At 34.8% G+C, this 70,530-nt stretch overlaps 8 protein-coding genes across 11 annotated transcripts in view; 3 read left to right on the plus strand and 5 right to left on the minus strand.

Moving 5' to 3' along the window:
• The window catches only part of LOC146148151 (ferroptosis suppressor protein 1-like), a 16,001-nt gene extending 15,603 nt beyond the window's left edge, over positions 1–398 (minus strand). For both annotated transcript variants that reach the window (XR_014494781.1, XM_083386823.1), the window contains exon 1: positions 260–398. Coding sequence is in view for 1 of the 2 variants with exons in the window: in XM_083386823.1 (XP_083242949.1) it covers positions 260–333 (74 nt within the window). In the remaining variant the exon portion in view is untranslated. The remainder of the gene's footprint in view (positions 1–259) is intronic.
• A 15,104-nt stretch (positions 399–15,502) lies between these two features.
• LOC146148152 (arylacetamide deacetylase-like) lies at positions 15,503–18,220 on the minus strand. 2 transcript variants are annotated; one of them, XM_083386548.1, is made up of 8 exons: positions 18,002–18,220; positions 17,777–17,851; positions 17,285–17,348; positions 16,971–17,104; positions 16,628–16,826; positions 16,336–16,452; positions 16,074–16,269; positions 15,503–15,970 (listed from the first exon to the last, which is right to left on the minus strand). In XM_083386548.1, exons 1-8 carry the CDS (start codon positions 18,138–18,140, stop codon positions 15,797–15,799), a joined length of 1,098 nt encoding a protein of 365 aa, XP_083242674.1. In that variant the 5' UTR covers positions 18,141–18,220; the 3' UTR covers positions 15,503–15,796. The 2 variants fall into 2 exon arrangements, with proteins under 2 accessions (XP_083242674.1, XP_083242673.1); XM_083386547.1 differs by having other exon boundaries at positions 16,074–16,452.
• Positions 18,221–19,412: 1,192 nt separating this feature from the next.
• Positions 19,413–23,536, minus strand: LOC146148153 (arylacetamide deacetylase-like). Its single transcript, XM_083386546.1, has 9 exons — positions 23,334–23,536; positions 22,163–22,310; positions 21,807–21,881; positions 21,680–21,743; positions 21,402–21,535; positions 20,969–21,164; positions 20,625–20,741; positions 20,198–20,402; positions 19,413–19,708 (listed from the first exon to the last, which is right to left on the minus strand). Exons 1-9 carry the CDS (start codon positions 23,472–23,474, stop codon positions 19,532–19,534), a joined length of 1,257 nt encoding a protein of 418 aa, XP_083242672.1. The 5' UTR covers positions 23,475–23,536; the 3' UTR covers positions 19,413–19,531.
• Positions 23,537–38,037: 14,501 nt separating this feature from the next.
• LOC146148154 (uncharacterized) lies at positions 38,038–43,512 on the plus strand. Of its 2 annotated transcripts, none has more exons than XM_083387645.1 (10): positions 38,038–38,416; positions 38,906–38,956; positions 39,271–39,365; positions 39,440–39,514; positions 39,662–39,839; positions 40,166–40,334; positions 40,928–41,080; positions 41,142–41,265; positions 41,728–42,090; positions 42,331–43,512. In XM_083387645.1, exons 1-10 carry the CDS (start codon positions 38,365–38,367, stop codon positions 42,343–42,345), a joined length of 1,275 nt encoding a protein of 424 aa, XP_083243771.1. In that variant the 5' UTR covers positions 38,038–38,364; the 3' UTR covers positions 42,346–43,512. The 2 variants fall into 2 exon arrangements, with proteins under 2 accessions (XP_083243771.1, XP_083243772.1); XM_083387646.1 differs by having other exon boundaries at positions 41,731–42,090.
• A 2,321-nt stretch (positions 43,513–45,833) lies between these two features.
• LOC146148155 (uncharacterized) lies at positions 45,834–53,053 on the plus strand. The gene is made up of 10 exons (XM_083387461.1): positions 45,834–45,977; positions 47,875–47,931; positions 48,116–48,207; positions 48,282–48,368; positions 48,861–49,041; positions 49,606–49,765; positions 50,194–50,358; positions 51,286–51,391; positions 51,545–51,811; positions 51,970–53,053. The coding sequence occupies exons 1-10, from the start codon at positions 45,902–45,904 to the stop codon at positions 52,321–52,323; spliced, it is 1,545 nt and encodes a 514-aa protein (XP_083243587.1). The 5' UTR covers positions 45,834–45,901; the 3' UTR covers positions 52,324–53,053.
• A 2,067-nt stretch (positions 53,054–55,120) lies between these two features.
• LOC146148156 (man(5)GlcNAc(2)-PP-dolichol translocation protein RFT1-like) lies at positions 55,121–61,727 on the minus strand. The gene is made up of 11 exons (XM_083386451.1): positions 61,330–61,727; positions 59,466–59,605; positions 59,307–59,399; positions 58,292–58,583; positions 57,954–58,170; positions 57,797–57,890; positions 57,521–57,608; positions 57,305–57,443; positions 56,408–56,519; positions 56,181–56,327; positions 55,121–55,579 (listed from the first exon to the last, which is right to left on the minus strand). The coding sequence occupies exons 1-11, from the start codon at positions 61,405–61,407 to the stop codon at positions 55,315–55,317; spliced, it is 1,665 nt and encodes a 554-aa protein (XP_083242577.1). The 5' UTR covers positions 61,408–61,727; the 3' UTR covers positions 55,121–55,314.
• On the minus strand, positions 61,451–65,502 carry LOC146148157 (general transcription factor IIF subunit 1-like). The gene is made up of 4 exons (XM_083386452.1): positions 64,682–65,502; positions 64,217–64,333; positions 63,121–64,102; positions 61,451–62,155 (listed from the first exon to the last, which is right to left on the minus strand). Exons 1-4 carry the CDS (start codon positions 64,784–64,786, stop codon positions 61,758–61,760), a joined length of 1,602 nt encoding a protein of 533 aa, XP_083242578.1. The 5' UTR covers positions 64,787–65,502; the 3' UTR covers positions 61,451–61,757.
• A 613-nt stretch (positions 65,503–66,115) lies between these two features.
• Positions 66,116–70,530, plus strand: part of LOC146148158 (serine/arginine-rich splicing factor 4-like) — a 4,457-nt gene continuing 42 nt past the window's right edge. Inside the window, exons 1-5 of the mRNA XM_083388462.1 lie at positions 66,116–66,349; positions 68,925–69,171; positions 69,396–69,637; positions 69,819–69,911; positions 70,085–70,530. The exon at positions 70,085–70,530 is cut by the window's right edge and continues 42 nt beyond it. Of these exons, the coding sequence (XP_083244588.1) occupies positions 66,132–66,349; positions 68,925–69,171; positions 69,396–69,637; positions 69,819–69,911; positions 70,085–70,172 (888 nt within the window). The 5' untranslated portion in view covers positions 66,116–66,131 and the 3' untranslated portion in view covers positions 70,173–70,530. The remainder of the gene's footprint in view (positions 66,350–68,924; positions 69,172–69,395; positions 69,638–69,818; positions 69,912–70,084) is intronic.

The following is a 70,530-nucleotide window of genomic DNA, read 5'->3' on the forward strand; positions in this document are numbered from 1 at the left end:
AGCCTTCACTACAATATAATGTTTTATTTGAAGTAATTGTTAGTTGTCATGATTGCCATGATTGCCGCGATTGCTTTATATTGTAAATAAATAATAAAATTTTAAAAAAATTAGTATTTTTTGAAAATTGGCTGAATGACAAATTAAGTATTTTAGGAGGGCTCACGTGACATTTTTGATTAGGTCGCGTGCCATGTTTGGCATGCGTGCCGCTTGTTGGGACAACCCTGCTGTAAAGTAATAACATTAAATAATTTACCCGTAATCTTGGAAGCGCTTGTAGCCGTACACTGCCAACCCAGCTCCAGCAGCAAGCCCTAGAATTTTTGCCATGATTAAAAACTCAGTATTAGAAATTCAAAACACAACAAATGTTTTGTCCTAAAGAAACAACCCTTCAAGTGCACATACAAAGAATTATAATTAGTACTATTAACAAAACATTAACAAAATTTTCTAATTTTTCTCAGCCATATAAATTTCCTATTAATATTTGAGTGATGTACCAATTAGAATATAACTTTTCAATGCTAAGATGAGCAAATACATAAATTCTGCTACAAAAAGACAAAACCATATTTTTTTTTAAATCAATTAAAAAAGATTCCTAATTTTTTGTCAGAAATTAAAGCTTGTGTTGTACCAATATTCCAGCAGCTTTTAATAAAATTGTTGTGTCCGTCCGTACCCATGGTAGTAGTTTAACTAAAGATAATGTTAATTTATATAAGGTCTTCCACTAACACCTATTCCTAGGTCCGCTTAATAAACTAAAATGTGACTCGCAAAGTAATGAACTATATTTTGTAGTTATCTACATGTCAAGATTTTGCAGGTGCATGGCTGAAAAAATAGGGGTGCAACAAAATTCAAGGTAAAGCATAGGACAGCCTAAAGGCAGAATAAACACCAAGCGTTGCATGCTTGTCTGCATTCTGTGTCAGGTGCAGACCCAATATTTTTTCTAAAGCAATTTATGTGCACACCTTAATTATATCGTTCATTATAAAAAAACTAAGGTAAACTGTGGTAGGATTGCCAATCTAAGGTGTGCAATAAAACTTGATTGCAGGTCTGCACACCTCAAATTTCGTGCTGGACAGCCAAGATTTTGGCATAAAGTGCCATAATATACAAACCGGGTTGTATGGAAATATTAAATGTCATATAAAAACAGTTCAATAATGCAGCAAAGTCGGAGCACCCCAAAATTTAGTTGGGGCCCCCATTAAAAACCACTGGTCTAATTTTATTAAACTAGGAGAACAAAATATTGCATAATTATGATATGGCAAAGGAAAAAATGTCGGCCTACATAACTATAGACAATCCAAGAACAGTTAAAAAAAGCCAAATTTCTGGAATTTGCAGTCAAAAATGATAATCGAGAAAGTCCATCAGGGTTGGTAGCGAGATCTACAGCCGCCAGTATATGCGACATTAACGCCTGTATTATGCGACATCGGCTGCACGCTATCAAACCCTGTCAGAAATTCTGCTGATAACAGGAGTAACAACAATAAAGATTAAAGTTAATTCCCAGAAATTTTACGTAAATATTAATTTTTATATTTATGAATATTAATATTCAGTCAGATCAATACCTATGCAGCACGTGATATAAGCCTTGGTCAGATTTAGCCTTAAAATCGGGAGTGGTTACCAAAAGTTGCTCTAACGTAAAAAAATTCTGAACGATATATTTTTTCCTTCCGGAGATATAACACGGCGAACTTTTGGACTGCTCGAGTCGAACTATCTAACTTTACCGGTTAAAATTTAAGGTTTCATCAGAATCTGATTCCAAACCAATTTGCGGTTCAGTTGGGTTTGACAAAAGTTACATTATTCACCCGATCCGTTAGAAATCAGTGCATTTCTAAGCAAAAAGGTCTACGACAATCAGGGCATCCAATGGCAGAAAAGTCTAGACTTTTAGACCTTGAGGTCCTGGCAATGCACTGATTTGGACCTTTAGGTAAACTCCCGGCGTAGATTAATTAAAAATATTCATTAAAAGTTCAGAAAAGATAACAAAAAGTATGAGATAGGATTAATAACACTTGACCCACCTAAACCCTAACGCTAACCCGAATCCTAACCCAAATAATGTGCGTTATTTTAATAATTCTTTAAATGCTGGGGAAAAAAGCCCAAACTCGGATGGGCATAAGATGGTTTCTCGTCAATTGCATTTAAGATTATTACGTCACAAATTGAGGTATTGGGGCCTGAAGCGTTATAATTATTAAATTATCGCACATTATTTGGGTTAGGGCGCTGGCTAGCGTTTGGGTTTGGTTGGGTCAAGTATTGTTAAACTTAATCTTCTTATGCACATTTGTTAATGCAAATTAGTGCATTGTCCATAGACCTAAAAGTCGGACTTTTTGATTCTTTGAATGCACTGATTGTCGTATACCTTTTTGCTTAGAACTGCACTGATTTCTGACGGATGGGGTGAACGCTCACAAACCAAATCTGCATAGGGCTCACAATCAGTGCATTGTCCAAGACCTCAAGGTCTAAAAGTCTAGACTTTTCTGCCTTAGGATGCGCTGATTGTCATAGACCTTTTTGCTTAGATATGCACTGATTTCTGACGGATCGGGTGCATTATTGGTATTTTTCTGAAGCTCAGGTATTTTATGTATATAATCTAAGATGTTTTTCTGCGATGTTTTGCTCTGTCCTCTGTTGCCTTTATCACGTGTTTTGTAGGTTACCGTAACTTTAGTAAGTTTAGTTAATAGCAGGAAGTCGAACCGTTTCACTTTTTCCGGTTCAGGTCGGTTCGGGTTTACGGATTTTTTTAGGATCCGGTTCAGTTCCGGTTTCGGTTCGAAGCAATTTAGAAGTTTCGTTTCAGCCTTCAGATCCGGTTCGACTAAATTCAGTTTCAAGACTGTTTATTAAAGTTCCGGTTCGAATAAAATATAAATTTCCTTATCACTAGAAATGTGGGTCAATAAATGAAGAGAATAATTATTGAATTGTAACTCGTATTTAATTTAAGTTTTGCGGCGTATTAAAAAACAATTAGTTTCATTATTTTAATACCGGGTATTCAAAAAAAAAAACGGTTTATTTGATGAATATTTATTTTTTTCATAAAATTTTGAACATGACATAACTTGTTGTGACGTCATGAACAGCTTTCTTGACAGGTTTGTAAGGCAGTGGTTCTCAAACTGGGGTCCGCGGTCCTTTTGGGGTGCGCGAGACAATTTTCTAGGACCGCGAAGCACCTAACAAAAAATCAACGCGACGCTCCTGAAAAAACTTTTTGTGGAATAACATTTTCTGGCAACTTACTTTTCCAGAGCAATCTTAACAAACACAATAATAATAACAACTATGCCGTACATAGGTCTAATTGTGGGACAAAAGAAAGAACGATTAACTCAGGCTCGACCTATACGCGGCGCAAAGTAACATTACGCTAAAGTCCAGCGTGTCTGAGCTCGTCATCACAATGCTACGATTTTGCATTCACGTGGTTCCTTGTTTGAGTTGAATTGTGCATTGTGACGTCATAGTGATGCATGGTGCTAACAAGAATTGCGTTCTTACAGCTTGCTGCGGTGCCACTTAGAGCTTACAATCACGGTTTTAAAATTAAAACTGTTCGTGATTGCTCCACTCAAATCAAGTGATTTCGTTGGGGTTACAATTAATATACTATTTATACGTCCAAATCGAAACCAAACATAGCCGTGCTGATACCTGATAGTAAAGAAGCAAGTGCACCCCTCCAATTCATAGCATTAAAAACAACGTGTTATTTTGTGTTTATTTGTGTATATTTATTAGGGGACCGTGACAAATTTGAAAACATGCTAGGGGACCGTTGAGCAATTGAAATTTTAACTGCCTTTATGTTGTTCAGTGACGTTTAAATATGCAACATAGCGATTTTAAAAAAATGTGGCGGCGAGGAAAGTGTTTTGAATTAATCTTAGCTTTGTTCGAATTTTTATTTCAATTTTCGCTTAAGCACTCTTGAGAAAAGTTATTTTGCAAGTAAACCAGTGACGATTAAAAGTATACAGATTACCTTTATAATGTTTACTAATGCTAATTTGTACTATATGGCGCTTTTCACTCGAGAATTCGTTGTGAAACATGTCTACATTTTGTTTTAACTTTCAAATCAGTTATGGTGTTAAATTGTATTAAAAATATTATAAAAATTAAAAAAAAAATATTTCGCCGAAATGATCTTACGCACAATCAGACACGACTAAACGCGTTTTTAGCGAAATAGCGCGTGCACTACTTTTTGCCATGACTAAATATGTTTTTTAATTGAAACCACGAGTTTTTTACGGAATTTTGTGGGTTTTATATTAGGAATGTTATTTTGAAAGGTTCAGCAGTGATTTGTTTTCAATTATTATGGAAATATATTTCTGATGCTGTTGAAAATCCTCTTCCAGTTTGTTCTAACATGAAACTTTTTATAAATGTCGTAAAGTTTACGTCATAACATGACGCCATCAAACGAAAATATCCATGTGAAAACGTGGCTAAATAGCCTACAATTAAGTAGACGGCTGTAGTGACATCTGCTAACAGTACAATCAGTATAGTCGTCAAAACTCAAAGATAGCCTAACCATATGTCCTCTTTAAGGAGAATTTGTCCTGTTTTCTCAAGAAAAGTAAATGGTCCTCCGAGGACGCTGAAAAGTGCCCAAATGTCCCCTATTTTTGCATTTCGAGTTAGTTGCTTATACTTTCAACAAGACTTTCCGGCAAGACGTTGAATTTATTTCCAAAAAAATACTGTAGCTATGAAACATGCTGAATTGCTGGTTTAAAAAAGGTTTTCATGCAAATTGTCCTATACCAGCCCTATACCTTCTTGATTGTTATTGCAAACTTTGCCTCAGAAAATTTGCAACAGAACCTAACACGTAAAAGGGCCCATTAATAAAGCAAAGGTGTGAGTCTTGTAGGCCTAGCCTACTATCAGTGTTACTGTGGTAGGCTATGTTCATAATTTTTTACAGAAGTTTGTCTAGTTAGTCTATATTGGTCTACTCTATAGCATACAGGTAGTTCTCAGCAGATGCTTTCATGTTATAATATTATTCTTTAAATTTAGAAAACCATAAAGAAAAATAATTTATAAATTGCAATGCCGAAGAAATGCCCTATTTTTCGGTGCTGAAAATACGGTAGCCCTACTCAAAGATGTCTAAAGCGTTCTAGCAAAGCGCAAAAAATTGTTTAATTTAAAAAATTGCGTGGCGCATCGAGTAAAACAAATAAATTCGCACATTTTACTCGATGGGCATTTGTCCACATAATTTACGTACATAGGCCTAAGTTATAGGCTACATTCTTGCAATGGGAAAAAATACACTAACCCCCAAGGGGTCCGCGAGTGCGCTGGACACTGACAAAAGCTAGAGTATGGTCAAATAAAAATATGCAACAAAAATACTTGCTAGAAGCACGTTGCATTATATTGTTCATCTTAATCAAGAAGATTAAAGTTGCAATAAGAATTGGCTCATTTAATGTTGTGTTCTTTCAAGCTATCGATGTTGTGTTCATTTTCTAAAACGAGCCACGAAAAAAAATGTAAAACATTCTTCAAGGCCAAATAACATAGCCCAGGGACCAGGTGTAGCCAACTTATGGTTGATTAAAATCGACTGAAATATTTTTCGATTGACTGGTTCGGTAAAAAAAGTCCAAAGAACACTTATTAAACATTTTGAGCGTTAATGCCTTCCAAGCCAGCAATGGATGTTAATTCGTTACATCAAAGAACGCTTTATTAGACTTGTCCAGGCTGCAATTGGTCTTTCTAATGTTCCGTTTGTGTGCGACAGCTATACACAGGGTTGTCATACCGTGCTTATTTCTAAGATATGTGTTTATTTTTGGGTGCAGCGTCTTAGAAAACACTTGTGTGCTTATTTCTTACAAACGTGCTTATTTTACAGTTGTGTGCTTAGTTTGTCTTATTTTAGTTTCTAAAAGTGTTCTTTATCAATTATTTCAGTTTGACGGAGGGGCAAACTTTATTTATTTATATTTAACAAGTTCTTTGACCCAAATTATTAAACAATGCACTATTATAACATAATAATTTTACGCGTCCATAAAGCGATATTGTGCAGAGCTACAGGCTTAGATAACCATTGGCCACGAGTCACATGCTGCTTTTTATGTAGGCCTGTAGTGGTCACCGCACAGTACAACTTGCCTAAGTTGTTGTCAATTTGTTATGTGTGGATCTTAACAGTTAACCAAGTATGTTAAGGAGGAGACAACGCACTTAGTGTTTTTCTAGTAGGCTACCACGATATACAAGCCTAAACAGTACATTTTATATTAATTTTGTAGGCTAAATTGCGAGTTTTGCGAACTAGAAAGCTGTAGCTGTAGCGTGATTTACATGGAATAATTAGTGATACGATACAATTTTATGAACACCCCTAATGTGGGTTTGGTACCCCCAAATCAAGAAACGACTGCCCACTGTAACTCTTTACAATTTTGTTATTAGAATTGTCAAAAATATAGTTTGAGAAGGCCTTATGCTTCCCTGTATCCGGCCCTGGTCGTGATGTGGACATGTACCTTTGTTTTAAGTAGACTTCCTATACGAAATGAAAATGGTGGCAAAATTCGGTTTAGGCTTTAAAATGAAGTTTTTCCTTCCTGAGGATTAGTGAAACTTAAACGCACCATATAGGTCAGAGGTTCCCAACGTGGGCCTTACCGCCCCCTTGTGGGCGTTGGCGACTTACAAGGGGCGTTCTGTTTCATTTTTAAATTTGGGGGGCGCTGAACGCACATAAGGGGGCGTTACATGAAAGTACTTATTGCAAAATTTTGTAAAAGGTTCACATAAAAATAGTAACAAACAGCATTGTAGGTAACTTTTAACCTTATGGCAACTTCCATACTGCGAACTTGTAGTAGTTTCCCGACCATTGTTACGTAATAATTGGCTTTCTTATGTTAAGTTGTTCGATGTTGTTGCGTTTCACCGTTTTATACGCGGAAAAATGTTTGTATATTTAAAACAGAAGTCGCCGACGATTCGGCCAGCCGCGACCCTTTGACAACTAGACATGAGTTCATTTCAAATACTTTTTGACGATTTTACGTTTAGTACGGTCGAAAAATTTTCGCGCTTCGTGCGAATGATCTTTCTACGCCCAGTTTGTTTACACATTTTAAAGCTGTTTCTGGACTAGATCAGCGCTTCTTTACCGTTGCGCCGTGGAAGGCTACCAAGTGCGTCACGGAAAAACGGAAAACGGATTAAAAAATATTACACATATATTTTAACATTTTTTGGCAATGTAATAATAAAAACTAGCAGGAAATTTAAAAGAAATGCCGGTATACCCCAAAAAAATCGCGCTCGCTTCGCTCGCCAGGTGCGCCCGGACTTAAAAACATTAACAAACACTACACTATCTATTAAGGTTAACGCGTTTCCTCAAAGTAGCTTTATACACTTTTCATTAGTAGTATGGATGAAAAAATGCGGCCAACGGAGAACCATCTGAGTTTGGTTGGCGACTAGAAAAGGTTGCCGACCCCTGATTTAAATTCTTGGTGCAGAAAGTTAAAATTTTCCTGGTAATGACATAACCTGGTGAAATAATGTATCTATAAATTCCCATAGTGAATGTATGTTAGACAACCTAAAATATGACTGACAGCTTATCGAAACGAAAGTCAAGACAATATGATGGTAGACAACGATTAATATAATACTTTACTGTAAAACAAGATGAGTGGGGCGATATGAAATAATATTGAGCCCAAGGGGGCACTAGTGTAAAAAGGTTTGGGAACACTGATATAGGTGATAATTCATAACAAAAATTCAGTGACTACATAGGCTTAACATGTACTCATGATATATGAACAAAGATTTACAAAGGTATAATTTGCTCGAGGAATAACCTGGAGCCTTACGCAAACTATGGGTTAAGAAACACCGGTATAGCGTATAATAGTGTCCAGGCTCCAGAGCAGGCCTGTACAACGCACAGCCCGCATGCCGCCCAAGCAACCTTTTAATGCACAATGTAATATAGGCTAACAGTTTTTGGTGAATTGCTCCTTTTTTAAATCAGTGCGGACATGCTTCGATCCGTATTGCGTGATCTTACCTAAAATTGTTTTCATGTTTAGCGAAAACAAAAAAAAGCATTAGCCTACTTAAATACAGAGTTGTGTAGAGTGGACTAACGTGTGGATAATTTTTTTAGACGATCGTGAATTCACTTTCAGTGGCTAATGTCTAAATACAACCAAATTTTTGAAATATTTTTTTTCATATCCTCGCGGCGCACCTGGCCACCTTCCACGTCGTACCGGTTAAGAAACGCTGCTGCACTAGATTATAGTTTCACAGTTCTTTTACAAAGATAACGTCGGTTGGCCACAGTTGTTAGCGGCCTGCCTGTTTTTTTCTGGGCTTTGGGCAACCTTAATCCGACCGGACGACTTTTGAAGTAATTTTGTAATATACATTTACTAGCGTCATTGGTCTAAACTATCCCTGTTGGGTCTTTATTTGCCTTAAGTACAACTTAGCGTTACTACTGGTTCTCACAAAAAAGCTGACAGCCTATCCGTATTTACAGTAGACCACCCATAAAAGCTGCCCCTTTCCCAAAAAATGAGATATGCTCTGCTGAAAATCCATCTAGCTCAGGGGATGCATTTTTACCCATGTTGCAGAGTGCGGTAAATAATCCGCTTCCTTTTGTTTACCCATCTACACCCTTGAGCATTAGAACGCGGCTGCGATCCATTTCTATAGGAAATCGTCAAACATTTTGTTTTGTTTGGTTATTATTTTATTCTTGGGTACAAGTCTATTAATATCCTCCTTTTTGCAGTTGCTTTTTCCAAGTTTAAAAAGTATTTTTTCGCCCTACTTAGCCCAGCCGGTGCTTTTGGTTTGGAGCACCATTCTGTTCAAGTTTTGACTTTAGTTCGGACAATTTTTCTTATAAGGGCCTATGCTGCATAGGAATTATTTAAAATCTCCCTAGCAAAATAAGCATTTTGCTTAATATTACGCCTTCGTTTTCGTTCGCCCGAATATCTAATAGTTTCTACCCAAATCACTGCTTTCAAGGCGTCCCATGTAACGTCCCATCTAAAAAAGATCGGTTGCGTGTTTTCTGCTACATAATTAGTGATTACTAGGGCGATTATTTTTTGACTTGTTAAAAAAAGTCAAAAATTTGTCAAAATTAACACGTTAGGTCAAAATTTGTTTAGGTCAAAATCAAATGAAAATGCACATAAATCGTTTACAAAATTAAACAAACTATACTTCAAATTGACCGTTCAATTTTATCAAAAAAAATTAGTTTTAATTTATTTTCATTTAACCGTATTATATCTAAGTCTTTTTAACCGTATTATATCTTCATTAGAGCAATATACGGTATAAAAAACGTGTGAATAACGACGCCTAGGTTATTTAAATCAACGTATTTCTAACAGGTCAAAATAAATTATTTTTAGGTCTAAATTTTAGTTTTTTAGTTAAAAATTTCTTAATTTTTAGTTCGTTGAAAAAAAAAAAAATTTTGTTGAAAACCAAAATATATAATATAAAGTACACAATACAAAATATTAAAAAAAAAATTAAAAAAAACAAAAAAAAATCAAAACTAGACCGGGGGTGCGGTTGTTGTATATTTTGTCAGGGGGTATATTTTCAGGGCTTAGTGTTTATTTTCAATTTTTACTTTACTTTAATTTTTTTTTTTTTTTTAATTTTTTTTGTTTAATGTTTTGTATTGTGTACTTTATATTATATATTTTGTTTTTCATTTTCCTTAACTTGTTTCTGCAAGCAAAAACAGATATGGGCCGAAAACTTCCCCACTTAACTTATGCTTTTGATGCGAAAGAGGTTCAAATATGGCGTGATTTGGGGGAATAATCGAAACATATATTTGATAAATAGAATTTACGTAGATAATGCGTATGGCCATTTTATTACATTTTGATCAGCTTACGTGTTTGAAAATCAAATATTATCATTCTCTTAAAGACTAAAATGGTTTAACGCCTATGGTTTGCTATACTTTTGCAAACTTTTACTCGGTAATTTTTACCATGGCTTGGTCCGAGCAATCACTGTTAAAACAGGCTTTAAATCTGTAGTTTCAAACAGTATGAAAAACACTATTATGTGATCAATACGCAAACTATTAAATCGAAAGTTTTGCTAGATGTTTAGGCCTGATGTTGGTATGCTGGTTCGAGCAAGATGCACAACAGGTGCTAACAGAGAGGCGTAGACTGCCTCAAGATTTCGCATTTAAATTTAGGGCGGTAAATACACCCTACTGACACTTGATTATTAGGCGAAGCTTATCGCGAAGTTATTGGTCGCCCGAAAAAAAGCTAACGCCGCATTGAAAGCAAGCATTAGAAATGAGTCGCCGATATTCTGCTTTGAACATCTCTACTCGAAATGCTTCCCTCCGTTAATTGTACGGTGAGTGAAACTTTATTCACGGCCTTACCTCTTTGTGTATTACCGCGACAATACGATGAAAAACGATTTGGAGAATATTTGAAAAAATCGTATTTGGAGAATATTTGCTATTTGCACCTGTATAGTATGCTACTCCAATCCAACATATCAACACACAATTTTAAGTTGTGTAGGCCTGGTGTTGATATGTTGGATTAGAGTTGCCACCAGATTTCACATTTAAATTTAAACTCCTGTAACTCGCACAGTTCTAAATGACTTCTCACATATAGTATCAAAGAAAAAATGGCTTTGTTCTAACCACGTTCTCACATTCATTGTCTTTTATTGAGCATTTAGAAGTCTCTGTGCCAGACTATTGTTTTCGTGCCATAGTATTTGTTATCTTTTCGCACTATCTGCTCTGCCGAACGTGTAAAGCGAAAAAAATTCCTATCTTTTAGCAACACCTTTTCGATCCAATAAGGCGCTGCGAAGAAGGTTCTTAAGGACGATGCTATCATAAAACTCTTTTTTTCTGTTCATGCATTTCAGTAGGGAGACTATAAAGAAAATTTATTTTATAAAACAATATCGCAGTTGGCAGGAATCCTATTTGAATAAGAGTGTTTTTATAATTTGTTTAAGGCTTATAGTTTGTTAAACTCAGGAAGAATCTAGTTTCACTACGAGCATTCAAGAATTGCTTTAACTGGATTTTCCTACTGAAGATAGTTTCCACAAATGTAAAAGGTACATTAAGCTTATTTCCGGATTATAACAGTAATAAGCTAATATACTTTTAAATTTGGGTTATTTTTTTGGTTAGGTCAAAACCTTTTTTTAAATGAATTTGCATAAAATAATTTCAGCGAAGTGTTGTACGTCAAGAATATATTTTTCTTTAACATTGATTACAAAACCATAATTCATCATTATTTTCAATTGCTTGTTTGGGAATATTTGTTTGAACACATTCTTTGTGGAACCATTCGTTACATTTACTGCACTCTATTGAGAAAAGCGAACTATTATCTGCTAATCTGCAATTACAATAAATACTCGTCTGTATTGTTAAAGGCTTTCGTTGTAAGCCTTGCCTCTTCTTATCGGTAAAAAGTGGCGCAACAACCCGATTCAAAATCATTTTCTCAATTTCTCGGCGCAAAGTTACCTCATTAAACTTTACGCGATCTGGTTTGACTTCTAACGATAACGCAACTGCAAAAGCTATTGCTAAAGGACCGCAATTGGAATTGCCCTTCTGCTTGCACACCCTGGGAAATTCAAACTCGATGTTTTTGTGTTGTTTGAAGTAGACAAGTTTTGACAACTTAAACAAATCGTCCGAACTGTATTGACTATAACAACTGTCGTAAATCTGTATTAAATTTACCTTTGTTGAAAAAATGTTTGAACTTTATATTGTCTTGTTAATACTTTTAATCTTAATCTAACTCGAAGCTATATTTTCTTCTAGAGGACCGTTGGAGCACGGACATCCACCCCTTCAACCAGCGGCCTAAAAAAGGAGACTCCTGCGCCTGAGGTAAGTGCTGCGCTTCAACTTTATATTGTCTTGTTAATACTTTTAATCTTAATCTAACTCGAAGCTATATTTTCTTCTAGAGGACCGTGGGAACACAGACATCAGTTCTATTGACCAGCGGGGTAGAAAAGGAGGACCCCAAGCCTGCGGTAAGTGATGTTGCACAGGTTTTTTTAATACTTGTGGGAGCAAAAATACTGGGAGCAAAAATCGCGATATTGCTCATATTCAATTATAAAAATGAAATTTTCTAAACTTTAAAATTTTTCGAATTTTCTTTTTTCATTGGTCAGGTACGCTAGACTTAAACGCCGTGCTGAAATTTCGCCCAGTTCCAATGCGAACTGTGTGAGCTACAGGCATTTTACGATTATCGCGATTGGTTATGAATACGAATATCGGTTATCGTCGATTTAAACCCTTATCCCCCATATCAGTGGCATCGTGTGTAGCATCGTTGGAAAGGTGTGATCAAGGTCTACCCCAATTTGTTGGTTAAACGGTTGGCAAGTGAAAATTTCACTTCATTTTAAGGGGATGCTACTGGGAGCAAAAATCGCGATATTGCTCATATTCAATTATAAAAATGAAATTTTCTAAACTTTAAAATTTTTCGAATTTTCTTTTTTCATTGGTCAGGTACGCTAGACTTAAACGCCGTGCTGAAATTTCGCCCAGTTCCAATGCGAACTGTGTGAGCTACAGGCATTTTACGATTATCGCGATCGGTTATGAATACGAATATCGGTTATCGTCGATTTAAACCCTTATCCCCCATATCAGTGGCATCGTGTGTAGCATCGTTGGAAAGGTGTGATCAAGGTCTACCCCAATTTGTTGGTTAAACGGTTGGCAAGTGAAAATTTCACTTCATTTTAAGGGGATGCTACTGGGAGCAAAAATCGCGATATTGCTCATATTCAATTATAAAAATGAAATTTTCTAAACTTTAAAATTTTTCGAATTTTCTTTTTTCATTGGTCAGGTACGCTAGACTTAAACGCCGTGCTGAAATTTCGCCCAGTTCCAATGCGAACTGTGTGAGCTACAGGCATTTTACGATTATCGCGATCGGTTATGAATACGAATATCGGTTATCGTCGATTTAAACCCTTATCCCCCATATCAGTGGCATCGTGTATAGCATCGTTGGAAAGGTGTGATCAAGGTCTACCCCAATTTGTTGGTTAAACGGTTGGCAAGTGAAAATTTCACTTCATTTTAAGGGGATGCTACTGGGAGCAAAAATCGCGATATTGCTCATATTCAATTATAAAAATGAAATTTTCTAAACTTTAAAATTTTTCGAATTTTCTTTTTTCATTGGTCAGGTACGCTAGACTTAAACGCCGTGCTGAAATTTCGCCCAGTTCCAATGCGAACTGTGTGAGCTACAGGCGTTTTACGATTATCGCGATCTGTTATAAATACGAATATCGGTTATCGTCGATTTAAACCCTTATCCCCCATATCAGTGGCATCGTGTGTAGCGTCGTTGGAAAGGTGTGATCAAGGTCTACCCCAATTTGTTGGTTAAACGGTTGGCAAGTAAAAATTTCACTTCATTTTAAGGGAATGCTACTGGGAGCAAAAATGGCGATTATATCGCATGGTTATTTATGAATATAAATATCGGTTATCGTCGATTTAAACCCTTATCCCCCATATCAGTGGCATCGTGTGTAGCATCGTTGGAAAGGTGTGATCAAGGTCTACCCCAATTTGTTGGTTAAACGGTTGGCAAGTGAAAATTTCTCTTCATTTTGAGGGGATGCTACTGGGAGCAAAAATGGCGATTATATCGCATGGTTATTTATGAATATAAATATCGGTTATCGTCGATTTAAACCCTTATCCCCCATATCAGTGGCATCATGTGTAGTATCCTTGGAAAGGTGTGTTCAAGGTCTACCCCAATTTGTTGGTTAAACGGTTGGCAAGTGAAAATTTCTCTTCATTTTGAGGGGATGCTACTGGGAGCAAAAATGGCGATTATATCGCATGGTTATTTATGAATATAAATATCGGTTATCGTCGATTTAAACCCTTATCCCCCATATCAGTGGCATCATGTTAGTATCCTTGGAAAGGTGTGTTCAAGGTCTACCCCAATTTGTTGGTTAAACGGTTGGCAAATATTTTTATATTTTAATATTCGGCGAATATTAATATTCAATATTAATATTTTTTTAAATTTTTAATTTTTTGTTTGATATTCCTAAAATATAGACCTGTATTAGTGTGGTTGTAAAATATTTTTTTTCTAGGTGATGAATAAATATGTTTATTTTGCCTTTGAAATTGTAGGATGAGATAGGGCGAGATTTTGTAGGTTGGCTAGCTCTTGGTGTTTTGCACTCAATTTTGGTTTCGCATAGATTAGATTAAGACGCCTGACCCAATTACTTAAAAAGCACGCCGCTTCGAACAGTTTGGTAAACCATGACAAAAAACGATAATATTACTTACAAAAAGAGGGTGAAGCATGCGGGTTTAATTGCAAGTCTCATCAAACTAATTTGCCTCGACCAATCAACCTCGCTATTGCTTCAATAAGTATTGCTGTAGTCTGATTACAAATCCACACAGTTTTTGTATTGTCTAGACAAGACTGGTTATATTGATATAAGCTTTCGCATATATAAGTTGAAAGTTTGCATTAAAAGGAAAGGCAACACCAAAAAGCGGAAATGATTTATAACCCGGAGCCTTTTTGGCAGCCGGGAACTGCAACAATAACGCGTTCACACAGGTGAAATACTTTTATCTATAACGGAAATATGTGTTACGATATAACATTATTCATGTGTGAAACAGCCGAATGCTTTGTTCTCAGTGTGACAGCGAGTGTTTGGTAAAAGGCGTGAAAAGTGACAAATCATAAAATATTTGATAAATACACAATACAATAAATTCCAAATTATCCACTAATTATTACTTATGACGCTACAAGGGTAAGAACTCCCGCCCCCTGGATACGCCACTGGGGGCAGTGGATAATGTATAATATTTTTAACCTTCATAAGTAATACATATTATACTTATAAATAATACTAATAATCGTATTTTGAAATTCCAGGGGGGGGGGGGGGGTTTGTTGGCACCTTTTCTATCTGCCGAATGTTGGTTGGCCCAAGCAAGGTCTAGTGAAGCCTTTAATGTTGCTGTAAGATTGAATCGTATATATCGTAATTCCCAACCTTTTTACGATCTCGTACTTCTTAAACGCTCTGTAGTGTCACGCGTACTACTTCTTGCGGAACAACTAATTTGATTGAATCATGTTTTTATGTATTTTTAGCTTACAACTAGATTTATTCAACGCTAATTGTAACTTAGTCGCCCACTGTCCCCCCCAAATAAAAAACAGATAACAAAATTTAAAGATGTAAATCCAGTGTTTTATTAAAAAATGGAAGCTACTCTCGTACCTCTGGACCATAAGAGCACAACGTGTAATGGTAACGTTATAAAGAATTAGGTTTATTATGTTGTCAGGTCGTTTTTGTTGTTTGAAGGACAAAAGAAAGACAGGGCACAGATCAACTTTGCAAATATATATAAACACAGCACAAAAATAGAAACACTTTTTATGTTTTTGAACTATAATTTATATCACTAATTAAGTAAATTACAAAAAAAGGAATATATACCTTTTAGTATTTTCCACTAAACATTTTGCGAATGCACATTAAAAATCATTACATTATTAAAAATATAGGCCTAATGTTTGTTAGATTGAAACACCCATTATACAGTTCACTTGGGAGGCTCCAACTCATTTTTCCAAATTGTAAACATATAGGAAATGTATTTCGCGTGATCTGAACTTTTATCACTCGCTCCTATTGCAAATGCAGCATGCATACTCTTTGGTAAATATTGCAATGTTACTCGCATGCCCAACTTTTGCATTCTTTCATGAAGTAAAATCTTTAATAAATAAATAGTAACTGTTGTACTCTAAAATGTGAAAATAAAGTAGCCTACTAAAGTTTTTATGTTGGATAACAGATAGAAAAGATCAGATTCTTACCCCATCATCCCGCAATTGGTCATATTCACAAACCATAATATGTGTGTAAGGCAGCTTAGAAAGTCGTTCATCAGTTGTCATTAAAGGTGCAATTCTCTCATCAAGCATCATTTTAGTTATATAAAGCATCATATCCATGTCCATCTTTTTTATAAGCTGATCATTTTGTTTACTTTCATATGCCTGCCTTTTGTATCTAAAAAGAATTAGAAGTGCTTCTTTGTTAAATTGAAAATACATAAATCTAATCTGATTAGAAAACCTAGATGGAATAATGTCTTCTTTAACAAGTTCCAATTTTTGCAGGACATCATTATTGCTGTAATCCATATGGTGATTTTTTGACATCAAGTATGCCAACTCCATGTGCGTGTTTAATCTGTGTTTTAAACAGTTAAAAATATAAACATCACTTTAACAGAGCTCTTGTACAGAATAATTATAATATTTTGGTTTTAAATTATTTAAACAAAGATTTAGACACTGCATCATTATGAATATTAAGAATACAATGCTGTGTATAAAGAATGGTGTTTAGCACATATATACAGTACCCAATGTATGCAAGAAAGAATTTTGGAATAGCATCATTGAAAAAAATCAAATTTTGGTTCTGTTGATAACTTGGCAATCGAAAGTTTGATCCTTGTAGAACAGGATATAGAAGTGAAATCATTGCTGGTAATTTTAAATTTGGGTTGTTTATTCTCAATTTGACCAGTTCAAGACTAACAGCCATGGCCAAATTTCCACCTTAAAAGTCCAGAACAAGGTAAACAAATATATATAAAAGGTTTGTTATATTTCCTTAAAATTGACATAATCGTCTAATAAACATGAATACAATATCATGATTTTTTATTTGTTGTATCGGTGTAATTGAAATATTATAATTACCAGCACTGTCGCCTGCTAGAAGAATCTTTGTAGGATTAACATTAAATTCAGCAGCTTTCTCCATAAAATCTATTGTGCTGTTAAGGCAATCTTCAAATGGGACAGGAAATGGATGTTCTGGAGACAATCTGTACCTACAAACAAATTATAAAACTAATGACATTTACCAATGGATATACAAAATTTTGGTTGTTAAATCAGATCAAATTTAGGTTGCTGTTTATAAAAGGTCATAACAATAAAAAAGGTCATAAAAAAACAGTTTATTTTAACCTGTTAAATAATAAAATAATTAAGTGACACATGATTTAAACCTGGGAGCCATCACCAGAAATCCAGTGTCTTCTGCAACCGAAATTAATGATGGCATAGTAGCATCTACAATAATAAACCCTGTCAGCATACACCAAAATTTGTTTAAAAAAATGTTTAAACTGTGATATAGACAAACTAAAGAAGATCAAAATAATAATTTGAATCAATGTTGATATGTAAGTCTAGATTTAGAATCACTATTTGTCCGATACCAGGGTTATATCAGTGCCAGTGTGATGCTAGACTGGTACAGTATTTTCCAACTTAATCAAGAAATTCTACATACCGTAAAGGTAAATTCAATAAAAAATTGGACGTAATTTGGTACGAGATCTCTATCTTTTGTCCCAATATTTAAGAAATAAGAAAAAAATGTCATATAAAAACTATTGCAGTATCTGACATCCCCACTACCAACCTTAAAGAATTAACAAATATAGATAACTGAAATGATTTTTTTTAATTTTATCTCTTTATCAGAGTTATCCTACCAACAGAGTTGCAAACCCATCCACCTCCATGGAAATACACAATAGAAGGTCCAGGAGTTTTCTTATTCTTATGTGCTGAAAAAAATAGCTAAAAAAGTAACCTGAAAACTGAAACATTTATAAACAATTATTTCAGTTTGAATTTTGTAAAAATAATATCTTCTATATGTTCTTACATTAACTTTTAACTAATTGTGATTGTCAGCCAATTGTGCCATTACCCACCTTTAGGAATTATAAGGACTGCCTTGACTCCTCCAAATTCAGTTTGTACAACAGTTACCCCAGTATAACTTCTGGTTTGATTTAGAGCTACTGCTTTATAAACCCACCATCTGTTGATTCCAACTTTTTCAGAAATCATTGCCTAAAAAAAATAATTTGAGTATACTTAGCATTTACAGATCTTTACCCGATATTGTAATATGCACTAGCAAATTGTAATTCCTATTCCATTTAAAATATATATTTATTAAGTACAGGCAAGTCATTTACAACATGTCATAAAAAATTAATGTTAGAAGAATTATACTAGGAATTTAAAAAATATTTACCAAACTTTCAACACAGCTGAAAAGATTGTTTACCACTTGAAATGCAAATCGATCTTCTGCATCTTGTGGTATGGGTCGGTAAATAAAGTAAGCAATAACTAAAATTAAAAATGTAGTAGCAAATACAACATTCTTAAACATTGTTACTTGTTTTGCAGTTTGGATTATATCTATTTGCAAGGCAGTGACTGTTGATTATTGCATATGACATATTTACCAAGTTTACAACTTAACTACCTTAAATGATAGCAACTTGCACAACTAAATTTAATTTAAATTTCTTATTTTTTGTATTCTGCTTAATGTATTCAATCTGATAGTATTTTCAATAAAGTGTAACATGCTTGCCAGACGGCGGTCTGTATCTTTGTTTGCATAGTTAGGTTTACATTATACATGTGACGGCAGACTTGACTTGTGGATTGCCTGTTTTGAATTTATATTTAATTGTTAGTTGCACCCCGCTAAGTATTGATTTTTTTTAAGGTTTGTTGCAACATAAATTTCCATCAAGGTAGAATACACAAGACCACAGTTATGCATATTATTTTGGACTTCTAAGATTTTAAAACATGTCATATGAATAACTTTCAGTATTTTATTTTAATAGATTTATGTGAACTTATTTTTATGTTATTCCAACATACTACAGTACTATAATCAGTTCTAACATTTTTGTTCTTCGCCATCTCAATTTTAATATACCTGGTATGTTATCCCAACTATGTTTTCACTATAAACACCATCTGCAAAATTACATTAATACTTTAAAAGAAAATTTAGAGCTATTTTAGCGAATCAAATAATTTTTTTCTTAATTGTTGACAAATCTCATGATTTAGTAGCACTATCTCATGTTTAAACAAATATTCTTTAAATAGAATACACCACAAAATTTCACTAATAATAATTGTTTTACAGAAATTAGTTCATCTTAAAAAACATTTTCCCACAAAGCAACATCAGTAGCACATATAATTAAATTAAATATAATTACTTCCATAAAATAAAAATAAAAGACAAATAATAAAATTTGGTAAAATAATAAAAAAGCTAGTGTGTCAGATACACCAATAGTAAAAAGTTTCTGACAATTAAACTAGCAAAAACCATAAATGTGCAGTAACTTAACAATTATAAATTATTATAACTTGAAAGAAAAAAAACACAACATCAATTTAAAACCTATGCCTAGAATGACTTATGATAATTTCCTATTTAAGCCAACTTTTATAAATTTAAACATTTTTAAATTTTCTTTTGCATGGTATAAATTTTTGTCTATCGGTCCCAATGAAACTGAGGCATGCAAACTTTTTGGTAGGTAGTGCAGAGTGACTGCTTTCTGCAACTTCTTCATTCTTTCATGAAGCATGATCTACAGTCAATAAACTCAGTTCAGCACTGTCAAATTTTTTGTGTTCAAGTGCAGGGGTGGGCATCCTACGGCCTGCAAGCCAAATCTGTCTCACCAATGAATATTATCCGGCCTGCCACCTCCTTTACAAAATGATAGAGAGGCCATTTCTTTTTTAATTAGGTAAACGCGAACATTTTTCAGCCTAAAGATGTAATGTCTACGCTGTATTTAAACTATCAACAACAGAAGTTTCGCCAACTCATTGTATCTGAATGGAAAATTGCAAAATAAAATTTATAACAGCCCATAGAAACGTTTTTGAGGCTGGTGTTGGCCTGCGACTAGGAAAAGGTTGCCCACTCCTGTACAAGTGACATTAATATTATTAAGTAGTCTTACACAAATATAAATATTGCTAATAAGAATAATTAAATAAATATTTAATGACACAAACGTTTTATTATGTTTTATGTAGTTACAAAGCATGATAAATTTACATCGTCTTACCCCATCATCTCTCAAAGCATCATATTCACATACTAAAATATATGTGGAAGGTAATTGTAAAAGTATTTCATCAGAGGCCATTAATGGAGCGATTCTTTCGTCAAGCATCATTTTGTTTAGGTAAGACTTGGTTTTACTGTCCAAACTCTTTAACGTTTTTGCAGAAATGGCATTTGGTGTAGCATCATAGGGACGTATTTTATACCTTAAAAACATAAAAACGTAAAGGTAACTTAACATAAAAATATTGAGACTTAAAAACAAAACTTGTATATCTGAAAGTTTTGAAACTATCTTATGTGCAATGCCTAACAACAATTACATTTTGCTTGTAAGCAAACAAAAGTGTTGAATGAGAGCAAATGTGTGCACTTGTCCCACTCAATGTATAACATTGTAGCTAGTTACATATTAGTCAATCATTTACTTGTTGGGCACATTATCTTCATGCACAATGGCGAGTTTTGCAATTACTTGCTTATCATTGTAATCAATGTGTCCATTTTCACAAATGATGTCTGCTAGATCATATCGTGTACTCAAACTATGAAAACACTGTTACATCACAAATAAATTCAATAAAAAACATAGTATTAAAACTTGATTTCCAGAAATGTGATAGGCCTAAATTACCCATAAATTACAAGAATTAACTAATCAATAAAATAAAGTATTATACTTAAAAGGCAAACATATGTCCTACTTTAATTTTACAAGCAATTTTCTACACTATAAACTAAAAAATATGAATGAGGCTATGCACTAACTTACCCAATATAGGCTAACCAAAATTTGGGGATAAGGTTCTTTGAAAACACAAACTTTCTATTTTGTACATAGCTTGGCAAAAGGTAGTTTGTAGTTTGTAATTTAGGATAAATTAAAACAAGCATAGCAGGTAGTTGTAATTTCGTTTTTTTTTTCTTCTTGATAAGTGCAATATTGATTGCCATTGCCAAATTCCCACCTCAATAAAACAAAGTAAAACTAATAATTAACAATGAAAGCTTTCAGCAAGCTATCTGGAAACATCCAAAAATGTGTGTTACTATAGTGGGTTGAAAATATGATTTTGCCGACATAACACCATAATTAATAGGTTTTATTTATAATATTCTTTCATTTGCAAAAAATGATGAATAAAAAACAGGCACATACATTTAAAAGACAAAAATATTGAATAACTGTTTTGAATATAATTTACCAGCACTATCTCCTGATAGGGCAATCTTGGTTGGATCAACATTAAATTCTGCTGCTCGTTCCATAAACTCCATTGTGCTATTGAGACAATCTTCAAAAGGAATAGGAAAGACATTTTCTGGGGCCATACGATACCTACAAACAATATTTGAATAGAAAAAAAAACATATTACTACAAATTATACACTATGTACATCTTTGACAAATCAACAGCTAGGATATAATCAAAGAATAATATTACTAAAAACGAAGGGACAATATCATTAAGTTCATATCCACCCTGGAGACATGACTAGAAACCCAGTTTGTTCAGCTGCATCAATGAGTAGTGGCAAATATGACTCTAAACAAAATAGAGCAATTAGATCCCAAAAGTAAACTACATTCTCTACATCGCATAACATACCAAGATCACCAAATACCCATCCTCCTCCATGATAATATATAATGGCAGGTCCAGGATTTCCGTGTTCATGATACCCTTAAATGAAAACCAATCTATTTTATTTCACATGTAATATCACAAAATTACTTAACACAGTCAGAAAATACTGTTACAAGATAAAAATAAGCAGAGATTGTTTTTACATGAAAACTGTTGCCTTTACAAGGTTTCTATTTGAAAATTATAAAATATTTAAAAAAAATCTAAAAACAGGTATAAAAAAAACAAAATTTAGTAGTTTCCGGCTGCATGCCAGCACCCTTATCAACAATTAAATTGTTTCGAAATAAGTAGTAAAACAGAAGCAAAAGAAATACCTTTAGGCTTTACAATAACAGATTGAACCCCATTTAAGTTGACATATTCAACATTGGGGTCTCCTTTAATGAATAAAAAGTTTGGCAATGGTAATCTTCCAGGATAGGCCCACCATCTGTTCACCCCAAATTTTTGAGATATAGTTGCCTGCACAAGAGAAAATTATTGTTGAAAACAATTTAACTATATAGCTTCATACTACCCTGGAATAATATACCAAGGCACATTTTAACTAAATTTGTTTACCTAATAATTTTTTTAATAACAAAGTTTATTATTATATATATCAGATCTGGATAATTCCTATCTTTGTCAACCACGGAAGCTATTTCAACAAACAAGCTTTACACAGAAATCCAAAAACAAATGATGATTGTTTTGTGAGATTTTTTGGTGTATATTAGGCCTAACTTTAATATACTTGCTTCAAAATCTTCATTTACAATACATTAGGAATATTTAAAAACTTAAAGCAGTGGTAACCTAAATATGAATTATTATAAAATTTAAATATATAGTTATGATAAAGGTATTAAACGTTTGTATAATAAAAAACATTAGTCGGTTATAGTACATGTTGTTCCTTACAATAAGTTAAATTAAAAGAATCGCGCGAACTTGATCATTGCACATTTCAAAAAAAACAAACATGTGAGCTACATGACTCTCAAAATTCGGTGTATCAGATAAGATACAAAAATCCATTAATAGTAACCAGTAGGGATGTTCAAAAAAGTAGAATATCGGATCCTTGGATTAGAATCCAAAGTGGATGCGAATCCAATTTTGCTATTTATATCGGGTAATTGGAATATAAATTTCATTCCAAATCGATATAAATTTCATTCCAAAGTGCGATTTTTAAAAGGACGTGTGTGGCGTATTTGGCCTGACCGCACGATTGAACTCATACTTTTGTTGAAATCCTAGGACAAAATTCTGGCATATATACTACAAAAAGTGCTATTTTCTTTGTAAATACAATATTAGCCTGGGCATATTTCCCGCCATATGACTTTACTGGTGGAGTTTTGGGCAATAATTTGTCACAAAAGATCTTTGGCGGAAGGGACTGAAATGCAATCGGGGTGTGCACAAAACCACCTCAAAATTTTTGGAATTTTTTTAGATAAAAATTATTAGTAGCAATTAAAGTAAAATAATATTTACCATTTTTTCAGAAAAGCTTAATACATTAACCAGGGCTTGAAATACAATTGGGTCCTCAACTTCTTCCGGAATTGGTTCATGAATCCAATAAGCAAACACAGCTGAGGTCAGGGCCAATCCAATTGCTGTTTTCTTAAACATTTTACAGCTTTACCAAACAAAGTGCAAACTGGGTGTATATTACTATAACTTAAATTTGTATCAATGGCTATTTCCTAAAAAAAATTATAAATAGTCAAATCGTGAGATAAGTAGCAGCATTTTAGAACTTGTGGTTGGGCCAACCCTAAACTTACTTCTAAGCCATCCTTTGCTTTATGTTCTATCAGCGCTGGTCGAAAATCCTACTACCTAATGGCAATGCTAGACAAGGGCCCCGGATTTTAAGCCCATAGGGGCATATTCCCCAAGGCAGCATTCAAATATTGATGAAATCAACATACAATATTTGGGTAGCTTTAGGGTGCGGGTAAGCATTTGGGATCAGGTGGGGAAAGTATTATATTTATTCTTCCAGTTTGTAATTTTGATGAATGGTTGTTTTTATGTGCCAAATAAAAAAGTGGCAGGATTTTCATGCGACATGTTAAATGCCGTCACGCAATGCAAATTATGCATTTACAAATCACAAGGGATCTAACAAAAGTTGTAGTGCGCCTGCGACCTGTACTTATGGCAAAAACACCAAGACCACTATGAAGACAATGCAATCAAAGAAAGACATTTAGCCTAGAATCCGGCAAGTTATTAAAGTTGGATTTCACGGCCGAAACTGTACAAAACGACCGAATGTCCCTACTTTTGAAGGTGTACATTGTGACCAATTCCTACAATATGACCTGATAAGGTTTTAGGTAAGATGTCTGCTAAAGCGTGGCGAACAAAAGCTAGTCAGCAAATAATTTCTGACAGAGATTACGGTAGTAAATTTTTTTTTCGAAGAAATTGTATGTAAATAAGTTTATTTCAGCGTTGAAATAATCTGCCAGAAATTATTTGCTGACTAGCTTTTGGTAGCATGGGGGCAACAAGGTAAAATTTGTGTTCAGTAGTGTTGTTAATGACCTAAAATTACCTAGATCTTTCCGACAAAATTGACTTGACCTGGACATAGGCCATGGCGTGTCTTCAACAAGTATTTTAAAAACTTGCATTTTCAAGTATAGCCTTGTATGTGTTTTGCCAATCACAATATCCCGCAGGAATGGACAATTTTAATAATTTAACGTTTTAGTTCAAAGCAAATGACGTGACTTTGAGACAATTGACTTGCAATGAAAATGACTTGGATTGTTGGGACTTGGCTTGTTGTTAATTAAAAACTTTTGACTTAACTATACTGGAAGTTCACTTTAAAATGACAATCAATTTAAAATGACTTGTTTACAACACTGGAGTTCAAGGACTCTTGGCGAATCCAAAACTTCATAGACCAAAATGAAAGGCTTTCGTACAAACCTTAACCATTATTTGCAAGATTTTAGGCATAAGTTTAATGAGTAGTTAAAATAACATGGACCTTAATGGCATTACAAAAAAAACAAGGGAATGTAGAGCAAAACTACTCTTCCAGCAAATATCCCATAAAACGGGGGTTACAGTTATTGAAACGTCTCTAAAAATTGTTGATTTAAAGTTAAATGCATCTTAAATTTACTGCAGAATTACATTTTTATCCACCAAATAATTCTTCGTCATATCCTTCTTGTACAACCACACTTGGTCATAATTTATTGTCGAAGATTTGAAAACTGTTGGTATAGTTTGCAGTTTGGGAAAACCCCGTTTGTCGACAGCAAACCATATGTCCTCTTTTAGGGGGATTTGTCCTCTTTTCTCAAGAAAAGTAAATTATTCTCCGAGGACGCTTAAAAATGCCTAAATGTCCTCATTTGTCGCATTTCGAGTTAGTTGCTTATACTTTCAACAAAACTTTTAGGCGAGACGTTGTATTTATTTCCAAAAAAATACTGTCTTGCGGTTGTATTTGAAGCAGGCGGGTTGAATTGCAAGTCTCATTAAACTAATTTGCCTCGGCAATCAACCTCACTATTGCTTCAATAAGTATTGCTGTTGTCTGATTACAAATCCACAAAGTTTGTGTTGGCTATTATGGGCAAACCGGCTAATGCCGGCAAGCACAACCACTCACTGTATTGACTAGACAAGACTGGATATATATTGATATAACGCGCTGCTTATAAAAAGGTGAAAATTTGCATGAACAAAAACAAAGGCGACACAGAAAAGCGGAAATGTTTCATATCCCGAAGCCTTTTTGTCAGCCGGGAACTGTTACAATAACACGTTCACACAGGTGAAATACTTTTATCTATAACGGAAATATGTGTCACGATATAACACTATTCATGTGTGAAACAGCCGAATGCTTTGTTCTCAGAATGACAGCGAGTGTTTGGTAAAAGGCGTGAAAAAGTGACAAATCATAAATCGTAACATATTTGATAAATACACAGATTCTATAAACGTTTAAAATATTCAATTAACCTCTAAATTGACCCCTGTCGTTACAGATTTACTCAGCCGCTAATTTTTTGGGCCAGGGTGCATATAAAGCCCTGGCTATTTGTTTCATTGTTTGTGTTGTTATGTTTTTGTTGTTGTGAAATGTTTGTGGAAAACGTTGGACGCGAAATGCGAGAATTATCCGATCTTGCGCACTATGTTCTTTGTTTTTGATTCCTGTTTCTTGATTCATTTTCTCTTGTGTGCCCTGTTGATCCAAGTTATTTTGTCTTGGGCAACGCTGAATTGATGTTAACTTTCGCTGGATGGCGATCTCGTTGTTTCTTCAAGTCGCCGGCAGAGCTGTGTTTTAGTGTTGTAGACAGCAATTTTGCAAATCGGGTGGGGAATCCCCTGTTCGGTGTTCGACAATTCTGACGTCACCGGAAATCATTGGCTGCACTGCCCACTAGCACGTCGTCCAACGCTTTGTTGTGATGTTTTCTGAAAATCAAATTGCATTTCGGCAGCTATGTTGTCCAAATTAATTCAGAGTAGTCTGTTGCAACTTTAGGTCATTCAAACACTTACACTTTGACTCTTATTTAATATATATATATAATATAAATTTTTCTTTTTGGTTTTGTATTATTTAATTTTTTTTTTGTTTTATATATATATAGGCACTTTTTGGTTACATTTGAATAACGCACAAATTTGTTATTGCAATTCATAATTACTCACGTTACACATATCTTGCGATTCAATACAATAGCACATATATTTTATAGCGATTACACATTTACTCAATCTCCGTTATATGCGATTAATAGGCGATAAATGCAACGATTTAGGTTATAATCATTCACACAAGTGAAACATTTGTAATTAGTGCTCGTGCAACGTGTATTTTCATTGAAATTGGCTTCATAATTTGATTTTTGCGCGGCAACTCTACGATTTGTTGGTTTCTGAAGTAGGGAAAAGCGTTGGTGGAGGTAAGTCTCCAACCATTTTGCAAGTAGGGAAAAGCGTTGGTGGAGGTAAGTCTCCAACCATTTTGCAAGTAGGGTAAAGCGTTGGTGGAGGTAAGTCCCCAACCATTTTGTAATTGCGGCCGCATATAGGCCTAGGCGGATAAGAGTAATTTTCTTATCATGGAAATGGTAGAATTAACCACCAATAGTAGTAATAGGTTATTAGGGTCAACGTAGCAAGAACATTACGCTAGCAATGGGGCCCGTGACCAGCAAGCAATTTGTAACGTGAAATACATTGGGCACTGGTGAAAGTTAGTTTACATCGTTGATGCTGTGCCATGTTTTCTTTTGAAAAGATAAGTAAAATTTATCTTGAAACGTAGAATTTTGCTTTACGTTTCTAGGTGTGGGATTTTAGTACTGGCGCCAAAAAACGCTGACTTACTAAAACGCCGCTAATGGAGTTAGCCGGATTCGCGACTTCCGGCCTTTACCAAAAGAAGTTGATTTGGCAACTAAGCCTTGTAAGCCAGGCACGCCTTGGCGTAAGATTACAGATGAACAAGCTATTTTTATAGATAGGGTTCAGGTGTCCTTACGGTACTTTTGTATCCTTGTTAATTAGAAAGTTTCTGCACTTATTTGCGCAGATTGGTTCATAAAATAAAGTAATATAATGCAGACGTTGCAGTGTACACTCGATATTAGTCAATTTGACTGGCTTGCGTTTTAAAAGTATTTGCGAATCCGTTTCTAGAAACGCTGTGTGTTTAAGGGTGAGAAAATGCGGTTAGAAACACAATCGTAGAGCGCCTTAAGGAAATCGCTTGATTTCCGCTTTTTTTAATTTTTAATTAGGGTTGCATTCGGTGAGCACTAAAGTAAGCGATGCATTGAAATTATTTACATCAAATATTTAAGACATTACAAACGCGAGTAGGGTTTATTCCTAAAGTCGCGTTTAAAGACTTACACGAATTGAAACATATAGTTTGCGAGTGAATGAATTACTATGATTTTAAGTACTTTCGACTCGCGTGCAGCGTAGCCTATACAATTTAGAGTTTCCTGAACTAAAACTCAAACGCGTGAATTGTTTTAAACAATTTGAAAACTATTCAAAATTAAGTATTTTTGATATATGCATGATTTGAAAATTTCGACACATTTAAATGGTTTGAGAAAAAGTCGCATAAAAACAATTTACAGACCTTTCAGTAGATATTTTTACTTATTATATATATATAATTTTGTTTTTACTTTAAAAGTATAATAGATTTTTTCACCTGATAAACTAGGCAGAATCGCAGTTATAGTGAAATCCATGTGCAATTGCGTTTTCCATGATTCCAAACGGTGGTGATGTCTTTATCGGCAACGCATATTATTTCGAATTCCAAGCAAATGCTTTGCTGACGATATGGAGCGTCTTTCGACGTATACTTCGACGAGATCAATTCTTCTAACAGCTAGCTTCTTGTAGGTTCCAAACATGGCAGTTTTTAGGCGGTCGTTTGTAGGTAGTCCGTACAGATTAAGGTACATCTTCTTTTTGAGCTTCGTTCGACGACTTTTCTTGGCCATAAGAAATAGAGTTCTTTCTTCCTCACTCGAAGGCAACAATTTGACAGGCGGGTTGAATTGCAAGTCTCATTAAACTAATTTGCCTCGGCAATCAACCTCACTATTGCTTCAATAAGTATTGCTGTTGTCTGATTACAAATCCACAAAGTTTGTGTTGGCTATTATGGGCAAACCGGCTAATGCCGGCAAGCACAACCACTCACTGTATTGACTAGACAAGACTGGATATATATTGATATAACGCGCTGCTTATAACAAGGTGAAAATTTGCATGAACAAAAACAAATGCGACACAGAAAAGCGGAAATGTTTCATATCCCGAAGCCTTTTTGTCAGCCGGGAACTGTTACAATAACGCGTTCACACAGGTGAAATACTTTTATCTATAACGGATATATGTGTCACGATATAACATTATTCATGTGTGAAACAGCCGAATGCTTTGTTCTCAGAATGACAGCGAGTGTTTGGTAAAAGGCGTGAAAAAGTGACAAATCATAAATCGTAACATATTTGATAAATACACAGATTCTACAAACGTTTAAAATATTCAATTAACCTCTAAATTGACCCCTGTCGTCACATATTTAATTTCAATGACATTTCGTGTAAACAATTTCACGATATCGGTGCACCTAAAGTATACAGGATCGCTAGGATCGCTAGGATCGCCAGGATCGCCAGGATCGCTAGGATCGCTAGGATCGCTAGGATCGCAAGGATCGCTAGGGTCGCTAGGATCGCTAGGATCGCAAGGATCGCTAGGATCGCCAGGATCGCCAGGATCGCTAGGATCGCTAGGATCGCTAGGATCGCTAGGATCACTAGGATCGCAAGGATTGCTAGGATCGCTAGAATCGCTAGGATCGCAAGGATCGCTAGGATCGCTAGGATCGCCAGGTACACAATGATTGCAAGGTACACAAGGATTGCAAGGTACACAAGGATTGCAAGGTACACAAGGATGGCAAGTTCGCAAGGTAGGATAAACACTCGGGTGACTTAAATTAAACATCAAGTCGGTTAGATTATTATTTTAACGCAAGCATATAGTTATTCGGGCTAATTGGCAAACACATTTTACAATTGAGTCGAGTTTATTGTGTGGGTTTTAACCACCATAAAGGAAAATTTATTGCAAACAAATAAACGAGAAACAGTACTTACAATACGTACAATATTCGTTCGATAATTTACCTCCGTGTACGGTACGTAGTGATCAGACTCCAGAAGTGAACAGTGAGACTGCTGGGTTTTGGTATAAAATGAAATCCCTTATATACTTTATACCAGATGACGTTAATTAAATTTCATAGCAATGCGGTTCTGCCACGCAACAAAAAACAGGAAATTCTAAGCAATTCACGAAACACGAGTATAAGAAACAATTTGATCGTTTTTTTACCAATAATTCTCTGGGTAAGTTGTCTAATTTTGGCTTCATTATGCTTATAATCCCTCTTACAGCCCGGGTGAAGACAATGCTCACCAAAAGTAAACATAAAATTACAAATTGTGTTTCGTGATGTTTTTAAGTTTGAACTTTGAGCCGGCAAATTTAACAGAAAACCTAGGCAGGTACATTTGATGATCAGTTGCGAATTAATGTTAGGACACCCTCTAATATTACCGGTACTGTTATAAATCTGAAATATTTCAAGTTTTAATTACCACAGCAATTTAAGACTCCCGGACATTTGTGCTAATAAAAGAAAGAAAGAAAAGAAACAATTTACTTATATTAGATGAGCTTTAATTAGGCCACTTAAGAAGGGTTTTGAGGATATGTAGCAATAAAACGTTTTTATTGAGCGTTTTTAATGATTAACGAATTGTAGAAAACGTGCATCCTTATATCCTGTTGTCTATTTATCAAAATGTCGTATGCATTCTTATCAAAAACATCCTGTTGTCTATTTATCAAAAATGTAATAATGTATCTATTTATCAAAAAGCATTCTGTGTCTATTTAGCAAGAATGTAATGCTTGACGGATCGTTAAACTGTGCGCCCTTTTTAGTGAAAACTTCCGGTATTGCGAATGCCTTGTGAAATAGTTCGGCTACTTGTTCACAAGAGGACGAATCGCAAAATTGACATATACATCCGTCCTCCAATTGTCCTCGAATGCGTGGCCTATATGGCCGCTTGAGAAATGGCACGGTTGGCATATTTCAAAACTATGATTCAAAATTCTGTTGTGTACTTATATGGATAAAATTGTAGCTTGCTTGTAGGAGAGATGTGTAGAAAGAAAGCCAGAAAGCCAACACCCGTATGACGTAATTATTATTAAATATTATAACAATTTGCTGTGTCATTGCTGTGACATAATCTTCTTCTCGTACAGAAATCTCTCTTCTGAATTTTGTGTATAAAACAGATTGCATACTCAATAAACATGTCCAGTTATCCGGATCAAATTACAAGTTGTTCTGCTGTTGAACCGAATCCAGTCTTGTCCAGTTAATAAACAGAATGGTTGCTGCTGCAAGGTCGTGTTGTTGTTAACTGAGCTAAGGCTTAATACGAAGCAAACGATGAACAATTCAATTTGAATAAGACTACAGCAAATACCTTGAAGTAATAGTGTGGTTGATTGGTCGAGGCATATTAGTTTAATGAGACTTGCAATTAAACCCGCCTGCTACAGGTATATATATTTCTAATTATAGAATGTGGCTAAAAATTAAATCCTTTAAACGAAAATAAGGTTTCATACCCTGTGATACTTCCATAGATATATATTTTTTCTGTTAGGTCTATATGGTCAAAATCATGTTTGGACTGCGTCATACCTGATTCAATTTTGTCATAGCAGCACAATAGTTGTATTGGTCATCTTTTATACCACCACTTTCAACTTGTGACATTGTCTTATATATATGTAATATATTATTTTTTATCTGCAACAAACTTAAAGGAAACAAGCAGATTTTTTTTTGTACGGACGTATTCGAGCATATAGTTTATACGTAAACCGAGGGCAAGTCCTTTAAACTAAGCGTAAGTCCTTAAACTATAAGGGTGAGTGCCTTAAACTGAGAGTAATTCCTTCGACTTTCCTTTCGAAATTCCTTTCGGGGGTCGACTTCAATATTTTAATTTTTTGTAGTGATTTTAATGGTTTCGTTTGGGTTAGACATAACTCCTACATACAAACTCTGTTTTTTGACAACTTTTATATTGAAACTGCAAAACTTCAAAGTTTTTCTAGGTCTATTTGTAATACGCATATCATCGACGATATTACTGCCCTATTTAATTAACTTATAGGCCTAGATAAACGATAAAAGTTACCGCCCTTTCGGACTATTTTTCATCCATATTTTATGTATGATAACAGGCCAGCAACAGAGGGAGTCGAAATTTTTTTGGGCGAAACTATATTGTTTTTTGCAATATTGCCGTTGTATTGTGTGTCTTTTGAAAACACCATAACGCAATGTTCAATATTTGCACTTGACATTTTTTGCGCTCGACATCATACAACCTTACAACTGTGGAGTCACTGCCCTCACAACACGTTTGTCAAAATCATCGATAAAATCAATGTGGCGAGTACGAGCAATCTGTTGTGTGCCCAATGCGAACCGCCTCTTGAGTTACAGTTTAGCCAAACTGAAAAATGCCTTCCTTGTGTACCTTGCAATCCTTGCGGTCCTAGCGATCCTTGCGATCCTAGCGATCCTAGCAATCCTTTTCTAAGATCCTACCGATCCTACCGATCCTACCGATCCTAGCGATCCTTGCGATCCTAGCGATCCTAGCGATCCTAGCGATCCTTGCGATCCTAGCGATCCTAGCGATCCTAGCGATCCTAGCGATCCTAGCGATCCTTACGATCCTAGCGATCCTAGCGATCCTAGCGATCCTAACGATCCTAGCGATCCTGTATATTTTAGATGCACCCCACGATCTCGTTAAAAATGACCATTCCTTTTTGGCAAAGGTTAAGGAAACCGCAAAGTATTCATAGGATGAATCTGAAAAATAAATTTGATTTGTTGTTTTTTTGTCTGCTTTTGTAACTTTTGCTTTGCTTTGTTTTTGTAACTATTGTCTGCAACTATCAAGGAAATCTAAAATATCATCAAACTCGAACGTAACAATTCTACTTCCGTTTTACTTGCCGGCAAAAAAATATCCTCTTTTTGGGTGCCTGCAAAAATAATTCAAGCTATTTTTTGACAATTACAAACAATTAGCAAAAATACCTCAACTAGTACCTGTAAGCTCATTTAATATCTTTATATTGTTTAAATCTCTTTGGTCAAACATAACATTTAGTTTATGACTAGTTTTCGAAATATTGGTCATTTTATTGATCTTATTGGAGTGCAGATTTACTATCTTGTAGCCTATTTTGTGTTAATTAATTTTTTCGTTGCCCGTTTCTGTGGTGTTCATTGCATTGATACCGAACAGGTACCTTGTTAATTATAACCTAACCACATCCACCCAAGTTTTTGCCAAAAATAATATTATCTTACCAATAAATGCCAAATAATTATTATCATACGTCAAAAACATCACGCAAACTTGTGAAGCAAATATATGGGTTGCGTAATGGCCTATTCACCCCATAGGAGGGTTAAATAGGTTTAATAAGAGAAATTCGCTATTGTCCCTATTCACCCCAAATTTTGGGATGAAGAGGGACACCGGTTTTTGTGAGATATTTCAAGATATAGAAATGATAATGCAAATTTAAATATATCTAAGGTTAGCTCAGAAATGTGGACATAAAACAAACTCACATTGACCGTATCGGTACCAAAGTGTATTCATTATTGTTTGCAAATTTAACAATAACATACAAAACCCTGTATACAAATGTATGGAAAAATAGACTATAGGCCTACAATACAAAAGGAACGTTTTATTTAATGACTTTCATTTTTCCCATTATTTTTCGCTGTGCTGCATAAAAACTTTTGTGAGTTACTATAATGTATCTCTCGAATACCAATTCGGTTTATTTTATAGGCTTATCCCCCAAAAGCACTTATAACTGAATTCACATTTATCTAATAATTACCGGTAATTAAATAATAGAATTAGAAACAAGTAAAAGTTTACCTGTGGGTTTGTCATATATTTGATCGCAAAACATTTTGGCGCTAAACTCGAACTTGTAAAATTTGACATCTTAAAACGAATAATTTTTAAAATAGGGAATGGTGGGGGAGAAAATTGTTGCGAAGGAATACCCGACTAAATGTTTTCCCTTTTGAGATCTGCTTTCTGACAGTGTTCTTACCAACCCGGTCCCCTAAAAAGAAGGATTAATTGACAATAACATACTCCAAAGTTTTTCTTTGACTTGTTTCGGCTAGCAAAAACAGATACGGGCCAAAAGGTTCCAGCCATTTTACTATGACTTTCAGATGCGAAGGGGGCAGTTTGCTGACGGATACAATTTAAGTAATGGTCTTTAGGTAAAAACTAATCATAAATACGTAATAGTAGCCTAAAATAAAAATACGTAATAATTCAATATGATTTTCAGTACTTATTGGAATACAATCCTACCTGACTACTTCCATTTGCCGGAACAAGTTCTGGTAATGAGAATTCGTTTCTCTCGATAGCGGTATAAAGCTTAAAGCGCTTATACGACGACACCAGACTTATTTTACTCTTTTTGTTACCTAACGGGAACACGATGTATAGTAGTAGAGGTAATAGAGAAGAGTAAGAGTTAAAAGATGAAGACTAAGAGGAAAACAGTTAGAAGAACATGCATGGAATTGTGCCGCTTTATACCTATCTCAAGATGTCCGCATATTTTCACTTGAAAATGTGCTCACATTTTTTAAGACATTTTAAAATGTGTGCACATTTTCGCGCACATATTTTTGCGCACTTTGTGCAAAACACGTTCGCACCCCCATCTCCTAAATTTGGCATGTTTAAACCGAGTTCACAGCAAACCGTAAGTGTGCTCCTGTAACTAACTATAACTGAATCAACATAGCCTACAGGCTAATTAGGGCAGAAAGATACGACGCTTGTCTTCCACAGAAGAGTTCCTCATTTCATTATATGCAGGCGAACAAAACATCCGAGCGTCTAGACCCCAGCGAGAGGAAGATATATCCTTCGACAAGCCCATACTCAATATCCTACTCCTATTTGTTATAGTAAAGTTTACGTTCGGCTGTGCTTGGCTACTACACAACAACCTCATTCTAGCATAGTGTCGTCTAAAACTCTAAATAACGTCTGCCTGATTTAAAGTAACACATAAACCTCAATCCATTCAACCATGGCGTCAACTGAACAGGCCGGGTTGTGTTTGCCTGCCGCACTAAACCCGGGGTTAATATTATCTTTCAATTTGTCGTCTCCAATCAGCACTCACCAAGACAAATTAACACTCACCAAAAAAATCTGCACACTGTCTGCGAATTTTTGTTCCACCAATTGTTTTTCGCCAATGATTACCTGCCATTCTATTTCTTAGCGTTTACATACTTTGTATGAAACTCATAACGTTTGCAAATAAAGTTTTTGCTGTTTAAAGGTTACTAGAAAATCTTTCTTACGAATTAAATTTAAGGACGACAGGAATTGCTTCTGTTTAGCCAACTTCGAATATAAATATTAGAAAGAAGCAAAACGTATTCTACAGCAAACTACATTCGGTATATTTAAACTAATGTTTAGCAAATCGTAGATGAAGTGCGAAATTCAATTGACGTAAACTACATCAGCATACAGGCGAGTTAGGGCTGACAAATATGAAGTTGGAACTCAAAATGTTAGCTGCGTTTTATTTCCGCATTTAGCAATCCGTATGTTGAACAGTGGGCATAAAAGGTCTGGCATTTCGTTTTTCCGCATCAACGTGCTTAGCTCATATCAACAAAGGTGCGAGCCTTAAGTTCCCTTGGCGTCTTATTTAGTCATTATGAAACTGACCAAATAGAACAACAGTCGCGGTAAACATGTTAGACATCAGATATAGGTTCCGGTATTTTTCAGAGCCTTATTTTTATAGGTGGTTACATATTTGGGTCACTATAAATAGGGTTATTTAACAGAATAGTTTTTGTAATCTTATATATTACACTGACTTGTTTCTGCAAGCAAAAACAGATAAGAGACGAAACAATTCTTGCCTTACCAACCCCGCCTAAAGCTTTTTTGATAGACAAATACACCCCCCAAAACTTTTCCTCGTCTTGTTTTCTGCGAGCAAAAACAGATACCGGCTGAAAATTCACTTATAATGTAAATGCAAAAGGGGTAGTTTGCCAAAAAAGTAGTAGTGTGCCAAAGGGGTCCATTTTATCGTCGATCTTTTCGTAAAGAAAATGCAATTTTGGTAATTTTTACTGTGCCATTTGTTCTGTTTGTTTGTACCTCTCTTTGTTTTGTTTTTCTACAATAAGTTGTTCACTGTTATAGTAGCAACCAATGCGTCCAAAATTATGTTGTTTCATTGTATTTTAATTGTTCTCTAATTATTAATTTTGCCTTATACCTGCACATGTATTCGGATGGTATTGCGATCAGGGAGCGGCTGACTTTGATGAACTAACAGTCTTTCGCTGCTCCCTGGGAATCTTCTTCCCAAACAATAAACATATCTTTACCTATATCTTTACCTATCTTTGTCGTTAAACCTGCTTGTGCCTAACGAAATTTCTGGCACCACAAAAAATTGTGGCAATATGTTCAATGACTGAATTCCTTCCATAACTGTCCATTATGTTTTAGCATTGGCCACCAGTTTCACCATAATGCAGCCAACCAATGAACATTTCAGCCGCACAGAGAAGTAGAAACTCTTCAACACTGTAGCTGCGATATAGAAGTCGAGCGTTTGTGCGCCCGACTGTGACAAAATAATGGATGAACGACCCTGATAAATTGTTTAAATTGATTTTCTAAACTCCCATGACTGCAACTGTGAAGCAGTAGTCGCACATCTGCGACTTGACATAATATGCTTGTGTTATTTTTACATTTAAAAATACATTTCCAAATATTGTCTTAATTAAACATTTAAACCAGAATGGGCAAGTTTAATACAGAGGCTCGCATAAGATACAATGGTGATTTTGGGAAAACGTTATAGAATCGCGTTTGGTGAAACCCTATAGAAGCACTTCCCCTAAAACTAGTGAAATCATACTAGCCCTACAAGGTTATACAAAAGTAGCTTTTAATGTAAAAGTTGGTTTGACTGCCATTTGCCTAAAGCATTAATGATAGAAATAAAAATACATAAATCTAAAGACTTATAAAAACATATTGGGTAATTTTCATAATTTCATAAAACAGCCGATGGCAGGGAAGATGTGGGGGTTTAAGTGTTTATATACTTGTCTGGCGTTCCAAAGCAGAATGAACTCCTTTGGCGTACCGGTAATCTGTTTCGCTGCTTTCGCAGTAAATCATTGTCGCTTATTGACGCGAAATAGCCTCGGTTACGTTTGAACCAAGTCCATCTTAGAAGACATTACTATCGCTAGATAGAAGTACAGAGCTAAAATTTTTCAAAGATGTCACATTTCGTTAGCAATTTCTACGCCCAGCTAAAGGCCCATATGTGAACAGACTTCTAAACTCGCGAAACGACATCTACATATCAGCCTCCTTCGTGTCTGGATATTTAAAGTCTCTACAACTTATAGTTTTAATGTAAAACTCGGGACAAAAAACGGTCATAAACAAACCAAAAAAAAACAATCCATAAAATAATTCGAGTAAAAACAAAATATGTCGCGAAAATAAATTTTCGGCCCATATAATTCGGGCAAAAACAAGATATGTACCGAAAATAGATTTTCGACTCATATAATGAAACACATACGTTCAAGTAAGTAATTTGCTTAAAAGAATTAAGTTCAAGGCAATATATTTGTCTAAACGACTAAAGCTATGTGAATTTGTTGAAAATCGTGATAAGTGTACTGTCGTTCAACACTACATAACAGTGATTCCTAACTGTGTGGCTCGATAGATTTTAAAGTGTTCCGTGGGACTCTTTGCAAATTTGCAAAATACTATATAGTTATACGGTTTAATACAATTATAACTTTTATATAACATGCTTAATTTATCTATAAAATGCCATCCCAACTGAGGGTTAATTTATAAGCTCTGATAAGGCTTGGTACAATAAGCAACATAAATCGCAGGTCAAATCTTTATCGATGGGGAGGGAAAACTAAAAAAAGTACTACCCTAAATAAACACATGAAAACATTATTAGATGTGCATGGTGCACAACAAAAATCTTTATGTTACCATAAATCGAAATCGTTGTTTTCCAACGGAAGGAAAATTAGTTTAAACGCTCCCTCTACTGGCCAATGTTTTAACGATCGAGATTTTACTTGGCAAACATTGGGCGGCGATGTCGTAACTTTGTTGTGACAAGCCTAGGAACTGCGAGGCAGGAGTGCACACAGCATCAGTATTTAGTACATTCGTCATTCATACAATGAAAGTGGAGGTTAGGCGTTATACGCTTCGACGCCCATTAATGTGTTGTGTTGACAAAAGCATGTCGTCGGTTCCTAAGCCTACCGTAACTAACAAATGGTAGATTAATGGCCAAGGGTAGTCTTTTACGAACAGCTGAGGCAACTATTTCTCGTAAACAAATATGTGTTGGTTTATTACGACTAGAAGAGTGACTTGACGTTAAGGTTTTCTCAAATTGTTGTTAAGTAGCTTTCTGCAAAACTGTTCAATAATTGTACTGCAGCTGAATTTAAGTAACTCCATTTTGGCTATCGTGTGTTTGGCCCTTGAGTGCTCGGCATTTTATTAACGTGTGCATATAATGTGTAATTGGAAGTAGTAAATTATTTATGTTAGATTCACATATTCACAAGTTTAAATTATTGGCTCTTGCGAAACAAAGGAATTTTAAGTTTTACCATTCACAGGAAGTATATAGGCCTACTATTCTACAAATATTTATCTTTGAAAAAAAGTACACTGTAGCTTTGTAGATTCTGATGTAGCATAGATTAGGAATGGCACGTGTGATGTTTCAAAGCAAATTGCTTCTACTTATTATTCCAATCGGTAAGTTTTTTTAACTTTTAATCTGAAGGTATTGGAATTATTTAGTTCAGTAAACTGTGCTTCAGCTATAGATGGTTTTTAGACGTGTTTAAAGTAAACCTAATTATGTTTAGGCCAAAGGGGTATCAAATCTCATTTAAAAAAATTAAAATGTTACGAGGGCTTAAACAAGAGCGCCAAAACCGGGTAACCTCTGATTTCAATTCAGAAACATTTGTATGAAATGTATGTACGATAACGGAATTCGCGTTCATTTTTTAGTTAATTTGCGTAACATTTTGTTGAAGTATATAACATGAGTTCAAAACAGAGTAATTGAAATATCGTAGGGATAAGCAGCCTTTGGGAACCGAAGTAAGTATATAACAAAGTTAGACATATACATACTGTAATGTGTGTTCAAGTTAAAAAACATTGTCTTCACAACGTGCGTTGACATGTATAATGTCTGCCTTTGTTTTCCACTGGAAACATGTTCTTTTATTTCAGCATTTTGTCAGCCTTCAGTCTTCGTGACCGTTAACGAAACGCCAACTATTGGTAGGAAATTTGTTTATGTTAATGATGTAATCTTTGCTTTTTTAAAAGTATTGGAAAAACGTATATTTGAAAACAGTGGTTCCTGGTTTCAAATAAAAACAAATATATATTAAATATATATATATTATTCAATGAAACATATGTACACACATATGTGTGTGAACAACTGGAACCGGCGGTCGTGAGTTCGAACCTCACTGCAGGCTAGTTGTTTTTCTAGCCTGCTCTGCTTGCATCATTGATCGACAAATTCGGCGAGTCTGCAATAGCTTTCAGTGTACTATATATATTATTTTTAGAATTTTTTCTTTTAGCGAGCGACGTCCTGAAAAACTACACAACCACTGTTTCAGTAGCACATGCAAAACAGAATGAAACCAATTTCAACAGAACAGCTTTTCAATCAGCGGTAAGTTACACTCCTTTTTAACCATTTCGGTGTGATACGTAATTAACCTGACTTTTTCGTTATTCTTTACATAGGTTGACAACTATTACGGTGCAATTTTCCAGGGTTTTTCCAAAAGTGTAGTCATTACGCCAGCAAACAACGATTCAGTAAGTTTCCATGACTTATTGTATTAAAGCTAGTGGTGTAAATACAAAATTTACAATAATTACACTCAATACGCGAGGAATACTAGTAATGTCAAATCTGCCCTCTTTATAATATCTTCCATTTCATATTTAAACCTTTTATCAAAGGTAAATGGTACATTCAACATTACATACTGTGTTGAGTATAATTATGTATCCTTGAGGAACAGCACGAACGACAGTGATCTTTATGCAAAAATTGGACCAGATGGAGTTCCGAATATATTTGAGGGAAGCGAGTTTGAGTTATATAACTTTACTTCTAACAGCACAGTTGTGTTCACTGGTAAGTTAAATATTTTGATGCCTATTTGCATTGAGCAGACTTTAATTGTATAAAAAAGACAAAGTTTGTAAAATAAATTGTCCGAATGAATTCCGCGTCCTTAAAATGCACCATATAGCAAATTATAACTCTTATTTAATATATAATAAAGACAATTTAAATTAAAACAATGAAATTGTCAAATGAAATTGAAAACAACAACAAAAAAACATAGGCCACGTGAAATTCAACTACATCAGAGTCGACTATTGGCATGGATTTTCGTTTATATATTTGTTAGCTAACTTTATCGCTCCATTTTGTTAAACTCGGTTATGTCGTTCAAGGAAATGACATTTGTAGTGACGATGGTGTGACCTGTGCCACTTACGCCACTTGTACAAGCAACCAAGTCGGAGTAAGCTCTTCGTGTCAATCAATTTGCGTCAATCAAATAGTTTGTTATAACAACGGACTATGCATTCACAGTAACGGGTCGCAAGAGCCTGTATGTAGGTAAGTAAGTGGCTGGTCCAACTGAACCACACTTGTTTAGGATTTTTACTGGCATGCCTCTGTATTGTTATCCTTGCTGTAAGGGGGGTTATTATTTATTGTGATTGGTTGACATAAATGCAGTTCAGACAAACCTAAATAGAAAGATTTATGTATATAGCTTTCACGATTTGTTTGACTTCGGTATTTGATAACTTCATGTTTCACACACGTAATGTAGGATGAATGGATTATATCGCTTTATGGACGTTTGTATGACAGTTATAAGTGTCGCTTACGATAAAATAGGTCGTAAAAATCATTTCCCCATTCAAGTCATAAACCGTAACAAGAACCGTTACTAGAATATTTGGCAAAGTTTGATTAGAAATGTAGATGTGTTTGCAACTTACCTAATACAAACAATCTGACTGGGTTAAAGGGGTGTTCCAGGGTTGACTTTAGGCAATCATCGACCCTATAGGCGGGGAAAGGCAAACTAAACGTGTCCCGTTCAGGTTCTTTGGTTCTTTGTAATGTCGGATACTAAAAAGTAGCAAAATACATACTGAAATATACGATAACTTATGCCTTGCAATATACATGTTTTTCAGCTGTCCTTCAACAACTAACGATTGGTACGTGGGCTCCAATTGTAAGACGCATCTCCACATTTGGATGCCAGTTGTTTACTTTGTTGTAGCTTTTCTGCTGTTCATTTTTGTCATTGTACTTACGTGTTGGTGCATTTCAAGAATTGATGATAGGTATTACTTGACGTTCATATTCCTATGTTGGTTTGCTATCTATAAAGTTATGCGTATGTAGACTTGAAAAGGAAAGGAGAAAAAGTCTTCAAAAAGAAGCAAGGGAGAATTATGACAAACCTTCGAAAAACCAGAAAGTATTCGTCACCATAAAGTCGGCCTTAGGAATTAAGCCCGATTCCAAGGTACAGAATCGTTATTTGTCAATGTAATATAAATGAATAAATGATTTGGGGTTATCGCAAAGTTATTTGGTTCAACATCGTGTCATACAAATACCATAAGACTTTTGATATTAATTGATATTTTTCTATTTTGTAACTTGTTATTTAGTTGGCTTACTTAAATAATGTAGCCCAAACACCTTACTTATAATTTCGTGAAACAGTGTAAAGTAAAAAATATACATTAATAACATTGCCATTTGTGATATGCCATTAGAAACTAGAAACTGCAGGTATAAATTGCTTATACTTAAGGGTCTCATTCAACGCCAAAAATAGTTAACCTTTCATAAAAAGCGCTTTAAATTAATAACCTCAAAATGTTTAACGTTAAAAACTAAAATTGTTACTGATAATAAATGTAGTCAACAACATCGTAGAAACTATTCAACAAACACCGTTAAAAACGTCTTCTTTGAATAGAAGACAGCCAAAGAAACAACACTGGCTGCATCACCATCTGGGCAGCCCTCGGACCCACAAAAAGGCACTGTTTCAAATGCAGTCGAAACACCTGCATCGGATCCTCCCGTTCCTGCCCCGAGGTTAACATCTATCCCTGGTGTGTCGCAAGAATCAAGCCACGAGCCAACTTCATCTTCCTCAAGCGAGTTTGGTTACGCTACTGTGCAAAGAGATACTCAATTTCCGAGACGAGCTGACATGACCAGCTCGATTTATTCGTCGTCGAGTGACGAAGGGAACGACAACTATCCTTCTTCAACGACACAAGCCGAACCCGTTTACACGTCTGTGAACAAACGAAAGTCCCCTCCGCAACAATTGGTTAGTTCACGATCTTCATACCTAGTTTCGTTTCTGCATGACCTATAGAAAAATAGAAGCAACATCTAGCAAAGCTACATAAATATGGTTAAACCAATTTTCACCTATACAAAACTTTGAAGTTTTATCGTGTAAAATAGAACTTTCCATATTGGCGTCCCTTTACCAAAATGATTTTTTTATTTTTTTATGTAATTTCTTACAGTACACCTTCTCATCTAACTAATTTTATTGTTTTAGGAGTCCACTGTGTAGCAACCATGCAGAAAACAATCAACAAATAACACAAAGAAAAACAGCACAAAAGGAGAAGTTGGATGGCTTTGATTTTATCAGCACTGAGACATAAAACCCATTCTGGCGAAGTTCTTTTAGTCAGTTAAATCAAGTGGTATTTTCAATATTGACTTTGCCTGTACAATACCACTTTGAAATACGTATTATTTATAGTGGGCATGCATTGTGTTTCTCTTTCAATATTTGTGCTTATGCTTAAATGTCAACGTACTCCACATACGAACTCTAATATGCCTGTTCAACGACGATGAAATGTTTGTAACATAACAGTTCCTTGCCTAGTTAATCATTAACTGTTTGCCGTGTTTCGTATATCGTGTCAACAAAATTGCCATCTCGTTGATGTATGGTAAATTACTTCATTATTTTACTCGTTTAATTATGTTATTTTGTTACGACTGATAGAACCATTTATTTTATCTTACACAAAATATACCTCTAATATAAAAAGGTCATAAAATTAACGCTTTCATTACAAATTGGGCGAAATAAATGTTAAATTTTAGAAGGCCTTTCCTTTGTAATTTCTGGAAAAAAAAGTAACATTTATATGCAGCTTTCATGGCAAAACTAAGATGTACCGTGAATTATTTTCCCATCAATCAGCCTGAGAACCAAACAAACACATTGTCGTTTTAATGACAAAACATCCATCAGTCGTTCATCAGGCTAGGTTGTCGTTTTCGCGTAATTGTCAATTAAGGACACAATGTTTATAACCAAGCCCTATTCCGCAGTGATTCTCAAACTTTTTTCTTGTGACGTATTTGGGAAAGTTGTTCGACTTGCGACGCACCCAGCATTATAAATTTCTCTAAGTTTCACTAAAATGTTACACGAAATAGGTTTATTTGTTTGCTTCGAAAACTATAATTAATTCCTAAAATTTTCTCGTAATAACTATTTCGAATACGTACGTCGTTATATATACAATATCTGGTGGCATTTTATTGTCGCAATTTATAGTTTTTGTACAACTTGAAATGGTTATGCGGCATTCTTTGAAAATTACACCGATGTACCAGTGCGTCTCGCAGAAGGAAGCGCCGAGTAGTGCGTTCAACTAGATATATTCCAGAACAATTTTGAAATTGTATAGCCTGGAATCACCTTTTCACGCCGCATTTCCCTTTTTTCGTTCTTTTATCAGTTAACAATATAATGTAAGTATTTTGGCTTAATTTTGTTATTCAATTTAAGTTATTGGACCTGTTTCGGTAAGATAAAACAAACAAATAGCACCACTACCAATAGGCATTTACAAAATAATAAATTTCAATGCTTTGTACTAAATAACGTTATACGTAACACAACAACAGACCAAGGCCGTAGCTTCGTCAGTTGTGGCCCCGGTGAAACTCCTTGTAATAAAAATACGGCGATAACGTCAAAAAGTTACGCCAGCGTCACAAAGTGAAGTCAAAATGTCATGCAACGTTAAGTATATAACGTCACGTCACAAAGCAAACTTAAGAACACCACACTGCTCTTACTAAGATGTTATATCTTCGTGCACGGCGAAAAACGCTTTTATATTGTTTAGATTACCCAACTATTATTTTCGAGGGTGATATGAGACACACGACGCCTTTCGGCTAAAATGTTTTTCTCAAAATGTGGTATACCTTTTGGAAGGGGTCTTGCTGTTGCCACGTGGCCTCCGCCTCTTGGGGCGATTCGTGTTTTATAATATTCAATCAAGATGATTTTTACAGTTAAAAACAGGTTTTCTGTTCTTAACAATGTTTTCCAAATAAATCAGATAAAAAGTAATGTTTGCGAAGACTGAAAATGATGCCTAACTCCGTATAAACGTAGCCTATAATAGTTCCATATGTGCAAAAGTGAAACGGGGCTCTTGGGAAGTCAAGACAAAACCATATAGTGAAGAAACAGCTTCCCCAAAAGAATAAACGTGTATATTTTATATAAAATAATTACAAGCTTACTTTAGATTTTACCAGAAATATTTTACAATAAAAACTAGCTCTGTGGGGCCATCTTGTTCGAAGAAACAATTTCAAAAAACAAAAAGTACGTCGAAAACCAGTTGACATGCAGGAGCAAATATTTTCCATTGGCACATTTTCTTACCAGCCGGCTATTTAGCCCATCGCAAATCAATCTGTCTTATCACTCGATAGAGCGATCTACTTGGAGACCATGACAGGCCTCTAGCTCTTTTTCGTTTAGAGCCTTGTGTTCTGTTTGCTTTGCCCCGCGTTCGCTTCGCCAGCCAAGCATTACGATAACGCCCAATGTCCCTCACAAACGCAAGGCAGTCGCGGTTTAGTTGGGCTATACGCTCTTGCTGGTTTTCGGAGCAATACTTGTTATCATAAAAGGCTGCTTTCACGTAAGAAACGATGCGTATCGAATGTTGAATAGGTTTTATGACTTCGTTACACAGGAACAAAAATGGTAGGGTTGAACAGAAAGCTATTTTACTACCGTACACTGGTGTAATTTGTGTAGCCTTGTCGTCTCTAGTTATGACATTTCAAGCTCAGAAACACGATTGTTATTTAGATATCAACGCAAGGTGTTGCCATTATATTGAGGTAAATAAGAAGATACCATTCACCTTTTGTTGAGCTTTTATCCTTATTTGTTGATATTTTATCCTTTTAAAAGTTCAATAAAAATATTTCACTTTATCCAAATTTAGACAGGTAGCCTATTCTTCAAAATATAAAAACGTCGTTTCAACACTATGAAGAGAAGGATCGTAAGACTTACTATGAACTTGCATTTTAATGGTAATAAAGTTAAAGGTGTTAAGGCATGCGTGCGTTTCTTTATGTGCAATTTGGGAAATGAAGTTCAATAACAATTGAAATCAAATTCAAGAGAAAGAAAATCCATTTTACTAATATGTGTTTTGGTTGACTGTTTAAGTTTCACTTCTCGCTAGCCAACAGATTGTTATATTGAGTATGTTGTTATTTCATTACGCGCTTTTTCGAATCAGTTACCAGTCATCGATAGTTCGATCGATTTAAGAAGAGTGCTCACAATTATGAACAACTGTCATAACTATACTTACTGAAAAACGTTTAACTGACTGGTAATGGTTTAGAACTGGCAGGCGAATTCAACTGATATCGGTCATATAATTGAAAGATAGTTTTATCGATTTATTCAATCGTTACTTTTTAATTCATTAGCTTTTTTTTACTATTACGCTTCTTGTTTTGGCATAGATTGGGAAGCTAAGTAATGTAATATCATTTGTTTTTTTTTAATTTGAAGATAATTTTCTTTGCCATGTTTCATAATGAAGCCTTTAATTTGATTTCATCTCAGTAATTTTGTGGCTCAAGCCTAACCTAACGTAATACGGACATAACTTGCGAATATTATACCACATCATGTTAGACGTGTGTTTACTTTGTTATATCACCATGTTTAACTAATATCTATATACATTCATTCTAAACAGCTGTTTAAATAACAAGAAATCCTTGTAAACTTGTATCTGATTGTTTTCAATTCAACTCTGTCCGTTGCCGGAATGGTGGAGCAATCAACGTTTCGTTTGATTGCTATTATTTGGACAATTATTATTGTGACTCTAACACATTTGGCTGGTAAGTAGCTTTATGAAATAATAACCGTTAGTACAATATTGAGCTACTTCGCGGCGCCGGCAGTGTTTAATGACCAATTAGTTTACAGTATAGCGAAAGAAATCTAGATTTGAATTACAAACGTAAGTATGTTGACCAAAAAATAGTTTCTTACATTATATTTACGGATATCGACATTTCGGGTAAAAATTATAGTAGCCGCGGAGTCATAAAGCCAGTCCGTTTATCCTAACATGAAAGAAATGTCCATTTATTCTAACGTGGATACATAATTTTCCACCAAATATGCAGTACTTTAAAAAAGCTTGTTATTAAATCACTTGATTTTGAGTTGCTTTACTCTTGCCATTCTAAGTCATCAATTTGGAATGATCGTGTTTCTGATTTTTAGTTTTAATATTCTAGCCTGTTGATGTCAACTCAATTAGAGACTTCTTTATTCAATAGTATGAAAATTTAGTAGCACTAAATACAGCACAAACGGACTCCAGCCATAAGACCGCAATAAGAACAACATCAACGTCGTAACACAGTCGGGATAAGACCCAAAAGTCCTAAATGGCCAGGGTCTATAGTGCCCCTATACCTCCACCGGGTTCAGCCACTGGAATATTTAAAATGATTGGTATTTTTGTCCGTATTAAAAGCTTTGGAGCGCATTGTATAAATTAATCTTGACCCTCGGTGCGAAAACTTAAGCAAAACAGTTTGGGTATAATTATCAGGTTTCATTTTTCAAATGATATTTAAAAGCCCCCAGACCCAGTTATCCAGTATCAAAATAAGTAGAAAGATAATTCAGGGAAGCCGTCAAAAGAAAAACGTCAATTTGTTTGCGCCATTGGCGCATTTATTCAACCACTAATCAGGCACACCATCATTAAAGTTATTGCAGGCTACAGGCTACCCCGAGTTCATCATACCTTGTATCTGGCTCTCTGTGACAAATAAGTCATGGTTTGTTACATTAAATTCCAGTGCTGATAGAATTTGTCTCTAGTACCAATCGTTTAGGTTATTATATCTTGCATGTTTGTTTTGTGCTATGAAAAGTGGTACCGCATACAATAGCTTTTGTGGTGCCCAAAATATCAGAAGATGTTTTTAGGCCCTATACATATAGACAAATAATAAAGTATCAAACCATAATAATCAATCAGGGAATTTTGGAAGTTTTAATACAGTTTTATCAACTAACTACCTTGTGGCCCCCAACTTTTCGAGGCCGCGGCCTACTTTCACCAAACTTTTTTAGATTGCAGCTCACTTGTATAGGGAGATTTGTTTTGCTTAAAACAACGAATACAAGAATAACAATGCCAAAAACTGTATGTTCGAGCAGGTTAAAGTTACTATGTGCTAAAACCTAAATTGAAATAACTTGTTGAAACGTTGTCTCATCTAAAAGAGGTTTCCCGCGATCCACCGGTTGAGAAATCCAGTTTAGCAATAACAACTATTAAATCGAAAACAACCTTGTGATACAAAAAAAAACTATTTTTTTAAACAAATTAAAGTAAATCCTACAAAATATTGTCGAGGATCGCTTGTTTTAGCGGAATAAAGGAGCATTTAGGTGACTGTTGTGTTAACTAACCTATAGCTGGCGAAAAAATAAGTTGATAATATATTAAATTACCGTAACCCTTTTGTGCCTTCGGTGCAAGAAACTGGTGTAATTTTACTATCTTCTAGAATAGGTATAAACGATATGCGGCTTTTTATAGGTTTTAAACGTCGAAGGCGGATTAAAATATATCTTGTATATATGTATAGCATTTACGAACCAAGTTTAAATACATAGGTTGTTATACTGTTAGTTACATCTTTAGCTGTTACCTTTTTATTAGACGCGTTTATTCCCAAAATACGATTTTTAACTGGCTATTTTTTACAGCGGGTCAGCAAATTGGATATCCCTTGGTGAACGTGAATGATTCTGAGGCTACCGTCCGTAAGTATTCGTTGCAACTTTTGACACACTTTGTAAACCAGGAATAACTTTTACGATTCGCAGATGTTGTACAGCTCAAAGTGAAAAGTTATGCTTTTATATTTATTAATATTAGGCATAGTGTCCTTACTAAGTTAAACTTCAGTGCAGAAATTGTTAAGCAAATAAATACATTTATATTTAGCTGGAAGTACATTTAAGACGTATACAACTACTATCAGACTGTATCCAATCTTATCCAGCACCACGTTTGTCAATACAGCTTTTATAACTTCGGTAGGTGCTGTAAAGATATATATGTACGATACGCTAGAGCTAGACAATTACTAAAGGCTAAGTGTTTTTCAAAGATTGACACGTTTTACGAAACTAGTCTGGACGGTTTCCAATCAGCAGAAGTTGTCCAATCAAATGTGGTCGTCGCTAACTCAATTGATGTAAGCATTGTTGAAGAGATTGTTATTTTCTAATAAAGCAATTATGCTCTTGGAGCTTGGTATGCGTAGAACAACTACCCCGGTCGCAAGTGTTAAATATAATCCTTTATCTATGTTAACAATGTTTAAATCATTGTGGAACACTTCCAATGCTTTTCTTGGAAATGTCGATTTAATCAAACTACACATATTTCTACAAGTTGGACCATCGAAAAACATGTTGCTCTTGCATTGTAAAAAATACCCTCAGTAACTCGACCAACGAATTGTCTAACTTTTTATCACGCTACTAGTCAAGTTAGACCTACATAAAAAGCCGCAAAACAAACTAAAAAATTAGACTAATTCATACCAGCGTTCTCCTTGAATGACGGCGTTAAAAAAGCCGGTCAGCGACTTTCGCATTTTGTTAGAGTTGGTATCTCTATAATAAACACTTTAACGGCATCTGCATAATAAAAATAAACACTTTAATTTCGTTGTTTTGATCAGGTAACATACAACGTCTTGTACCGTTACTCAACTCTCAATGCGACGTACGGTCCCGACAACAATCAGGCTATTGTCGGTGCCATCGGAACATTTGCTACTCTTTCGGCTTCTTTACTTTCTGGCCCGTTTACCACCCTGTACAGTGTAAAACCTGAAGGAGCCAGTGCGTTTTCATTTACAGGTTTGTAAAATGACACGAAAACTTACATCAATTTCTACAAACAACGTGTTTATTGATGGACAAAACTTAGGATTTTTGTTATTGTGTCTTGATATTTTTTATTTAGTTTTTAGGCAGTGATTCTTAACCGGTGCGCCATAGAATATTGCTATGTGCAACGCGGGTAAATGGAAAAAAATATTTATAAAATTTATACCGTTTTTTGAGCAACTCTAAAGCCTATGTATTAAAACGTAAAAACACTTTAATATATACTAGTACACTCAAACAAATATGCACTCGCTTGATCCACCAGGGGCGCTACCACATTTTTAGAGGTCTAAAGGTGCGCCTTGAGGTGAAATAGGTTGACAAACACTGCTTTAAGTATAGATAATTATAAACAATCTTGCTAATATTTTTTGTTGAGACTTTTTACTTTGTTTTAACTTTTAATTGGTAAATATATAAGTGTCTGGCCAATACCAATTAACAAATATATGTTTTCTCTCTGTTGCCTCCTGAAAATGCGTAGGTTTTGCTAAACAAGGCAATGGTTTCAGTACAAAATTAATATTATCATAGGCGTCAGCCTTTGTTCGACTGTCGTTTGTCCGACGAACACCCAATGCAATGAAACACTTGACGGAGTTCAAGTCGAATGTGTTTCTCCATGCAAAATGAACCATTGTAAAAACAACGGAACCTGCTCACAGGAATCAACACTAGTCCCCCCAAGTTGCTCGTAAGTAATTTGAATGTGCGTTACACCAAAAAAGGGAAAGTGGTCCTCTTATAGGCCTATATGCGGTGTCCCCAAGGGGAGAAGTTTATGTGTAGCCTATGTTTTCAAATGATGATATTTACTTAAATATAGTTGCTTTTAACTTAAATGTTTTAAATTTTATCGATTCGATTATGGTGTATTTCAATTAACTCAATATATTTCCTTATCTGCCTTTCGTCAGATTATTTTTGATTTAAGAGTTAGGCCCACTGGTAATAATCAAAAACAAGTTTTAAAGCAACTTTTATTTGAAGAATCTGTAAAATGTCGTTTTAGCGACCAAAGTCAACGGTAAATTGCCCCACTACCTAATTGTGCGAGTTTCAACGCCACTATCAATCGTACGTCGTATTTGTACTCTGTTAAGTTTTATTAAATACATCTAGATGCCTATCAAGAAGTGACGTGTGGTTCCTTGGAGCACAGTGTGAAGCGACTGTTGCGCTGTGGATGGTTATCATCGGTGCCGTTGGAGCTCTGCTTTTGCTCATAGCCGCCATTATCATCGCTTGTTGTTGCTATTATTCCAAGCGACGCAAGAAAGAAAAGGAGTATGTTTTTATATTATTATCATACAAAAGCTATATCGACCGAGTGAGAAATCTAATTGGTACATGACTAGGCATCCATGATAAAACCATACGATAGGTTCACAATAGGCTACTGTTGCGCTGTAAAACATTTAGATAACATATAAAAACGTTGTTTAAAGCCCCGCTTTCGTTGTTAACATTATTAGCGAAACGACAGCGAGCTGCGAACACTTTGAGCCTCGAATGTCCAAGGTGTAGGCATATTTATTTGGTCCTGTCACTCCTGTGTACCATAGGTGATTGAAATATTTAAAGTATTATAATATTTTTTTTTAAATGACTCTGCTTTAAATGACAGTCTTCTGGACAAAATTCTTGTCTTGAAGTAAATTCGCCGAATTCCTTGGGTTGAACTTTTTAGGTGTTTTAGTTAAATTTTGGTGGGGCAGCTTCATATACGTGTAAGACAGGTAACCCGCCATTTATTTTATTTCCAACGGTTGCTAAGTGAAATAATGCTTGGAATAGAAAAAAGATCGTATCTTTTGCTGATTGAAACAGTTTTGATACTAATAACTTGACATCGACTTAAATTGTAATGGCAATCCCTTGGACTGGGACTAAAGTTGGATTGGTAATAACTTGAACTTGATTTCGCAATTTTTTAAAATGACTAATTTATTGCGATGTGGGAAACAATTTGTGCTTTCCAGGTTGTTCTTTCAAATTATGCGTGTTTACAGTATCGCGGTTAGTGAAAATATCGTTCAGTATAAAACGTTTACTAACGCTATACCTGTTTATATTACCATTAACTCTATTTAGGGTGTCCAATTTTTTGTTTTACATCAAACAAAGTGGTATACAATTATAATTTGACACAAACTATAAAGGATCGAATCCCTCAATTTGATCTGATTAACGTTATATTCAATGTATTTGAAGAGCCTATATGCACGATGTCAAAGATTTGAAAGGCTACAACAATACAGCATACTTGCGAAACGAGAACGAAATGAACATTTATAGTAACCAACCTCAAAGTTTTCAGGTATATGTTCAACAGTTAAGATAACTACTGTAAAAGTAATATTATTCTGCCATTAATCATTAAAAAAACTCCTGCGACAGTAAGTAATTTACGAAGTGATAACTAAGAATCACCATATGTAATTAAACAAAATATAAATTACATTTTTTTAAGGAGCGCAGCGTTGGTGCGGCTACTGCAGTGGCGGCCACAAGACGGCGCTCTAGCTCAAGGTCTCGTGACCGAAATCAGCGACGTCATTCGTCCAGATCCAGACGTCACAGGAGTAGGTCTTCAAGCTATAGACGACGACGAAGTAGAAGTCATGAGAGACGAGCAAGACGGATGAAAGAAAAGGAGGAGATGCGGAGACGTGCAGAGGAAAGCAGTGAAAGCAGCGAGGAAGAAACCACCTCAGAAGAAAGCTCCGATGAGGAAGAGGTAGATTTAATAGCATGAACACAACTATTGTTACGTTGTTCGATAATTAAATAATAACAATCAGTATAGTTAGAATAACAGCTTTTAATCCCAAAGATAAAACAGTCATAACCGGCTGGTATGGCGCCCTATGACAATCTGTGTTTCAAATATACTAGGCTCGTGGCAAGAACGTCAATTCGCAAAACGTCGACACTTCATTTGATGACGACACAGATTCAGCTTCCTCAAGTGACGATGACGAAGGCGGTGACGTTTCGCTCAAGGATCAGGGTACTTCGCCAATTCGTTGGAAGCCTCCAAGTGAAGCTTCCACGAAAATGCCGAAGGGCATTGACATAGCAGCAAGAAAAGGATGGCAACCTAGTTTGGGTCCCCAAATGTTTGAACTAAAAAGAAATAAATCTCCTGTCACTGATGAGAGTGATGAAGAAAGTTCCACCGCCACCGACGACTCAAGTCGTTATGCCACTGTGCCCACTGCCAGATATATACCCGACACCGATATTTAACCTAGTAGCCTACTGTTCCAAGTATACATAATGGTTAGATTGTTTATGATGGAACATTTAAATTTCTTCAATCTGACATTTATGCGAGCTTTGGGTGAGTTTATTAAACATTTTTTCATACACGCCTTTTTGTGGGGCATCCCAGGAATGAGATTTTGAAATTTGTAGAAGCCACATTTAAACCGAAAACCTTTCAAGTTTGTAGCTTAAAAAAGTTTTACATAAAAAACAACGAGTAACCATGTTCTTGGCTTACGTATGTTTTTCTGATAATGTTAAGAAAGTTTTGTTTAGTTTGCTTTAAAAATTGCCTGCAAATATTGTTAAAATTATGTAAAATACTTTTTGTCGTTCATTTATTTCAGTAAAATAATGTTTTTATTGAAAAGTTTTAATGTTGAGTTTAATCGTGTTTACAGCAGTATCCAAACTATTTTTTTAACTTTTTGCCTTGCTTCTACGTTGCTTATTATACATATTTCCTGCAAAAAAATGTTTTTACTATGATAAAATATGTTTTAAAATCTGTTTGACAATACTGTATACATTAGAACTGTTGTTAACTTGACATATAAATAATTTACTAAACCCAATCTTTCTTTGCACTGTTAAGAATACAAATATTGTAGAGTTAAAATAGTTGATTTTATATTAAATGGAAATTTAACTTCACCAAGAAAGGCTAAATCGAAATTCTAAATACAAGGGAAATCGGGGATGGCTTGTACGTTTTTTCAAGTTGTCTATAATTTTTGTGAAAAGACATATGTCTGTAAATGCTGCTTCACTAAACAGGCCAATCCTCTGTAGAAAAAGGATAGATTTGTACAGCTCCTTTATATTAATCAACGAATCAACCGATAGGCACTCAAATGTCGGATGTTACCCAGATACCAGGGTAAGTTTTAGACATGCTCGGGGTTATCTCAGACTTGCTTGCAACTTAAAACAAATTCTGTCTGTTTAACAAATTAACAAATGAGAAACGAAATTCACCAAAGCCACCAATTTTGGACATGTACAGGTTGATTTAACGGATTTTGTAGCCCGAAAGGGTAATAGGAAATCTCATTGCCGTTGATACGTGTACCAAACATTGTAGCCTAGCTGTTATCGATTTTTCATATAGAGATTGGAACAGTGTCGAATCGTGATGGCAAGCGGTGGCATCCGTACTCGTCCGATACTAGAACGACAGCGGTGTCGATCCAAAACCAAACTAACAAGAATTTCTTATGATTTGCGCCATTCAACGCAACGCATGTTTCAATTTTTTCTACTTTGCTTGTTTAAGCATAACAATGACGTCAATCGGTATCGGATCGGATACTTTGTGTCCAAATATATCGGGTACCGATATCGGAATAAAATGTCAAGTACCGGAGTAATATCGGATCCCTTATTTCAAGAAGGCTATAGAATTGGATAAAAACGGCCATTTAGAAAGCTTGCTTTAAATCAGGGCTGCGGAGTCGGGACTCAGGACTCGGTTTGTTTTGCTGGAGTCGGACTCTGGACTCGACATCACAAAGAACCTGAGAAACACAATGATAAAGCTAACCGCCACTCCAAACTGAACGCATCCCAACCACAACCATAAGCGATTGATTACATCGGTCTTTGTAATCCTTCTGTTAACTATCAATTGTTTCTTGTGATCCTGAATATTTTAGTTGCACCGTTTTAAACGACTCGGCAGATTCGGCTAATGGGCCCAGCTATTATCTTTGAAAGTTAATGAAGTGCTGAACAACATAAAACAAAACAGTAAACAAGGCTCAACTAAAGTCAATCTGTTAAGTTTTTATATGCACGTTAAAGGCGCTGAGAGCTTTTGGGTGGGCCGAACCTTGCCCTACAAGCGAATCTGTTAACTGCGGTTTGGAAATCGAAATTCGCAACTTAATTATAGTGCATCAATGTTTCTGCATTGTAGGTGTCTGTTGTCACGAATAGGTGGCGAACATTTTGCAACTTAACAAAGTTTCTCAACACTGTTTTTAGCTAAGGGAGCCATAAATGTCAAATATTCTTGGTTGTATTTCCATGAGAGCCATATAATACTTTTTAACATCTTTTTATAGGTTAGCAAAAACTAGCAAATTGAGCAGGGCCGTTGTTTTTGTTCTCATTTAAAGGACTGAACATAATATGCAAAAATTAATTAGCTAAGTTTGGACAACTTTGATTACAGAGTTCCGTTGAAGAATAAGGCCTTTTGAACATGAAAACATTCGCGCGAAGCGCCAAAAAATTGCTACTATGTGTAATAAAAAAGAAAATATAAAGTTAGGAAAGCGGTCGTAGCCACTTGAAATTTTATTCAGATCATGCTGTGAAACCACAGCTTGAAATTTCGTCAAAAGAGCCATATGGCGTCACAGAAAGAGCCATATATGGCTCGCGAGCATTAGGTTCCCGACCCTTGAGCTATAGGATAGAGAAAAAAAACCTTAAAATCTAACCCCGTTATTAATATATATATATAAATTTAGTATTTAAATACCTTATATAAAGAGACATTAAATTCCTTTTGTGTTGAGAATAGCACAAATAAATAAATAAAATACGACATTCGTTTTTGTTTCGGAGATTAAATTGCAATGTCCAACGTCCCCACGCATTTTTAGTCAACCGGTCGGTTTAAAACAGCATAATCGTTCATATTGTAAACGTTTTTTTGGCAAAACAAAAAAATAATTGAAAAACTGGTGTTTGAGAAGGAATAGGTTGTTTTTTGTAATAGTTTGTTTTACCTTAACGCAATATCACACTCAAAAAATCAAATACACGTAGACTATAGAATTTTAGTGAATTTAATTTTTGTTGACTACGTCCGATACAGCGACAACACCATCGCTTTTTAAAAATCTGTGAAATAAATAATAGACACGCATCCAAAATCAAATTCAGAGTTCAGAAAACAGTGCTTCAAGAACTGCATAGCATATTCATTTACAAAAAACGAGTGATAAATTTTTCCTTTTTTGCCTAATCTGTGCTTTTCTTTAAAAAATGTTTTTGCAGGAAGATAACAACGGCGCGTTCGGTGCGCCACACCACAATTGCACAAGCCAGGAAACAAAGTGCACCGATAGAGAAATGGGCAAACTTCCAAGTCCAGGCGGTCGAACAACAAAAATACGCTTCTGACAGTTGGCAGATGAAACTAGAAGTTAGAAGGCTAACCACAACAATTTTGTCCGGAACCATGCCATACAAAGGTGACGTCACGCCATTCACGCCCTTGTAAGATCTAAAATGACATAAAATAAAGCTAATGTATAAAAACAAAACTATTACACTACAATTAAAGGCTACTAAAATTAACGATAATTAATTTTTGTCTGACATTGATAAGTTTTACTTTCCAGGAAACAAAATTATAAATTAACCGGTTAACTAGATTACAAAAAAAAAAGAAAATGGTAAAAACGTCTTGTGAGGCACAGTTTATAATAAATGTTTGCGCATGGCACATGGATATAATACGTTTCTAAAATCTGCTGCTTCCGCCAACGCCTTTCTTATGAAACACAACACATTAATTAATAGTAGTGTAAAAAGGTCTTTCAATCATATTTTTTTATTTTATTGATTTATTAACTTTTATTAGAAGGCAAGAGTTTTTTGTGCGCTACCAGATAATACATTACAGCTGTTATTGGAATCAATATTTCGGACTGGAGTTCTTGGTAGTTTACCACATTAAAGACTACTGATTGTACTAAAATATAAGGGAATGTCACCAGCAGGGTAACCAACATAAATATTTTAACTATGAACAGGTGAACTACTTAATTCGCCTTACTAGCCTTTTTGGAAGAGTGGGAAACCTAAGAATAGATTAGTCTTACGTCGTAATAAACCAAATGCTGTGAATAATCCTTGCTCCCATGTTGAAACAATTTGCTAAAATAAATCCGACAGACCCAATAGATTTGGTAAGGTAAAATGAGGAAAGTAGAAAAATGAAAGAAAACAAAAGCATTTTCTTATTATATCTGAAAACACAATATAAATTATATGTTTACAATTTACTTGATAAAAAAATTTAATAAAATATTACACTTATGTTATTTACTTATCAACTTGTTGTTGACTCATAGCTGCAAAAACGAAGCACTCAGTTGTTCCATTAATTGCAATTGTCAAAACATAAAGGCAATAAAATTTTAGAAGGATTGGTCCAGTTCCTGAAAGTTAAATATACATTTTCATTTTTAGTTCTTGGGTAAATATTTACTTACAAATATTTCATGGTTTTTCATCATTTTGCATATCGAAAAACAACTACTAAAAACAACATTTGTAGTAATTAGAAATCAGAATTTTAATTTCTGCTAACTTTTGTTGTTAGAAAACCTATACATAATTAAAATGTCTAGAAATTCATGCCTTCCTGTTGTAAGCACAATGTGACAACAATAATTTAGCCACAATTTTTTTTTAATCTGGAGAACACTATTGCAATTTTTTATATATGCTTTTCAAAAGAAAAAATAGTTTTAAAGTTTTAGAAAAAAAAAAACAGGTTTAATCAAGATAAAAAGGTTTAGAACAAGGGTGTCCAAAACATGGCACATACTTAATGTGTTATTCAGCAAACAAAAAATACTAAATTTGTTATACAACCAATTGTCATTGTTTATTTACAATATAAAAGAATTGCTGCAAAAAGACAAGGAACAATTACTTCTGACACATTAACACTATACTGTAGGGCAGTGCTCTGCAAACAACTAACTAATTATGATTAAACTTGCCAAAGGCCCTGGAAATTTGACGTTTTACATTATTTTGTAAATTCTGATTTTTTAGTTTTATGGTCCTCCTACAACATATTAAGATGGCTAAAGGGACTTTAGCCATAAGACCAAAATTAGAACAACATTAACGTCAGAATTAAACACAGTGCGAAAGAATCAAAATTTTCTTTCAAAGATAAGAATGTATAACACATATGTCTGAGTACAATTACCTGAACTAAGAGTTGCTCCTCCATATAGGTCTAAGAGTAGTTGAGAGTATGGTAAGCCAAAAGCCAAGATGACGGAGGCTATCAATACAACTAATCTGAGTAAACAGAAAAGAACTTCAGAAACTCTTTCTATTTCAATCTGTAGAGTAAACACACTACTACAAATCAGGAATATTCATATAACTGTATTTCAAATAGAATGGTACTGTAATTTACCTGAGGTTGTTTTACAAAATTTTCACCGCGCTTCAATGTTTGTGCAAAGAACAAATAAAAACTTTCCTCAATTGGGAGAAAAATAAATCTGAAAAAGCCATTTGACAAAACAGAAGATCCATTTATTTATTCATAAAATGTGTTATTGTGTTAAGTATTATACAAAACATTGCACACTCTTTGTGAAAGCATATTTAAAAAAAAAGAATTAAAAACATTTTTAGATATCACAAAATATAAGAATTTAGTCAAAACACACACAAAAAAAACTATTACCTTGCTACTAATGAACCAAGATTGTTAATGACATCATATACTCCTTGATCAGCAAAACTTAACACATTTAATATTGTCATAACATATCTTTCACCTATGGGGTAAAATAAAAGTTTCTAGTTGTAGATGCTTGCATTCTAAAAAAACAAGTAATTACCTTCTGTCAAGAACTGCTTTAATATTGATTGCTTGAAAAAACTGAAAGTTAATTTTGCACTGTTCACATTGATAAACTTTCCATGCTTATGAACACAAGGAAAAAAGTCTTTTATTCTCCGGAAAGGAAAGTCATCAATTTCTTTAAATTTATCGGTTAAAACAAACCAGGAAAAATAACCGTAGAAAATCCCAATGTAACAGAAAGTAAAAGCTGCCTGCAAGCATATACATAAATTGTAAGTATTTTACTCAATAAAGTAACTTTAAAGATTTAAAGCAAAACATAGATTTATTCAATGTTTGTTAATTAAAAAAAATATGTTTCATTTCACTCACCTGGGCAATACAAAATGAGATAAGACCCCATTGAGGGAAATATAGAACAAGAAGAGCAGTAGTTATGCATTTGACAAAAATGGCAAGACCTTCACTGATGACTTTTAGTTTAATAAATAGAAAATATTGTGCAATCACCCACAATGGTTCAGCAAACAATTCAAACCACGCACACATTCCAAATACATAAACTGACAATGCATAATGAGGAGTGATGGATGGGTCAGGGTTTTCCAGAAGATTTATCCAGCAATAAGTGGCTACAAAATTACACACCACACCAACTGGTATCCTTAAAAATAATAGCATACATAGCTTTGCACGAAGTAAATAGTTTAGCAATGAGAATATTGTCTTCAGAATGTTTAAAATACACCTATAACAACTTGCATGTAAATATATTCTGAAGAAAGCAACGAGTCTAACAAATGCATAAACTAGGTTTTTAACTGGGTGTTAATTGTTTGTTTGTTAACTAATATTGTACATTTTAATTTTACCAAGATCCTCCATTGCAACATTTGCAAAATATTACTGAAGGAGTCCTATATTAAAATGGTTTAATATTTGTGAATACAATTTAAGACTTTTTTTGGTCTTTTCACTTTTTTATTTGTTTTTTTTTTATTGGGATTGCTTTTATTCTTTGACTTTCATTTATTGGTTTATTTATTAATTTTAAAGTGACAAATTAAATAAATAGTTAAAACACTTTGGAAAAAAAGTTAGGTATTTTTATTAATGAGCATGGAGGTCATGCGTGTCAAGAGTTCATTTACAGGCCAGAAATTATGAAGGAAAAGAACCACTGGCATGGACCATCAAATATTTTTTATTGTGGTAAATTTGTGTTAAGTATCATTTTTTATTCTAATTATGTTGTTTATTACTATCTGTTTCAATTTATTTTACTATTTTAAAATATTAGGTTTAGTTTTATACAATAATTTTTAAAGAAAAAGACATAAACACACATAATATATAGTTTTTTATGGCATGTTATCATTAAACTTACATACACCACAATAGGTTGATTGTGTAAGTCCACCTAAGAAGATTAGATGTTGGTTTGACTTGTATATCTTCCCTATTTGTGCTAAGGCAGGCTCTATGAAAAAACAATATAATAGTTAACAAAACATAGACTATTAAAAAACAAACTAACTGCTTTTACCTCCGGAATGCTTCTCTTGAAACAAATAATACTGTGCTGTAAAGAAGAAGGAGGCGTACGTTGACAATGCCTAGGGTCTCCTTGGTGATATGACGCAATATGAACGCATTTAGTACAAACGTTAAGGCCCGAAACAAGAGCTGTGAATGAAAAAAACTGTTTAAAATTAACATTAGGTAAAAACTAAATTGCGTAAATGTTTGCTAAAACTGTGGACAGAAATAAGAAACAATAATATTTTAGTAACTATTTGTAAACTATTAACAACATTTCTTATTGCATTACAAATTTAACAACACTTCTCTAAAACCCAATCAAATTGCTATATAACAACCATCAAGCAATTAGTTTAAGTGAGAATAACTGGCTTAAAATTTAAATAAACAACAACAAGTAGGAAAAACTATGGCTTAAACATTTAGTTTATCACTTTGTTTTCCTTGTAAAACACACATAAAGACATTAAAGTGGTGATTGAGCTCCTTCATAGCATGAATTTTATATGCACTGCCCAAACCACCTTCAGGCTGTGGGCAGCAATAAAATGCCTGGTTAATTCGTGAATGCAAAAGAGCCATTGAACACATTACACATGGCTCTTCAGTTAAGTATGCATCAAAACCTGAACAAATATAGTATGATTCATTAGTGTTGTTTGTCTCATGTTGTAAAGTGTCCTTATAAAAAAGTCCATCACTGATCTGTGGAAAATCTTTCAGGAAAGGTTTGAAGCTACTATTACCACCACCTTGAGATCTAGCAACCAAATCCAACGCCACAATAACAGCATGGTTCATTGGATGCTTCTCCATAATGCCATCTTGCAACTCACACTTAACAGTTGTCAAATCAAATGCAGTTGCTATTGTGATGTTTTTTCTTGGATCACATATAACCACCCCCATACAACATTTTTGGTCCATTAATACTCCCTTTTGAGCAACCTTTATTGCTAGGTGCATGTTAGCTTCAATAGTTTTAAGAGCATTTTTGTCAAACAATGAGCAATCAACCAATTTTGTCACAGTTTTATCCTCATGGAAGGATACAGGCCAATGCAATTTGCTTATTTCAAACTGTTTTCTTGTAAGTGCAGGTCTGCATGGAATTTTGGTTAAAAATGGATTTTCTAAATATGATTTAATTGGCTGCAAAATCGGCAGTTTTAATACGTCAGCAACTGGCAGTTTTGTAAAGTCATGATGCAAGATGTCTGTAAATAACAAAACCTGAAGCTCCTTGGTACTTGTTTTGGACAGGTTCCTTACTCTTTTTAAATGTTGCAAACCATTTAGGGGAAAATGTTCAGTCAGGAACTTTAAAACTAAACAAGCATGTTTCTTATCGGAAAGGTTACAAGCAACTCCAATTGTTAAGTCAATGGATGTTTCTGTTGGCAGGTATTCATCACCCAACACAGATACAATTTTAAACTTTTGCTTTTTTTCTTCAGGATTAGGCTTGTAATTGTTAATCCTTTTCTTTTTTTCTGGTGGCGCTATGTCCTCCATATATCTCACTTATAGGCCTCTTCTTATTATTTAAACCTGAAATACTTGGTTTATAAAATTTGAAGGTTTAATGGTGGTGACTCAAAATTGATTTTTAACAAATTTTATTATAGATTTATTCACTTCACTGAGGATAAGACAAGTAATTTCAAAGCATATTAGAACAAACCATTTTATAGTTCGTAGCAATTTAAAAATCAGACGACCATGAATTTCCAACTAGATACTGAACTTAGTATCTACTGGTATTTATTAGAAAAAATTGCTACTAATAGAAGATAATATTTTAAATATAAGCTTGTTTGCAGTGATATATTTGTAACAAAACCTAACAATAACTAAAATATACAAACCTGCAAAACCATGTTGTAAGAAGCTAGTTTAGTTGTGCTAGCCAAAAGCTTATTGATGTCTTTATTTGACTTTGACATAATTTTGTATAAATACTAATTGGCTAAAAAATTAAAAGTTAACCTGAAAAAGAAATAAAAGTTTTGATACTGTTGGTGTGTATAAAAGGGCAATTTGTTAAAGAACTACTGTCAAAAAGGGAAATTGAAAAAACAAATGAAATTGAAATCATAACACAAAGCACATTTAAGGAGTGCTTTTATATCAACCAAAATAAAACGCAAACATAAATGATTAATAATCTCTTTTAAACTGTGAGAAGTTTAGTTCATTTTCTATGGAAAGTATGATTAAGAATTATTTTGACTCATACACAAAATCTATTTTTTTTCTTTTTTTTCTTTTTTTTTCCAGTTCAAGCAACTACACTTTATGCCCCTTTGAGAAACAGATGAAGTCTTCCATTTATGTTTTTCTTGTCTGGATTAAGTTTTTTTAGAATCATTGCAACCCTGTTTACAATTTCTTCACTTGATAAACCAGTCTTTTTGGTCTTGAATTTCTTGAGTAAGTCTTTCGTTGTAATGGGTTTGTGAGTCAAATACTTTTTGACAGCTTCCTCAGTAATTCCACTTTGTGAAGATTCTTTTAAAGGGGGGCTGTTAGAAAACATTTTGGGACGTTTAGAGGAATCATTTCCGCTGGAAGATGGAGCCCCTCGTTTTCCCAGAACTGAAGTACTGCTGCCGCCTACCAGCGGTGACAGTCTTCCTTGGTTGTCCAACTTCTTAGAAACATCAGATATCTTTGATTTGGTTGGGGTTGAACCTAAATATAAACATATTGATTTCAATATAAACAATTAAAAAAACTTAAGGATTGTGACTAGTCCAAAAAATTCATATGAAAAATTTAGTTTTGAATTATATTCAACAACGGTTGAACTGTATTCTTCATTAGAGCAATATACGGTATACGCAAGCCGGCAGAATTAAACACCCAGGCCTAGTTTACCGAATTAGGTTAGGTTCTGTCTTTTTTTCGACCCGTAATCAGTAAAACACCAAAATCATGTGGTTGAAGATGCTAAGACACTAATGCACTACTTAAAACAACAGTGTTTTGTTTACATTAATATATTTCTAATAAGTCAAAATTATGTCAAAAAATATATTTTAAGGTCAAAATTTTAATTTTTCAGGTCAAAATTTATCATTTTTAGGTCAAAAAATAATCACCCTAATTATATGTATATACTGTTAAAAAAGCCAGAAAATCATACTATAACTTTCCAAATTAGTAGATATAACACAAAAAGTTACAGGTATGTAAAGGTAAACAGTTTACTTTTGTCAAAAGTATACTAAATATTTGGTGGATTTAGAGCAGGGTTTGACAACGTTTTGAGTTTGTGACCAAAACCAAACTCTGAAAGAATATTAAATTTTTTTTTTAAGCATGTACTTTTTTCACATTTTATTAAAATAACTTTGAATCAGGTGGACCTAGGATATTTAAAAAAAAATGTTTCATTGATGGAGGCAGTAAAGTTATTGTGTATTGTGTAAAGCTCGAAAAAATATTTGTTTGACAAATTATGTTGTTTTTTTTTAACAAAATATTTTAGAGCCATATTTCGCACTAAGTAAATAGTTATGAAAATCTGAAATCAGTGGTTACGAAGGGTTTAAAGATTTGACATGGAATATATACCTATTAAGCCATTTGGGCACAAGACTCCTAAAGAGGCAAGTATGTGCCAACAAGCCATATTCGTTAAACAACATACTGACCTCCAAGTTCTGATGTAGGCGTTGAAGATCGACTGCTTCCTTTACTACCCTTACCACCTTTTTTGTCTTTTTGTTTTTTTAGATTCATAAAAAGTGCACTTTTTGACAGGGAATCATCATCCTCAATATCACTACCAGACTCGGAGGATGTTGCACTATCATCACTTCCTTTAATTATTTTATTCACAGCATCATTCTCTTTAGATTCTGTTTTATTTTGGTCTTCTTCATCTTCGCTACTGGATGACGATTCTTGCTCATCTAATCCCTTGGGAACAACTCTTGAATCATTTCCTTCCTCATTTTCACTGCTTACGTCACTTGCATATGCAACTTCATCCCCTTCATGTTCGCCATCATCAGAATCTTCTATTGCTTCTTCTTTTTCATTGTCAGATGCTTCTTTTTTAACCTTCTTCTTTTTCTTTTTTGATGACGACCCCTCTTCATCTTCACTGCTACTATCACTCATATATAGTTCAAGATCTTCATCATCATGTATAACAAGATCAGTTCGGATATCCGCTTTCTTCTTTTTAGCAGCTTTCTTAACTTCACTCTTTACCTCAGAGTTTTCACCTTCTTCCTCCTCGTCCTTTATGTGAAGCCTTTGTCTTGCCATGTAGTTTAAGTGATTTAGAATTTTGTCCCGTTTATCCCAAGCTGCCTCCGCTTCCTCGTCAGTCAAAGTTCTATGGGATATCTTTCGACGAAAGTTATACCAGTCAGCAGCTGGGTATGCTTCAAAGGCACAGTCTGGCCGTTGAATGAACACAAAATACATTGAACCTTCTCCTATACCACCCTCTTTTTTTCCAGAAAACTCTTTCATTACCACATTTGGTTTTAAATCTGTTGGAACTTTGCCATTAACTTTTTTCTTAAAGTCTTGCTGATTTTCAATGGTTGAGATTTTAAGATTCCATGGCTGATCGCTTTCATTGAAAACAACTTTTTTTCGACCATATTTCAGTTTTCTGGCCTGCAAAGTTGATGAAAACAAAAATGTTAGGATGGAAACAACAATACGTTAAAAATGTAAAAATATATGTAGTTGAATAAGCAAGTAGTGAAAGGTTAGTTACTAGGAGAGTACCTGTTCCCTTTGTTTTCTCCCATATTCACTCCCTTCTCCAAATTCTGGATAGATTTCTTCTTCCACATAAATTTTCTTTGCACTCAAATCTCTAGTCAGTGAACCTTCAACCCAATTCTGAAAATCAACTCTAATGTAGACAAAAACTGGTAAAGCTATTCATTTTGTGATATAATTATATAACTTCTCCTTATCATTTTAAAAACTGTATTATGTTAGTAGGGCTGTAACAATTTACATAAACCTAAAACAAAATTTATGTATATATAGGGATGGCCAAACCCCAAAACATAGAATGATAAATAACAATAATATGATACAACTTTAAGTTAGTTAATTAACTTGTGAACATTTTTTTCTGCATTTCAAAAGTACATCCAGTATAGGTTTTGATCAAAGCACAATAAAACTTGAAAATTTAAGTGCGACATATGAAAGTGACATATCTAGCACTACATATCTTACACGAATATCCACACGATCAGATGCATTGAACTTCATCACATTGTATTTTTTTGACATTTGTTTTGGGACTCTCACGACATATTCATCAGTGTGATTAGAAGCCATGATTTATGTAAAGTTTTTAGACTGGAAAAAGTTTAAGTAAAATTTTACAGAAATAGCACTACTAAGGAAACATACACTTACATTACATAAGTACATTAAATTGTTTTACCAAATTTGGCCTAAAAGGTTTTAAAATGCATGCACTTTTCATGTTTTTATTGTGAAACTCAAATCTTAAAACCAACAGATATTAAAAATAAAAAGGGCGCATTTTGAAATGGACCGCCTGCTGTATTGATTGATCCAATATTGTGATACCTGTAAACAGCATTATTATGCCAGTTGCGGAACGTGAAGTAGGTCAGCAGTAACAATCGGCGTCTGGCATTTAACACACACCTGAGAAAAACGTTTTTCTGTTTGCGTTCGGTAATAAAGAGTAGCTCCATGCGCGACGAAGTTAACAAAAGGCAAAAAAAAAATATTTTTTCTGGTGTGATTGCAGCCACAGTAGAAGCTTATTCTTAAAGGCGACCGGGTAACACTTTAGTAGGTCTCCAGCTAAGTGCAACGTGGTGGTAATGGTTGTGACACAAGGTCTCTTGTGTACGTGGTTCACAATTGTTTAGTTGAACCTGTTTATTGGAACAAATTTTGAATGGTATAAACATGGGATCGTTACTATCGTAGACCAGCGTTATATCGGTTGCTATATAGCTTAGTGATATATATTTATAGTTAATCAACATTTGTTTTTCTCATAGGGCTCAGAGGTGGTGGGGTTGGCAATTTGCTAACTCCTCCTTCGGTTCGGGCTCATCATTGCCCCGTTTGTTTGATTTTATTTGAAGTTCTGGCAATCAACATTTCGTAAAATTGATTCACTGTGTTGAAAATCAGTACTTTCTTTGATCACAAACACTTAGCTTTTAAACATTGAGTATAAATCGTAAATTTGTAAACCCCAGAATCTAAATAAAAATATTTCTCGCCAAAGTTGCGTGTCACTGCATCATTTTTTATCGATTCTGTTCACAAGTATGTGTCTTTACATCACGTGTTTTTGCCTTTCTGGAAAGATAGCAATGGCGTTTTTAGTGAAATCGGCCCTTGCAGTAAGAAGACTGTTTTTTGTTAGTTTTATTCTCTTTCGTTCAGGACTTCTATCGAAAAAAATATGATGAATTTTGTTTCCACTGCAAATAGTTTAAATATATTAACAGGAAAAAATAAGTCGCTTTGCTAACGATTAAAGTGGATAAAAAAATACGCCAGTCGGACCATCCCACATAGCAATTGGCCTATAGCTGCTGTTTTGTTTGCTCGCTTGGATACAATCTTACTACGATTTTAAGTCTTAATTTATTTTATTGTTTTATATTAAAGTTAACATTTTTAAGTGAACATGTCTGGTTGCCGAGTTTTTATTGGACGCCTGAGCTACAAAGCCCGTGAGAGTGACGTAGAAAGATTTTTCAAGGGTTTCGGAAAGATTCGGGATGTCAACTTGAAGAATGGCTACGGTTTTGTGGAGTTTGATGATGCCCGAGATGCAGATGATGCCGTTTATGAGATGAACAACCGTGACCTTTGTGGAGAACGCGTGACTGTTGAACATGCAAGGTATTCTAATCGATCTTGACCATTGTAGTTATGCACTATACATGGTGACCTGAAATTTATTGTACAATTTAAATATTATTGATTATATCTGCGTGCTCAACATTAAAAAGATAAGGAACTTAAATTTAATGGCGCTGGTCTAGAAACCTACCACATTTTCGTCCGGGGGAATATATTGCTAACATTATTTGTGTAAGGGGGGTAATACTAATTTACAGAATGATGAATGGTCGGAATGCTCACTAATTTACGGAATGGTCGGAATTGTCGGAATGGAATGAATAGGGCCGAAACTAATTTGATGAATGGTCGGAACGGAATTAACTGTCGGAATGAAATGAACGAAGCTGTAGGAACAGAATGAACTGTTGGAATGAAATGAACGAAGCTGTAGGAACAGAATGAACTGTCGGAATGAGATGAACGAAGCTGTTAGGGTTGGGGTTAGGGTTAGGGTTGAACTTTCGGAATGAAATGAACGAAGCTGTAGGAACAGAATAAACAGTCGGAAAGCTTCGTTCATCTCATTCCGACAGTTCATTCTATTCCGACAGTTCATTCTGTTCCTACAGCTTCGTTCATTCCATACCGTCAGTTCATTCTATTCCGACAGTTCATTCTGTTCCTACAGCTTCGTTCATTTCATTCCGACAGTTCATTCTGCTACTACAGCGTCATACATTCTATTCCGACAGTTCATTCCGTTACGACCATTCATCAATTTAGTTTCGGCCCTATTCCGACCATTCCGTAAATTAGTGAGCGTTCCGACTATTCCGACCATTCATCATTCCGTAAATTAGTGTTACCCGTGTAAGGGCGAGAGTTTGGGTTTGGATGGGTCAGGTGTTGCTAATATTATTATTCGCACATATTTATGCTTTCCTTACAATTTGAACTTTAACAACTTGTTTCGTTAGACCAGCGCCAACTTAACTAATATTTGATCAAAAATAGTATTTTTTTTAATTCGTCTAAAGCAGTGATTCCCAAACTTTTTTTCTCGCGTACCATTTTGAGCTTTTGTACATTGATCATGTACCACTAATTTAGGCCTACATCCGACTAGAATATCTTAAACTATAACTATTTTGGCATATAGATAAGAAAATGAGCATGTAGCTGTATTAAAGTTCAACAAATGTCATTTCAGGAAGACATAAAATCCAAAAATTAAACAAAACACAGCAAATAGTTTCAATGCGATTCATGTAGTTGTTTTTTCTCCACCAGCTGCTAACAATTAGAGTTTTATTACTTAACAAGATAAGTGTTACGTCATAAACATGCGGAACCTCAAATTAAAGGTAACTAAAACGCAACATCGCAAATTGCCCAATCTGAAAGTTTTAAAAGTTGAAAGTTGTCGGAAATTGATATAGATGCTTCAAAAAGTTTTCGCAAAATTTATACGTTGTCGCGTACCACCTAAAAGACTCTCGCGTACCACCGGTGGTACGCGTACCACAGTTTGGGAACCACCGGTCTAAAGCAATAGCTTTTTTTAACCATAATGAAGGATTTATAAGTTAAGGACATTGTTAACCAGTTTGAATTTCGTGGAACTTTATGCAATCTCAGATTTGCAGTCACCAAATTTCAAGCTGTGCAACAAAGGTTTTTTTCATACCCGAAAATAGGGAAACTAGCACAACTCAAACTGTTCTTTGCAATTTAGGTGTGCACACAAATTTCTTTAAAAAAACTCTTTATTGTGTATACCTGCCGCAAAATGCAGAACAGGTTAACAAAAAAAAGCAGTAAAAAAAAACCCTATATCTAAAACTTCTATTTCTTGTAAACCTATTGCCCACTACATCAAAGGGTTATCCCTGAATAAAAATGTTATCCTTTTAACCCATTTACATATTCAGTTTTAAGTAAATATCTACAGATATTTACAGTCCTTTAAATAAACCTCCTAACTAACACATTGTTAAAATTATTTATGCTTTGCTGCCAATGATGTATATATGTTCTAGTTGGGAAACAATCCTTGGCATTTAGCCACCTCCACTTTGCGCAGTAATTATAAGGTTGCTTTTAAAATTTGCAGGCTTAAGTAAATTACTACTGAAAACTGTAAGCATGGCTTAAGTTTTGTGTGTTCGGTTGATCAAAGTTTGGGCGACTGAATCAACTTCACACATTATTCTATCAAATATGCAGCTGCGACTGTAAATCCGTTTAATAGCAAATCAAATATGTTGTAAGACTATCAATAACCAGGGTAAGTTTATAAAATGTGGGAAATGAATAATATTCCGAATAAAACTAATTTAAGCAACAAATAAAGAAATAACCCAAACTATATGCAATGTTATGGCAGGTGCCGTGAACTGCTATGCAGTCTCTCTGGCCATAGTCTTGATGTTGGTTGTTCTTTTCGCATCGCCTCTGACGTGTAGACCTGTCTGGGTGTGCTACGATGTGACGTTTAACCACCGCCCTCGCTTGCTCTGATTGAGACGCATAGGCGGCCCCAGATTCAAGTGTTTTTGCCTCTCCTGTTCACTGTTGTGTGCCTACTACCAGAAGTATGGATGTTATGTTTCGCCTTGTGTCACCTGATCAGGGGAGTTCCGCGCAACAATGGTGGAGGTGGAGGAGGCGGCGGCCGTGACTTCAGAGATTACCGTGACGATCGACGAGGAGGAGGAGGAGGATACCGGGGAGGCGGCGGTCACAGAGGTGAACGTGATGAAAGAAGAATCAACTATTATGACAGCCGAGCAATCCAGAAGTATGGTCCTCCTACAAGGACAAAGTACAGGGTCATTGTTGAGAACTTGTCAACTAGGGTTAGTTGGCAAGATTTAAAGGTATGTTCTTTTATTGTTTGAAAAATGACATTTTGGGAATATTTTGTATTCCACATTAAGTTGTCCCATAGCTGAAATAGTCTTGCTCACAAGGCTATGAGAATGTGTTAATATGTCTAATTGAAGCCTTAGTTTATCGTTGGTACTATGACTAATCATAGGTGTGAAGCACGTTTAAACAGTTTGCCTGGTTATGTGTAAATACCCTGTTACCTATTTTGCAGGATTATTTAAGAGAAGCTGGTGAAGTGACTTATGCTGACGCCCACAAACATCGACGCAATGAAGGAGTTGTTGATTTTGCATCTTACGATGACATGAAGAGGGCCATTGACAAGCTGGACAACACTGAAATCAATGGACGAAAAATTCGCCTGGTAGAAGACAACTCTGCACGTTCTGTCAGCAAAAGCAGATCTCGTTCTAGATCTAGGTCACGTTCTCGCAGCCCAAGATCTCGCTCAAGGTATATGATAGTTGTTAGGACTATAAGGTATATATATGATAGTTGTTAGGACTATTTAACTATATAATAGAATGCCACTTGCCTTATACTATTTAATACCCTAGATTTTTTCCTGAAATGTTATTTTAAGTTTTTTAGTAAGCGAATTTGTTTCATCACAAAATTTCAACATTTTTAACAGGTCATTATCAAGGAGTCGATCAAGGTCCAGATCAAGATCTCGCTCGCGGTCACATCACAGCAGCGAGAATGGTAAAGCACATTCTCGTTCAAGGTCAGTAAAATTTTTCCTTTAATTTGTTTGTTATGTATTCTATTGCATGATTCAATGTCCACATAAATAAGTTTTACGTTTTACTATGCAGTGTGACAAAATTCTGTAATGAAAATCGTTGTATTTACCTGATTGGCAAGCTTTAAATAATTTTCTTTTTTTAAATGCAACAGATCTCCTGAAGACAAAAGAAGTGATGATCGCCGCAGTGCCTCAAAATCACGCTCTCGTAGTCCATCACCGGATAAAGCTGGTGACTAATCAAGTGATACAATTTGAGATGTAAGTTGTGGCCATATGGACATTTAAGGTCACATGTACTATAAGACTGAAGCAACCATTTTCATGAAGAATATGTGGTTCGGTGGGTGCAGTTTTACACTGCAAAGTTACATGATTTTTTTTTTTTTAAGTCTCGAAACATTTGTACAGCTTAGTTATAAAAAATTCTGATGATAAGCAATGTACTCTCTGAAGTGTTTGTCTTTCTACACAAAACAGCAGGTTTGGTCAGCAGAAAAAAAAGTTGTACAAAATTTGTTTATGATTTAAAATTTTCATCTACTTGTGTATAAGTATATGATGTTTGTGGTTTCTGACGAATGATTTTACGTTTGAT

Source organism: Ascidiella aspersa, chromosome 4, assembly GCF_963924565.1.
Source record: "Ascidiella aspersa chromosome 4, kaAscAspe10.2, whole genome shotgun sequence".
Taxonomy (NCBI): domain Eukaryota; kingdom Metazoa; phylum Chordata; class Ascidiacea; order Phlebobranchia; family Ascidiidae; genus Ascidiella; species Ascidiella aspersa.

Coding starts and splice junctions, on each gene's coding strand:
- LOC146148157 (XM_083386452.1), bottom strand. CDS start 64,786: ATGGCTTCTAATCACACTGATGAATATGTCGTGAGAGTCCCAAAACAA. Junction 64,334..64,681: donor CTGATCGTGTGGATATTCGT/GTAAGATATGTA, acceptor GTTGATTTTCAG/AATTGGGTTGAAGGTTCACT. Junction 64,103..64,216: donor GGAGAAAACAAAGGGAACAG/GTACTCTCCTAG, acceptor TCAACTTTGCAG/GCCAGAAAACTGAAATATGG.
- LOC146148152 (XM_083386547.1), bottom strand. CDS start 18,140: ATGATTTCTGAAAAAGTTGGAATCAACAGATGGTGGGTTTATAAAGCA. Junction 17,349..17,776: donor ATGGGTTTGCAACTCTGTTG/GTAGGATAACTC, acceptor TTATTATTGTAG/ATGCTACTATGCCATCATTA. Junction 17,105..17,284: donor TTTCTGGTGATGGCTCCCAG/GTTTAAATCATG, acceptor ATTTGTTTGTAG/GTACAGATTGTCTCCAGAAC.
- LOC146148153 (XM_083386546.1), bottom strand. CDS start 23,474: ATGTTTAAGAAAACAGCAATTGGATTGGCCCTGACCTCAGCTGTGTTT. Junction 21,536..21,679: donor TTTCTAGTCATGTCTCCAGG/GTGGATATGAAC, acceptor TATTGTTTGTAG/GTATCGTATGGCCCCAGAAA. Junction 20,742..20,968: donor TTTTGGTTAGCCTATATTGG/GTAAGTTAGTGC, acceptor GTGTTTTCATAG/TTTGAGTACACGATATGATC.
- LOC146148154 (XM_083387645.1), top strand. CDS start 38,365: ATGGCACGTGTGATGTTTCAAAGCAAATTGCTTCTACTTATTATTCCA. Junction 39,840..40,165: donor CAGCACAGTTGTGTTCACTG/GTAAGTTAAATA, acceptor ATGTCGTTCAAG/GAAATGACATTTGTAGTGAC. Junction 41,081..41,141: donor ATTTCAAGAATTGATGATAG/GTATTACTTGAC, acceptor ATGCGTATGTAG/ACTTGAAAAGGAAAGGAGAA.
- LOC146148156 (XM_083386451.1), bottom strand. CDS start 61,407: ATGTCAAAGTCAAATAAAGACATCAATAAGCTTTTGGCTAGCACAACT. Junction 59,606..61,329: donor CTTACAACATGGTTTTGCAG/GTTTGTATATTT, acceptor TTTCATTCACAG/CTCTTGTTTCGGGCCTTAAC. Junction 57,444..57,520: donor ATTTTGTAAAACAACCTCAG/GTAAATTACAGT, acceptor TTTACTCTACAG/ATTGAAATAGAAAGAGTTTC.
- LOC146148155 (XM_083387461.1), top strand. CDS start 45,902: ATGGTGGAGCAATCAACGTTTCGTTTGATTGCTATTATTTGGACAATT. Junction 47,932..48,115: donor TGATTCTGAGGCTACCGTCC/GTAAGTATTCGT, acceptor ATTTATATTTAG/CTGGAAGTACATTTAAGACG. Junction 51,392..51,544: donor ACCAACCTCAAAGTTTTCAG/GTATATGTTCAA, acceptor CATTTTTTTAAG/GAGCGCAGCGTTGGTGCGGC.